Here is a 71,397-nt window from a genome sequence, read left to right on the forward strand (position 1 = left end):
GATTTATTCAAGATAACTAATACCAAGGGTTTATTCAAGATAAAATTACATCCGAGTCAAAAAAAAGGGTCTTCTCGGGTCGAGCGAGTCAATTCCGAGTCCAACAAAGTTTTAAGCAGTAGTCTGCATGTTGAAGAGAGGGAAAAGAAAAACGAAATTCTCGGGGAGTCTTCCACGACGACCACGACAAACGCCACGCGAGGAGGGCCCCATCGGAAAATGCCGAAAAAATAAAATAAAAGTATAAATAAAGTTAGGCATTTTTAAGCTTTCCTTTCTGAAATCAAGATTTACTATTTAGCTATAAAAAAAACAATAGAAGGATTTCAATTTGTTTAAATAGGGCTTGGAATCCAAGGAAGAGCAGTGGCGGTTGTGGAGATGGTGGAAAGGGGAAAAGGAGAAAGATAGCGATCCTAGGGCTTTTGAAAAAAAATCAGCCGACGTAATTTTCTCTATTCACCTTGTTTGTTGATCTGATTTTCAAGCTTTCGTGAGCTTCGGAGCACGAAAATCGGATCTTTTGTTTCCTTGCTGCCATTGTTAGGTTTTTTTGGCGAGGTCTGGAGGTTTTCTCAAAGAAATTGAACTCATTCTCTTCAATCGATACAGAAAGATTGATTTTTTTTTGGCTTGATTCCTTCATTTAGAGGTTCTCCGTCGATCTCTTGAGTTTTTTTTTCGAGAAAATCAGAGGTATTTTCGACAATCTGTACATCGAAGGTACAGAGAGTGATTTTTTTTTACTCGATTCCTTCATTTCGAGGTAGAAATCAGAGGTATTTCCGGCAATCGGCACATCAAAGGTCTGATTTTGGATTTCTGGTTCGTGATTTGAGTTTCTACGGCCGATGCGGAAGGTTAGGGTTTTTTATTTAAGAAATAGAACGCATTTGGGGGAATCCGTACATCGGCATTCGATTTTTAGTTTCAGGCCGATATTTTAGAAGCGATCGTTGATTAGTGTAAGTTTCTGACGACATTGGGAGGATCTCAAATCCGAGAATCGATTCTGGATTGTCGTGGTTGCATTCTGTTCTGAATCTGATTTTTTGGACGGGCATTTGAGATGATTCTGAGATTTTTCCGAAGATTCTGAGCTCTTTTGCCTTCGAGATTGGAAGAAAGTACGTCACATTTGTCGTGAGAATCGAAGAAACTGTAACGTTAGATCCGATTTTTATTTCCTTATTTGAATCTACCAAAGACGGTAGATCTGACGGTATTAAAACTCCTGATCTCCAAAGATCGTCTAACGTCGTTAGATTCCCCCTCAGATCCTGACGATTTGAGGGACGCTCTCCACAGATCTACCAGGTAAATTGTCAAACCCTAATTTTTTATTTGCTTTCCTTTTTCAGGAATGGCAAATCCTAACCTTTCCTTTTACAAAGTCTTCTCAATTACGTCCCAACATTGCATTTTTTTCCTTCTCAAACCCTAACCTTTGCTTTTACAAAGCCTTCTCAATTAGGTTCAAATTAACATTGCTTTTTTTTTTCTTTCTTTGAAGTAGGTTTGCTAAAAGGTGCATGGCTTTAGTTTAGTTTCTGCAGTTCTCATAGCGGGAGAATTGGGAGAAAACATTAGAAAAACGAGACTTTGTAGATTGAGAGAGGGAAAGTTTATTTTCTTTCAATGTCGTTTAAGGGCCTTGTTCGAGAGCTGAGAGAGATGAGAGATGGGATTGGTAGCATGTCGAGGCGAGGATCAGAAGGGAAACTGGTTCAGAGCCGAGCAAGGTCACAAAATGCTTTAGATAGTGCTCGATTCCTCTCTGGATTTGTTCAACAAAGCCGGTGGGCGAATCTACCGCCCGAGTTGCTCCTTGATGTGATCCGACGGGTTGAGGAGAGCGAGACTTCGTGGCCTGCAAGGAAACATGTTGTTGCTTGTGCCTCAGTTTGCAGGACATGGAGACAGATTACCAAAGAAATTGTCAAGACACCTGAAGAATCAGGGAGGCTCACCTTCCCCATTTCACTGAAGCAGGTTTTTTTTTCTTCCATTTTCTGTTTATTTATTATTTATTTTGTTGTTGTTTTTGTTTGTAGAAATGGTTTCTTGGTTTGGTTTTGATTGTTTTTTTCTCATATGTAGCCGGGACTTCGTGATTCACCCACACAGTGCTTTATCAGAAGGGAACGAGCAACTTCTACTTATCGTCTGTATCTTGGTCTGAGCCCTGGTAAGTGGTGATCACATTTGCGGCTCCCATTCTCTCCTTTTTATTTTAGATTGGTCACTGAAACAGTTTATTGAAATTGTTCATGGAATTTTCTCACTGATTCGAGAGTAGTGCAACTGACCTATTCGGCTATTCCAAATCTCTCTTTGTAGTATGATTTTCAATTTCCTGGCAATGTGAATGTGTTGGAATATGTGGGATCTCACCATCGGATTGTTGTGGTGGTGTATTAGGCAAATAGATTAGAAGAGGTAACCTTGAGAGATTAGAAAAGTATATTTGACTAGGATTGTTTCCTTTATTAATTATCAAGACTCCATTCTATGTTTACCCATGAGTGATCTATATAAGCACACTTTGGGATTGATTGTAATCTTTCTAGAATTAGTGAAATCTTCTCCTAATTTTACATGTTATCAGAGCAGGTCGTTTGGACTTTGCCGCCTTTATCACAACCCGGGTTGATACGTTTTCCGGCAGACGGCTGATATAGCCGTCTGCCTGGCCACGATAAATCCTTATATTCCTTTTTCTTTTAAACACTGCAACCAATTGCTCCAAAAGCTTAAGCCGTTGGAGTCGGTGTTATTTGATCATTTATACTTCAACAGAATGATTGAAATTTAGTTTTTTATTCCTTTACCTGGTTAATGAGTCTGCTTTAGAATGGTTTTTGACATGGCAATGGAATCCCATTGGTTTCTCTTATTTGCATTTAACAGTTTAGTGAGACCAGAGTTAATTGAAATTTCTTAAATTTTGTGATATTTTGCAGTTTTTTTTGCCATGTGAAGGTTTTTACAATTGTCTTGGTACTTTCCCTATTAATGGAAATTTTCTGTTCGGCAAATTTCAGATTCCTGGCAAAGGAGTTTTTTTTTAACTTCTCTTGGATTTTGTCTTGTTAGTTGAAATCTCTGTTGGAAGTTTTTCTATTTCCTGGAAATAGAAATCTCTGTTGGGATGACCAAAGTGAAATAGCTAGGTGGGCTCATGGAAAAATCAGAAGTTCAATTAGTAAATGAAATATGTTCAAATTTTTAGAAATTCGGATGAAAAAATCATGAGAATCTGTGGAAATTGTCTGTTTTGGAGAGATTTCCTAGACAAGGAGAAATCTTGCTGAGTTACGGGATTTCATGTAGTTACCATTAAAAAAAAAGGAATTTCAGGTAGTTACATTCTGTTTTTCAAAAAAGTTCAAGCTCTTCATTATCTCCTTTTTCCCCCTTGTATTTCCAAATTTGTCTACCTCAACTGGTTTGGGACAAAGGCTTAGTTGAGTTGAGTTGAGTATTTCCAAATTTGTCTAAATGTCTATGATATTATTATACAAATGAGAATGCACTGTGAACCCTTATGTTGTCCATGTGGCTGGGATAGTAATGGCCTTTTCTAAACTTAAAAAAGCCCTATTCTTAAACAATGTTAGGAAGTTTCAAAATGTAAAATAAAATCTAATGGAACTATGAGCAAACACTAAAAGAATTAAATATAGTCAATAGGCACCAATGCTTATGATGACAGTAACATAGATGATGTTTTATCAAATTTGCAGCTCTTCTAGGGGAGAATGGCAAGTTGCTGTTTGCGGCCAGAAAAATCAGACGTGCTACAAGCACAGATTTTGTGATCTCATTGGTCTCAGATGATTTCTCTCGAGCGAGCAATATGTATGTTGGAAAATTGAGGTAAGTTTTAGTTTTAATGAACCAGGTCTTTTTTCTCTTTACATTTGAACCTGATCTCTGAAGCCTTTGCTTTACTTTTATCAGGTCAAATTTTCTGGGCACCAAGTTTACCATTTACGACAGCCAGCCTCCAAATGATAGTGCAGTTTTGCCAAACAGTCGTTCAAGTCGAAGAATCCATTCCAAGCAAGTGTCTCCGAGAGTGCCTGCTGGTAACTACAACATCGCTACCATCTCTTACGAGCTTAATGTCCTCCGGACTAGGGGCCCAAGGAGAATGCAGTGCACCATGCATTCCATCCCTGTCTCTGCAATTCAGGAAGGGGGCAGTGCCCCAACTCCGTCTGGATTCTCCAACTTCCTTGAGGAACAGTTCTCTGTTTTATCTGTTGCAAAATCCAAGGACCCAATTGTAGATTTCAGCTCTACAAGCCTATCTGAGCGACCAATATCTGTCCAGAGCACTGGTGAGCAGCTGGTTTTAAAGAATAAAGCTCCTCGATGGCATGAGCAGTTACAGTGCTGGTGCTTAAACTTCAGGGGTCGTGTTACTGTTGCCTCTGTTAAGAACTTCCAGCTTGTGGCAGCTGTGGACCCTTCTCATCAAGTTCCGCTCGTGGAGCAGGAAAAGGTAATACTTCAGTTTGGAAAGATAGGGAAAGACATCTTCACCATGGACTATCGCTATCCACTCTCAGCATTCCAGGCATTTGCTATCTGCTTGAGCAGCTTCGATACCAAGCCGGTGTGTGAATGATTTTGTGATTTCCTTAATGGTAATGCATTCAGTTCCCTGCTTCTATCTTAATGGTTTGCTTCCTTCAAAAAGCTGGTGCTGTAAATATATTCTTCCTTAGAAGCTCTTTTACCCTTCTGCCCATTGTTGTGACCGCCGAGTATATTAGATGTGCAGGCATTAGTTATATTTTGGCATGACAGAGGCACACAAGGTATGTGTTGTTTCAATTTAGTCAGAGGTACAACGCTGTCTCTCCAATATTTGCAGTTTTTGATGTTTGATTTTGTAGAGATGTTGCGGAAGTCTGAGGGGATTTGTATTTCTCTAATTTGAGACTTGTTTCCATTGAATTGAAGAGATTCAAATGGCAAAAGACTGTATGAACTCAACATATAAATTATTTAAATCCTTAAGTTGTCACAGCAAAAACTGGTAAAAACCATACATAGGAAGACAGAACATCCTCCTACTTTTATTCTACCATACATGCAATTATATTTTCATATGCTTTGAGAGATGCAGATGACGGTGTAATGCTTTGAAACCTCAGCTTCTTCTTTTATTTATTCATTTTCTTACTTGCGGTTTCCCCGTCATGCTTTTTTCCATTGCCATTAGATGCAGTATTATTTCTGCTATTGTTGTCTCTGTTCTTTTCCGTCTCCCTGCGGATAGTGGAAACCATGACGCTTAGGCTTCTGTGGGCTGTCATTCTTGTTGAGCTTGTTGTAGTCCGTGTATATGCATCCAGCCTTCTGTGTTTTCAGATTCAGAACCTGTAACCATGGATGCTCCTTTATTTTAACCTGCTAGGGTTATAAAACTTATTGCGTGCTCATCCAGAGGCTGCTCTGGGTGCCACGTTTCACCGTCTGTATGTTTGTCCTTTTGGCGGGTGGAAATTGTAGATTGTAGTTTTGCTCTCCTTTCCCATAGAGCTTGTTGATGCTGACTGGTTTTCATTGATGTCTGCTTGTTTCTCCATCATCTTTATGATCTTATGACCGCCATCTCTGTTTTGGGTGTGGTCCTCATTTTCCATTGACCTGTAGTCCTCGCTTTTGGACTTGATTCCATGTCAAGACATTGGTTCTGCTGGGGTATTGCCCTGCATTTCTGATCTTGTTTGTGGCTCCGGCCATGTTTCTGCAGGGGGTTGAGAGCCTCTTTGACTAGCTGATTGTGACTGAGAAGCTGTTGGAGATGGTGATTACTGATTGGGACTGAGATGATATTTGAGGTTTTTTTTTTTTTTTTTCCTTCGATTTTTTTTGCTCTAGATTGAAAAAATAACCTTCAGTCATTCCCGTGGATGCATTATGAACACATTTTGATTCCTTAGCTCGGTATTTTTTGAGCGACTCTTTGTTGCTCGAGAAATTAAAAAAAATGATTTATTGGGTCTCTTTTGTGCTCCCTCTTAAAAAAAACCAACCCTATCTCCTCCCCACCTTGCCAAAACCTTCCCATCATCTCCCTTCTCTACGACAACGACTCCTTCGAAACAATGGCTTTGCCAGAGACGACCCTCTCAAGCCAAGCAATCCTTGCTGTGTTTTGTCTCAACCAAATCCATTGACTCTATCAAATCCTACTTGCATTAGTTTTTAATCTCTTTTAGCTACTTGTAACACTAACATACATTATCACTTGTTCTGCAACCAATTAAAGCATATTTCTTTATATGTTCACTTCTTCTCATGGATCGGAAATATCATGCCCAATGCCTCGGAAAAAATGGTGGGTGATTCTTCCACAATGGAATCTGATGCTTTTTACCCATAATCATGCTTTGCTGAGACTCACCAAGGCAAAAATAACTCAGTTAAGTGGTATTGTTGCAGTATAACTGCGTACTAATTATCCCACAACCCGGATATTCCCTGCCGAACAGCCATGATGATCGCAGTCCCTAGAAAAGATTGTTCAAATTCAAGATTGGGGGAGACGGATGAGAAGGAGACGGTGATATTGGTGACGAGGGAAAGGGAAGGTGATGCAGGAGCCTGCGATCATCTCATCCATTCCCACACAGCATGGATGGACTAGCACCACAATTATCTTTTTGTTATTTTTTATCGAGTCGTCACATCACCGTTATCGATCGCGTGCCCGTCCTGCGTCAGAAGGGGTAGGTCAAGGATAATATATAGGGTTTTAATGATTATTTTGTTCCAATAATATTTTCTTAAATCAGTCCTGATACATTACACACAATTGAACATCATGAAGCAACCCATTTCCCATGGATTGCTGTCCTTGTACCAAACACCACCAATGTGATGTGATTTTCTTAAGATTAAAGAGCCACTTCTTACATACTATCGTCACACTTTTCATGTGATGGACATCGCCACATGAATATGTGATCTTGTTTGGTAAAGTGAAACATCTGCAACAAGGAACATGTGATCTTTGAGATCCTTTTAGCTGCAGTTTTACGTTACAAGGATAGCAAAGGGGTTTGTAAAATAATGAAAAAGGAGTAGAAATGAGCAGATGGGTGCACTCCACATGGACTTCACCAACCTACATTGGACTAATTAAGCCACAAAACGACCAACTAAACAATAATTTCTTGGTCTTTTCCTCATATAGACTTTGAAAATTTGATGGACTCAGTTCTTTTAAGAGATACAATTCCTCAGAGGAAATGATTCCGATTAGGCACATGCACTTTCTACTCTACAAGGCTTTTCTATTATATCGGTAGGTATGCCTAATGAGGCATTTCTTTATTCATAGGGGTGCTACAAGCAGCTTTTCCTTTTCTTTCTTTTTAGAGGGGTTTTTTGGTGGTTGATGTAAGGAGGCACTTTCACACCTATCTTCACATTCAATGGCCCTATGAAACCCCAACCTATAAAGGAGATCTAAACTAGCAATATCTTTACAGGGAAAAAAAAAAAACATGCATGTGTAATCAATGCTAAGATCAATTTTGAGTCCCCATACAGGGACATGCATGCGTATCAAGACCATTGATAATTGAAACCATTATGAGGCAACCCACAAGGTCCTGGTCTCATCACATTACTTTGGGAGATAAAGTCCTACAAAAATCAATAATTTAGCCTTTCTAGCAAAACCCATCAATGGCTTAGCTTTTCTTGGCGGAACCCTAAACGAGTCTGGATGAATCAAGTGGCTAAGATTATATGATCAATGTGGGGTCGAGCGCACTGGTTTTAGACCTAATCATATCTGCATGACACGCGCGGTCCCAAAAGTAGCTATGAGCAAAGAGCTTAACTACTCAACAACCACATCTTTTTAGCAAATTATAAGAGAGCAGTAATGCAGACAATTGAGATCAATGGTCACAGACAATTCTTGTGTACTGGGGGACATGTATGTGAAACCAAGACCATTGATCTTGTAGAGCTCATTGGATGACCACATGATCTTGTTCTCCTCGCAAGGAGACATCTCATGCCTAAGATAAAGGGGTTTCGTTAACGAGTGTTAGTGTCAGGGCACTCGTTAAGGTGCATTGGGAAAGGAATTCTACACATGTTATGATAAAAATGACTCAAAACCGTTGTAAAATTCTCAAAGGATGTGAAAAATGATTGGAAAATTCCTTTCCCAGTGCACCTTAACGAGTGCTAGTAAAACGGTTAACTCTTCTTAGCAAACTCTAAACAAGACTTGATGGATCAAGGGCCTCAGATGATCCGAGCAATGTGTTTTAAAAGGCATGGATACATTCAGACCAACAAATCTAATCACACACACGAGGAACCAGCAAGGCCCAATACAAGTCCACTAGGAAGGAGCCTAACAACCCAGACATTTCATCATTTTCTCTTTATTAATATTTCTGCCTAACGCCAGCTTACGCATCCAAAAAAAAAAAAAAAAAAAACAATACACTGTTAATGAACAGTTTGGATTATAGTCACAATTTCTATTAGATAGTGATATTCAGACGGTTTTATGGTGAACTCTAGTACGTGTGTGTGGGGGAGAAAAAAAATTGATGCAACCCACATTAACTCAACTCAACTCAACTCAACAAAGCCTTTGTCCCAAACTAGTTGGGGTCGGCTAAATGAATCCTTTAGAAAAAATTCATGAAGAAGGTAAAAGGAATCTACCCGGCTTTAATCCTGGTTGTAGTTGGGTTCTTTTACGTGGATCATTTTCTTCCATTATATCCTATCCAAGGTCATGTTCTCTGTTATGTTGCTACCTATTAAGTCTTTCCTCACTGTTTCTACCTAAGTTGTTTTTTGTCTACCCCCACCTCTTTTTACTCCATCAATTTGGCACTAGTCGCCTCTTCTCACCGGAGCATCCAAAGGCCTACGTTGGATATGTCCAAACCATCTTAAGCGGTGCTCTCTCATCTTCTCCTCAATTGGTGTCACCTCCACCTTTTTACGAATGTCTTCATTTTTAATTCTATTTAATCTTGTGTGGCCGCATATCCATCTAAGCATTTGCATCTCCGCTACACTCATCTTATGCACATGTTGTTTCTTGGTGGCCCAACATTCTGAGCCGTACAACATGGCTGGCCTCACAGCTGTCTTATAAAACTTTCCTTTCAACTTGGTAGGGATTTTACGGTCGCACAGAACTCCTGAGGCAAGCTTCCACTTCAACCAACCTGCTCTTATTCTATGGTTAACATCCTTTTCAATCTCTCCTTCCTCGTGTAGAATTGAACAAAGATAGCGAAAGATATCCCTCTTAGGTACCTCCTGTCTGGTCATTTTACTACGTCCTCGTCCCGCCTCCTTACATTACTAAAGTTGCATTTCATATATTCTATCTTAGTCCTAGTGAATCTAAAACCTTTAAACTCTAAAGTAGTTCTCCATAACTCTAATTTAGCATTTACTCCTGCTTTGGTTTCGTTGATTAATACTATGTCATCTTCAAATAACATACACCACAATGAAGATATGCTTTGCCCCAAAATCTTCTCCAGAGGATGACCCTAACTCTCTTATATGTGGAGGTTAAAATGGATGACACCATATAAAAACCTCCACATAACAGAGGGTTATTATCATCCTCTAGTGAAGATTTTTTGGGGGCATAGCCAATTTGCATCTGGGCCCAACTTTGAACAGTTTAGATCACCATATATTGTGGGCCCACTATTTTTTTCTACATTCGCATGTACAAAAATTATTGATTTTCACATATCAGATAAAGAACTACAAAGCCCAGCTCTTTAGCTTTTCTTGTTCCATTAAGATCTTTTCAACAGCATTTAAGGCATGTTTAACAATCATGAAAAATAATTCCATGGAATATCATGAGCCCAATTATGAAATAGGCTCAGCAGGAAGAAGGTAAACCATAGCATGAGTTGATGTATAAAGGGCCTAAGTCTATTGATGTTCTCAACTGCATTTGGCCGGACTTATTGTGGTCACAGGCGGGACTTCTTGTGGTCATTTTTCTTCAATAAATAGTTTAGATTGTAAACTTAGTTGAAAGAAACAGAGCCTCAATAAATATTTACACCCCTTTCAAACAAAAGGATGGTGGAAATGCATGCACGTTAGTAAAAGACATACAAGAGGCTTGAAACTGAAAATGTTGGAAAAGGATGGAAATTATCATTTCTCTAAGAATGCGTTTGGATACCCTCAGGAATCATCAATTGGTATCGACATCAAATTCCATTCCAATTCCATTTTCCTGTGGTAAATGGAATGTCGAATCCGTTTCTAGTGTTTGGTTACATTATAATAAGGAATCAATATCGACATCTCTTACTACGGGGAGTTTATAGAGAAAGGGGAGTTTACATGGTTTTGCACGATGTTTGGGTTTTGACTCTGTCCATCTCATCATAGGGGTTTACATATTGCAAAAGTTCTCTCTGTATTTTGAGCAGCAGCAGCGCGCACAGAGAGAGAGAGAGAGAGAGAGAGAGAGAGAGAGAGAGAGAGATGCTAAAAAAATTGCATGAGTCCTTTGTATTTGGAACATCACAGACAAGACAGAAAGAAGACCTAATTTTCTCTGTATTTTCCCCACTTGCAGCAACACCAACCCAGCGTACAAAAAAGGCATACGCAGAGAGAGAGAGAGAGTAGGGGTGTCAACGGATTCACTTCGGATCGGATCCACCTATGTCTTAGTCACGATCCATTCAAATCCCTTATCAGTTAGATCGGATTCGGAGTGTTCTTCGGATCCTACTTCTTGTGTCATGGTCATGATCCATTTCAAATCCTACTTCTTGTGTACATCGGAGTGTCCTAATAGGTCCTACTTACCAAAACAACAAAAAATCTCGGCTTTTTTCATTTGAAATGAACTCCAAAACTTCCTCAATTCTGACAAGAATCTGTCACTAAATCTAATAACAACTCATGATTTTGATGAAGAATAGGATTTTATTGTTAAAAAGAACTCCAATGCTCGAGGGTGCATGACGATAAAACTTTCTAGTAACTAATCCTTGTTGAGGATGAGTGGCAAGTTTATAGGAAGAAAAACCGATTAAGAAAGGAAGATGTCTGGAAAAGGGGGGAAATGGAAAGTCGTAAGCTAAGCAATATTTACTTCATTTTTATGAAAATACCCCTTATTTAAGACTTAATATAAGAAATATTTTGACGGTATTTTAGTAAAAGGACTTCGGATCGTTACTATCCATCGGATTTTTTTACCATGTCTTGTTCACGATCCGAAATTTTTCAGATCATACGAAGAGGATCCACAATATTTCCATGGATATGGATCCTTCTAATGTGCCTAGATCCTGTCTATTAAGGTTCGGATTCGGACTATCCATCGGACCGTCTGGGTCCATTGACACCCCAGAGAGAGAGAGAGAGAGAGAGAGAGAGAGAGAGAGAGAGAGAGAGAGATTTTCTCCCTAAAATCACAGAGAGGATTTTTCTCCATAATTTCATCCGCCAAAACGAGTGTTTTTTGAGTTGGGAATCAGAATACAACCTACCTCAGGGGGTATCATAATCCGCCCGAGATTCAACCATAAATTCCTCTAGGCCATTCCCTTTATACCGAGTAATACCAACCAAACGCAGGAATTGCGGGGATAAAATCAAATGCCGATTCCTGACTTCCGATTCCAGCAAACCAAACACACCCTAAGGATTATCATTCTTTTTGGATATTTATGTTTGCATACACAGAGCCGATAATCTGTCATAAGGCACAAGCAGACCAACTTTTTGCATTAATTATGCCAAAAATAGATTTTATGTTTGAATAACTATGAGATAAAAGAAGTTATGGAGCTTCAAAATGCAAGTTTTTTTATAGCTATAAAGAAAGGCAACTGACATGGGCACTAGAATGTTTGATAACGAGACAGCTTCACCCTGTCTTATATGTTTTAACCATACTTTTTGGAAATTATAATCGCCTATGAAAGCCACGGTAGCAGTCCCCAAAGGTTGTAGACTGAGCATAAATAAGACAGAGTATATTGAGTGCAACTTTAGTAATGTAAGGAGGCGGGGCGAGGATGTAGTAAATATGACTGGACAGGTGGTATCTAGTTCAATCCTACGTAAGGAAGGAGAGATTGAATAGGATGTTAACAACAAAAAAATAGAACAGGTTAGACTCGTGCCAAGTTGATGGAGTAAAAACCCGTAGGGTGTGCCAAGTTGATGGAGTAAAAACCCGTAGGGTAGACCGAAAACAACTTGGAGTGAGGAAAGACTTGAGGGCTAAGAATATTACAGAGAACATGACCTTGGATAGGATAGAATGGAATAAAATGATACATGTCTATGAACCCAACTAGTGTCAGGATTAGACTTAATCAATTTGAACCGAGTAGATCCTTTCACTTTCTTCATAAAAATTTTCTAAAGGATTCAATAGCTGACTCCAACTAGTTTGGGACAAAAGCTTAGTTGAGTTGAGTTGAAAGTATTTAATACCTATAAAGATATCTACATGTATGAAATATTAAATGGACAGGCAATTTTCCTGGTGGTCTCCAGGAATTTGGAGACTACATGGGCAACCAAACAATAGATTTTCCTGAAATGGCACCCAAAAATGCAAAGCAGAATTCCTAAACAATCCCAATTTTTGTGTAACCAAACATACCTAAGGTATATAAATATAAAGGAAAATGAGATTCCCAAATCCCACTCCCTTTCTTCAACAAGGGACTCTATTCTGTATACTTTTTGAAAGGATGATGATAAATTAGCACCCCCTGTAGTATAATTCGCACCCCTGAAAGGAACATAAGTGGCAGACGTTCCCCCTTTTTAACGTTACAGGGGTGCGAGTTTATCATCACCCTTCTTAAAATTGGTTTTGAGCCTTCAAAAGCTAATTACAAAAGTGTAGTGGGGTGTAAATTCTACAATGCGTGTGCCGGTTAAAAAGCGACCCTTATTTTGTACGCCCAAATCCAAATGGAAAAATTGCCAACGGGGGGCATCAAAATACAAGAATTGTGAACGGGGGTCACAATTTTGAAAAATTGTTAAAGAGAGTTGTGATAACCCCTTTTGAGAGTTTGATAACCCCCTTTTAGAGACTTGATTACCCCCATTTCGTCCCTCTCTAACAATTTTTCCAATCCAAATTCCTCTACAACACTCTATTTAATTTTTCCCAAACTCCGAACCCCAAAATCAAATGCTCCAACATTTTTAAACCTTTAAACATTTTCTATGAAATCCAATGGAGATTTAACTATAGTTTCAATCTATTCATTCCTAATTTTGCCAGATTTATCTCCCAGAAGGTAAGCCCAAATAGAACTTACAGTAGATATTGATATTGTATCACACCAAAATCTAAAGCTCTTGTTTCAAAAGGCTGAAACTCACGTACCATACAAAAAAAATATGGGCTTGAATTTAAAAAAAAATGGGGAAAAATGTAGAAAACTGAAAAATGTGAAAAAAAAAAAAAAAAAAAAAATGGGGGGAAAGAAGGTGCTCAGTCTCATATGAATGGATTTGTAGTGTCCTCATATACCCATAAAAGGGGTCGGATTAACGAGAAAACCATCACAGCACCTTCTTTGTATCCCCAAAAACACAAGGGTTCTTTAAAGAGAGGAGGAGAGCATATGTTGCAAATCAAGAACAAGTGATAAAGCAGAAAGGAAAACAAGAAATGTCTAAAAGCTCACAGAGGAATCAGATGCTAAAGAGTAATATGAAAGGAGAAAGGGGATGACTGCGAATGTTGGGGGTTCTTTACAAATATGAAACCCTAAAAAAGACAGGAGCTTTTTCTCTACAAAGTAAAAACTGAAACCCTAAGAAATGAGGATGGAAGTTAGGGTTTTATAGATAGATGTACCTTTGTGGGTGTTTGTGTAAATTACAAAAACCTCCCTCCTTGACCCAAAGACTAACTAAAAGCTTCCTCATGGTGACCGAAATGCCCTCCATGGATGATCTTAATAAAAATGGCCCACCATGACCGTTGATGAAAAAAGATGCACATTAACATGTGTCATTTGGTGTGGTGAGTCTGTTGTTACCTTAGGTCGATCAGAGATTGAAGAAATTTATAGGGATGATTCACCCGCTAGTAATCGCCGGTCAGCCATACGGCGGTGAATTCGTTCCCGGGCCTTGTACACACCGCCCGTCACACTATGGGAGCTGGCCATGCCCGAAGTCGTTACCTTAACCGCAAGGAGGGGGATGCCGAAGGCGGGGCTAGTGACTGGAGTGAAGTCATAACAAGGTAGCAGTACTGGAAGGTGCGGCTGGATCACCTCCTTTTTAGGGAGAGCTAATGCTTGTTGGGTAAGAACATAACTTTTATTTTTTTGGAAATATCTGTTAAGAGGAGCACTGTTTTTAATAAGGTAAAACAACTATGTATTGCATGAACCCACTGACATGTACACCAAATGGGTTCGTGAATATTGTTGGCTATAGACCTGGGAAACGGACGGGTTGAGTTGGGTTACGCGCGGATCATGCGGGTGCGCGTCAAACGGGTTGGGGAATCCCTCCTTGCAATATAATGAGGCACTTAGGAACCCCAATCCAAACTGTCCATTTGATAGGCCATATATTGGATTTATCCCCTCTTCGATTTGGATTTTGAGTAACGATTACGAGCCAAAACTGATTACTGGACTCAATTGTGTTTAATCGAGTCCAACAATTAGTTTTGGGCTCAAAATCGGTTCTCAAAATCCAAAATGAACACGAATACCCGAAAATCTTGTAAACAAATTTGTTCTGTGAGGGAGTAGAAAACCTGTGCTTGGACAGAGATATTACAAATACCAATATCAACTGCTCACCGAAGCGACTGTAAAATGAATACAAGGAACAAGTTACCATCACGTAGTTATAGAGCCATGGCTTGTAAATATACACCAAAAGCACCATTAAGCAACTGCAGGAACAGCAATTAGGGAAAATAGGGAAAAACAGGGGTTGCATTTCGCAACTTTATTTGGATCTGACACGAAGCCCAAAGCCCATAGGTAGAAGCTCTCGAGCCATGAAAGCACCCACAAAGGTTACCATATGGCCTTTGGTTTATGGTAAGAAACTTAGAACCCATAGATACATTATATTGCCTGTCATACAAGCAAGGTACCTGTCAAAGCACAAGAAAGTATGGGTAAAAATGGGTAAATTCATATTTATTGCTTGAGAGACTCCCCAAGTCATGCTCTTTGCTTAATTTGAATCACCATTGGACCAAATGTTTCTTCTCATCACCAACACAACCACAGCAAGCGCTGCAGACCTGCTTCGAGTTCTCCGCTTTTTAAGGTATGCATGTTTAGTTGTGAAGTCTATAACTAGCTTCAACCATGCCCATATTTTTTTGTGTCCACAACTCCAGCACATCATGCTCTAAACAACTCAGGAACCAATCTAGAAACCCACATGGGGCACTTTGCCCATTGGGTCATTAGTCAATGACAGTAACAGACACAGCTCAAAGATTTGCTGAGTTCCACTGTTTCACCTATGATCGTAAGATCTCTTGTTAACATAATTCCTTTTGGGTGACCTTGTTTGATAGGGCTCTTGTCCATAATTCAAGCTTTCAAGTACTCCAATAGAGCTTTCCGGTATGGAGTCTCTCAAGCAATAAATATACTTAGATAACTCAATCCAAATCTTGATGGAGTCTAGTCCACTTGGTCAGTTTTCTGACTTCATCAGTGATACCTAAAATGTCTAAACTTCGATATGAAATATACGTGCGTAAAGGTAGAAGGGCAGAATAATCTTACACTGATAACCTAAATGCACTGTATGGATAAATTGCATATCGCAGCTTTAAAGGACGAAAAGAGTAAAAGCTTTATCCATGACAAAATGAATCATATAGCTTTCCTACAATTGCAAAACTTTTCTACTCAAAACTATATCGCTCCCGATTCAGAACCATGCTATTCTTAGACTATTCATGTTCTGAAGTAGCTTATTTTCTACTGTTTGTTGGTACTCCTGCTCTTTCCTCATTGCAATTAAGCTCTTTCCTCAACCAAATCAATCAAATTTATCCATATGGTTCGCCTGAATGACCAATCCCATAGAAGTATGTTCCCGAATGCTTCTGTTTATTTAGCTAGTGATGAAATTAAAAAAAAATCTGCTCTGCAAAATATCCATATGCATGCTTTCATTTTCTTTTGACAGAATAGAAATGCAAGAACCGCTGGAGTATTTTCATGCTTCGAATGCATTTCCTCTACTTGTAGTAGGGAACATATGTGATGTAGCACCGTGAAGGGAAATTGAGGAAAGGGGAGAAAAGAAGAGAAGAAGAAGAATAAAAGAGAAGACGAATAGGGGACGAAGAATAGAAGAGAATATGAGGAGAAGAAGAATAGAGGAGAAAGAGGAGGAGATGAGAGGAAATTAAAGGGGAGAATCTCAATTTAATTAATCATTCAAAGTTACAAAAAAATTTGTAAAGAGGCCTATATATAGGCAAATAAACAACCTAAAAGATAGAAACCTACTAAAATAAGAATTCCTAAAAATAACATGGAAAATAAAATCCTAGAAACTAATAACATGGAAATAAAAATACTAGAAACTAAATAATGTGGAAATAAATCCTAATATCTACATCAATATGGGTATGGAGAATAAAACAATTGCAGAAGTTCAAGAAGAAAAAGGAGATGGTCCAGACGGAGAAAGTTTTTCGCCCTGGTACTGCACTGATGACACTCTTTATGATGCAGTCAAGCATGTAGTCATTTTTCCAAGCTTTGTATATACATGCAGGGTCACACATGATTGTTAATACTTCCATAGAATGTATGTTTCGTCTTATGATTTGAAGGGCATGGAATTGTGATTTGTGACTAATATACAGATTGACACTTGTTCCAATTGTATGATTACTATTTCATTACCACATAGGAATGCATTGAAAATTGGCTAAATTTTTTATGTTTAAAATTATATTATAGATGAAACTCTTGTTAGGAAAAAATATTAGAATATGAATGGATATATCTAATTTTTTGTATTGTCAAAATCAATAGACGTAAGAGATTTATGATAATTAAAATTTTACTCCCACAGATAGTACAGTAAAATACTTTCATGAAATTCAATCAAATAATACAAATTCTTCACTCAACTATTAACTAAGATACTCTTCTATATCCCTAATTGGCTTCAAAACTTACAGAAGACAGAGGGACTGAAGTCACCTACTCTGCTTGTTTCCATTCTTGAACTGGACACCAAAGCAGACTAATTTGAAGAAAATAATAGTGCAAAGAATTTCCTCCAAATTCACAAAATTTGGTGAAATCATGACTGATGAGGTTGATTTCTCTCTCTCTCTGCTACTGTACAGCTCAATCTTTTTTGCACACAAATATTTTCTCTTGCTATTTGTCAAAATGGCATCATCCTTCCAAGTTGTCTTCCACAGAGAGGAGGTGAAACGTTTGAATGAGTTCATAAAGGCAATTACACCTAAAACTCGATTAATGCAAATCTTCCCCAATTGATGCGTGCCACTTCAGTTAATCATCCATACCTAGTAACATATAATCATTCACATGATCTAGATCATAGTCACAAATACTTGCCCCAGGAATTTCTCAGGAAGTGTATATCTCAGGAGATTTTAAATTTATTTTTGTTACTCTTCAGTTTATATCAGGAAAAAACTGGAAAAATAGACTATATAAAATTATATAATTTAAGAAAATATAAAATAAAAACTATAAAAAATTTATTGAGAACCTGTAGCGAATTTGGGAGAACTTGATAACGCTTATACAAACCGGAGGTTTGTTCGTAGAATCCGAACTAATGAGTCACACCGTGAAGCTTTGGGAGAGAGTAATTGAGCATAGACTAAGAAAAGAGACTAAGTGTCAGATAATCAGTTTGGCTTCATGCCCGGACAATCAACTATGGAAGCTATCTTCTTAATTAGGACGTTAATGGAGAGATTTAGAGAAAATAAAAAGGACCTTCATATGGTTTCTATTGATTTGGAGAAAGTGTATGATAGGGTTCCCAGGAATTTTATATGATGAGTCCTTGAAATGAAAAAAATGCCTTCTAAATATGTTGATGTGATTAAGGATATATACGATGGAGCAGTAACTAGTGTCAGAACCACGAATGGCATGTCTAGTGAGTTTCCAATTACAATAGGACTGCACCAAGGATCAACTCTAAGCCCTTATCTTTTTACACTAGTTATGGATGACCTTACAGAGGGTATCCAGGATAAGGTGCCGTGGTGTATCTTATTTGCAGATGACATAGTATTAATCGAAGAAACCAAAGCAGGAGTAAATGCTAAGTTAGAGTTATGAAGAACTACTTTGGAATCCAAAGGTTTTAGACTGAGTAGGACTAAGACAGAATATATGGAATGCAACTTTAGTAATGCAAGGAAGCGGGATGAGGATGTAGTAAATATGACTGGACAGGAGGTACCCAAGAGGGATATCTTTCGCTATCTTGGTTCAATTCTACACGAGGAAGGAGAGATTGAAGAGGATGCTAACCATAGAATAATAGTAGGTTGGTTGAAGTGGAAGCTTGCCCCAGGAGTTCTGTGCGACCGTAAAATCCCTACCAAGTTGAAGGGAAAGTTTTATAAGACAGCTGTGAGGCCAGCCATGCTGTACGGCTCGGAATGTTGGGCCACTAAGAAACAACATGTGCATAAGATGAGTGTAGCGGAGATGCGAATGCTTAGATGGATGCGAAACACAAGGTTAGATAGAATTAAAAATGAAGACATTCGTAAAAAAGGTGGGGGTGGCACCAATTGAGGAGAAGATGAGAGAGCACCGCTTAAGATGGTTTGGACATATCCAACGTAGGCCTTTGGATGCTCTGGTGAGAAGAGGCGACTCGTACCAAATTGATGGAGTAAAAAGAGGTAGGGGCAGACCGAAAACAACTTGCGTAGAAACAATGAGGGAAGACTCGATAGCTAGGAACATAACAGAGATCATGACCTTAGATAGGATAGAATGGAAGAAAATGATCCACGTAGAAGAACCCAACTAGAGCCAGGATTAGAGCCGGATAGATTCCTTTCACATTCTTCATGAAGTTTTTCTAAAGGATTCATTTAGCCGACCCGAACTAGTTTGGGACAAAGGCTTTGTTGAGTTGAGTTGAGTTAAGATGAGTTGAGTAAAAATTATTGTGATATCACAATATTTTTCACTATATATCGTATATATAAAAAAATCAAGGATTTTTTTAAAATCCCAGGATTATTTTGGGGTTTTGTCGTTTTATCAAAATAATTAAAAAAATCAGCAGAAAATCAGCAATTACAAAATTTTGTTCGCATCCACTTTCTGTAGTCGCAATTTTGGTTTAACCAAATGCTACAGATGCAGGAAAATGGCGAATTTAAAAAAAGTCAAGGAATGTTCGGGAAATGTATATAAATAATACTAAAATTTACAATCAATGTGTATGCATGAGGATATGTGTGTGAAGGTGTCAGACATTACAAGCCTAGAAAAGCCAACATGCGACACATACAGTTTGTACTATAATGCTGAAATATTCACATTGTCCATAACAGTAAAGGATAGAGAAAATGCATCTAGACAAGTAGAACTACATCAAAACCGCGCGCACGCGCACATACACACACAGGCTCCTGATGTTGGCACTACCATGGTAGTGCAAATATCAGCTGCCTATATATATATATATATATATATATATATGAGAAAACGGTTCCTACACATATGTGTAGATAAGTTATCTACACACTAGCTTAAAATACAGTGGGGGCCACATTATTTGGGTGATCTAAACCATTCATTTTTAAGGCCCTCACATAGATAGGGTGTCCATAAAAAATCAGATCCGTAGGATCATCCTAACCATTCGAACTGTGGAGGCAAAAAATGGACTAAATTGTGAAGGTTTAAAGACATCCATTTTACCTCCACAAATCGTAGGGTTGGGATGATCCTATGGATCTGATATTTTGTAGACACCCTATCTATGTGAGGGCCTTTAAAATGGATGGCTTGGATCACCCAAACAATGTGGGTCCCCACTGTATTTTAAGCTAGTGTGTAGAGAACTCTCTACACATATGTGTAGGAACCGTTTTCTCTATATATATATATATATATATATATATATATAGAGAGAGAGAGAGAGAGAGAGAGAGAAAACGGTTCCTACACATATGTGTAGAGAGTTCTCTACACACTAGCTTAAAATACAGTGGGGGCCCACATTGTTTGGGTGATCCAAGCCATCCATTTTAAAGGCCCTCACATAGATAGGGTGTCTACAAAAAATCAGATCCATAGGATCATCCCAACCCTACGATTTGTGAAGGTAAAATGGATGTCTTTAAACCTTCACAAATTAGTCCACTTTTTGCCTCCACAATTTGAATGGTTAGGATGATCCTACGGATCTGATTTTTTGTGGACACCCTATCTATGTGAGGGCCTTTAAAATTGATGGCTTGGATCACCCAAACAATGTGGGCCCCCACTGTATTTTAAGCTAGTGTGTAGAGAACTCTCTACACATATGTGTAGGAACCGTTTTCTCATATATATATATATATATATATATATATATACTAGCAAAAAACCCCGTGCAATGCACGGGCCGACAAAGAATTGTATAGACCACATCATAGGTTGATCTAAACCGTCCATGTGATGGAACACAACATAAATAGGTTGTGCCCCAAAAATCATTTCCATAGGCTGATCCTAGCCCTCCAATCTATAGAGGTTTCCATAATTCCTCTTCAATCGGATGGTTACGATCACCCTATAGATTTTTTATTAAAAAAGCATAAAGGAGGGGGGTAAGATTGAAATTATGTGACTTTAATGGGTGCCTTTGTTAAAAAGCATAAAGGATGGGGTAGGATTGAAAATATGTGGGTTGAATGGGTGCATTTGTTAAAAAAAGTCAAAAATTCTCATAGAATTTTCAAAAAATTCAAAAAATTCTCTTCTTTTCTCTTCTACCATATATATATATATATATATATATATATATATATATATATATATATATATATATATATATATATATATATATATATATATATATGAGGAAAATGATTGTGAGCTTGAAGCTCATATAGCTTATATGAGCTTGAGGGCCCAAACACATATGGGCCCACATTGTTAGGATGATCCAAAGCATTCATTTGAAAGGCCCTTACATAGATAGAGTGTGTATAAAAAATCAGCTCCATAGGATAATCCTAACCCATCCAAAAGTGGAGGGCAAAATGGACAGACACCGTTTGCCACAAATCTGCCCATTTTTGCCCTCCGCTTTTGGAGTGGTTAGGATGATCCAATGGGCTGATTTTTGGTACACACCCTATCTATGATGGGGCCTTGCAAATGAATGGTTTGGATCACCACAAAAAATGTGGGACCCATGTGTTTGGGCCCTCAAGCTCATATGAGAGAGAGAGAGAGAGAAAAAAAAAAAAAATTTGTTCACCATTTTTTTGGTGCGCTTAAGTTGTTATAACGCCTCCCATTCGTTTAAATTTTTGGGTCCCGCTAAAGCACACCAATGGAGGTGTTATAACAACTTAAGCGCATCAACACTTTTCTCATATATATATATATATATATATATATATATATATATATATATATATAGGGGTCTGTTATTGCAACCCATGAACCTAGGCACTTACATCGTATTCCTATTGATTTAGTGTTATACCTTTTATGTACAAGACAAACTGATATGGGTAGATGCACCAGATTTTAAGATGGCAATACCCTACATTCATTCATACCATTCAAAAAAAATAAAAATACCCTACATTTATGTGACCAGAATGCAAGAAATATATAATCAATCTTCTTTATTCAGTCATATTAACATGCATCCAAGATCTGTCTTCGAAAGGTGAACTTTTTAAGTAGTGGAATTTCACTGATTAAGCAAAAAGATTTGATTACTTCTTATACAAAGCAGCAATGCTATTGTTAAGAAAATGAGGTCCCATGAAGGTTCTGTGGATATGGACTGTCGCCAAATACCTAATTTGATGCTTTGTACAACTACAACAACCTAAATTATTGATGCTCTCCAATACCAAGCAAAATTATCAAGAACTATGCCAAAATGTATGTCTAGAATACATTTACCATAATCTTCTGCTATAAAAGTCATCCCCAAGCTTCAAAACCATGCAATCTCTAGGCACTTTTGGATCAAGGACTATGTTCTACTTTTGGTAACAGCTCTGGCCTCCAGGTAAACGTAGTAACCAATTCCAATAGTTTTCATCTTACAGAAGAGTAAGTGATGAACTCCCTTGAAGTAAACTCAAATGGTTGGTGGGGAATGGGGTTCCTGTAACAGACCATAATAATTAAAGAAAGCCTCAGTAGGGAGACCAGTGTGCAAGAAGCAAAAAAGTTCGAAAATGCAGACATACGGTCGAGGCCCATAAATTTTGATCTGGCGCACATGGGTATCCCTCCCATTTAGGTGATTAGACAGCACAGCAAGTTGTAGCATGAATGTATTGATAAATGCTTCTCTGCAATGCGGGGAAACAAAGTGTAAATGGATATTGTTTGACTAAAGCATAATATAATGTATTATACTGAATGAATATCTCCAGATGCCTAATGGAACCCACACAAAACTCTCCCATCTGTGACATTCTTACCCAGTTACTAAAGCAATTTTATCTTTCAAACCTTATCCATAAATTTTGAGGCAAATTCAATACCAAATAGGTGGCAAGCACCCGTAAACAACAGTAATTACTGGAACAGGTGATTGCCTACTTACCAAAAAAGAAAATAATCACTAGCAAGAAATTCTTTTTAAACCAGGTGTCCAACATGGAAGTTTATTGGGGTTCATTGTGAGAAATAAGTAAGAACACTGCAAAAAGATCACAGCATCCCAGTAGAAAATCAATTTCAGTGGTCCTGAAGTGAGGGTTCATCTCAGAATGCCCTAGAATGTCAGTAGACTAAAAGCCCGAGTTCAAAGTGTTACGATACACAGCTTTGGAATATAATTGAATTGTGAGATAGAGCGTCTAAATTTAACAACTTGCTTTCCAAGAACCCTATGCCGTGGATTTTGCGCTTTGATAATTAAAAAAGGTGAGGCAGTCTCAATGTCGAGCAATTTTCATGGTTCAAAGTTCAAATCTGGCCAAATTTCCATTGTAACTTCAATAAAAACAAGTTGGCAAGCACTTCCTTAAACATTTGTTTTCCCAATTCTCACGAAACATATCATAAAAATTGGAACAAGTAACTACATAATAGTCGTAAAATTCATTTTATTTAGATCAAAACGGATGAAACATCTCGTCCCAGTTGGATCAGAAATTCGTTCCGTATTGGGCTGTTCTGTTCCGTTTTGTTTGTTTTGAATGAAACAAGGTGGAACACTCTGTTTCGGAAATCACCTTGTTTTGAATGAAGCAAGGTGAAATGCCCTGTTTCGGAAATCACTAATTTTTTGAAATTAACAGAAATGCACTTTAACGGCTATTTTTTGGTTTATTCTTACCATTTTAACCTTATTTTGAACAGAACAGGGTGAAACACCCTTCACTCCTCCAGTTCCAGCCAAAATGCTCTGACACCAGTAAACTACAGGTTTTCAAGGACTACAAGATCAAAGATCAGTAAACAGTAGCATTGAAACCAACCATGAAACCTACCTCTTCATTATTAAATCAACATTGTAATGCCGAATGATCGAGTTCAACTAAAAATGTTTTGGTCTAGAAGTTTATGTTTCGGGATGTAGATACTCTCCCACTATGGTCGAATGTAAAAACAAAGATAAAGGATCTCCTTAGGTTACTCAGTCTTTCTCAATGTACACCCCTTATTAGGATTATTTTATCTTTGTTTCTAAAAATGAACCTTTTTTAATATCAATGATTTATTAAGAAAAGCTGCCAAGGTGGCCAAGTACAAGCTAAACAAAAGAAAAGTGTGAAAAAACCTATAGAAGATCAAGGGAGAAGAGAAGGTGAACACCACCCCCCCCCCCCCCCCCCCCACCCCCCCCAAAACAACGTGCTCCGTACTGCACTTATGCATATTACTCGAAGCGCCGGGGAGACAGCCTACTCACCATCCCATTGGGGGTTTGAGAAACCCGATCAGAGTAGGAGATGTGTTACCAGTGGTGATGGGAGTCTCTTTTCAAGTTTCCACTTATTCAGATTGGGCGTTTTCCATTTTCTATTTTTATTATGCTGTTCTCATTTTGCGACAGCACGTCCACCCCTTTTTTGGTATTTTCTTTCTTAAATAAAGTTTATGGTTGACAATCATGGAGAATTTGAAGACAATGGTTCGATAAGAGTAACATTGTTTCCATCATGGAGCGCATGTGGAGGTGATCTCGCTCTCTGTTGTTGACATTTATTGGAGTATCCAGTTGATTGGCTAACGGTATTGAACTCCCCAAACCAGATACTTATGTCAGATATTCTTTGGCATTTTAAGAATTAGAAACGTAGGCAATTGATTGAGCTTTTAGTAGCTTTTATCATCATACTTCATCGCTCAATATGTCTCAAATAAGAAGCCATGCATTGAGTCCTCAATGAAAGAATCAACGAAAAACTTCCTATGCCCTACTTCCATGGCATGGGGAAGTGGCAATTTAAGCTACTAATTATGGTGTTTAAACAAGCTGGAGCCAAGGTCTCATTTGTTTGAGCACTTGGTGGCCGCTATTACCTGTGTTTTGCTATGATTACAGGCTTCCTATCAAAGGGAGAAATAGGGAAAAGAATATCCCTCTATTTTGCTATTAGAGCACAAGGAAATAGCAGATCAATGCCAAATAAACAGCAATCGCCATAACTTTGCACCAATTTCTAATCACTGCTAAAAAATTAATAAAATCCTAAAAGTTTCCTATGCTCTACATTTCTCCTAAAAGCATATATGTAACACAACCTACAGAAATAAGTGAATCTCTATAAGGCATTCAGCCAATGGAACCTCAACGAAAGAAAATTTTGACATCAGCAGATCTCGTAACTAATATGCCATTATGCCTGCAATAGTACAAAACAGATATGTGAAGGAAATCAAAGAAACCAATGTCAATGATTCTGGCATAGTGATACGAACAATGATGTTGGAGATCCAATGAATAAGTAGATGCAACAGGCAGATCTAATAAAGTAAGAATATAGAAGTATCTACATGGGACATCTAACAAAGATCTCGTGAACTAACACAGACATCTAACAATCACAAGGATAAGGCTTACCGGGGATCAGTTCCAGACAAGGATATATAAACCCATCCGATTGGCTTGACAAGTTCCACAGTTTTTATCTCCTGGAAAATTCAGATGTAGCATGTAAAATATTAATAAAGATCAAAGAACATAAATCTTACAACAATGTATAAAAATAAATCTTACCTCTACGTCCAAAAGTCAATAATTTTAGAGAGATTATTAAGGTTTGAGGGCACTTAAACAACCCAGGAAAGTAGCTCCAAATTTGGATAGACAAAGGGCAATGTATAAAAATATGTACCGGGTTTCACCGGGGAGGGGCAGGTTAAAGCCATAGGAAGAATATGCTACCCAAATACCCAAGAAGTCTTTCAGAGGACCAAAAAATACAATCTGTCTACCCACAAAATTTCCTTTGATATATTGGTCGCCAGTGAGGAAACTACTATTATGTTCGTGAAGGTGACCCTTGACAATCTCGGTCGAGGGGTATTTGTTGCTTCTTTTCCTATATATATATATATGAGAAAAGTGTTCATGCGCTGCAGCGCAGGGACGTTATCTGCGCTTAAGTGGTTTATACCACCTACCATTGGTTCGTTTAGCGGGTCCACCTTTGCGGGCCTAGAAAAAGCGACCAATGCGAGGCGTTATAAACCACTACAGCGCGGGGAACTCCCTGCACTGCAGCGGAAGAACTCTCTCTCTCTCTCTCTCTCTCTCTCTCTCTCTCTCTCTCTCTCTATATATATATATATATATATATATATATATATATATATATATATATATATAATTTACTTTTATGATAATGGTCTATTCAGTACTGGGCGAGTAATATCTCAGAAGTCAGATCCACCCACAACGTTGATGAAATATCAAGTGTGTTGATTATAGAAGTTACGCAAGAATCTTGGCACACAATTCAAAAATTCAAGATTACCAGGGAGGAAACTACCATTATGTTCATGATGATGGCCATTGACCATCTCGGTCGAGGTGTATCTTTTGCTTCATTTCTATAATGAAATTTCCACCATTCGAAACAAACAATATTATATTCACAGCACCTCCAAATTAGACTTCAACGCACTTGTCTAAAGCATAGTGGTCAGAGATTAAGTATCTAATAACTTTAATATCAGTAAAAAGCAAAGTGGTACCTTCAAGTTGTGGAAGCCATCACCTGCCCGAACAGAAATCTTGCTCGGGGTATAGCTCTCATCAAGCTTGAAGTCGACATAGAGTACAAGTAGCTGAAGAAAAGGTGTTACAACTCGCTAGCATCAGATTAAAAGCAGAATCCATGTACTTTAAAATGCAAATCCAACAGAAACAGCGGATACCTACTTGCAACCTCACTTTCTTTTGGAACTGGATATTGACTAGATGGGGTTGAGCACCATCTGACCTGGAACAATAAAAATAATAGCGTACGTAAGTATACTCTCTGATACAGCATCTTTAGAACCAAGTTCAAAACACCTGCAATAGTTACAAATCTATACTTTGGCACATCTAGTTTAAAATAAAATGAGCAAAAAAACTTGTTATGATTCACTTTCGTTTCCATTACTTTTGGGGTGATTTCAATATACTTGGCATCAAAGGATTTGAAAGTGGACCTGGAGTACAATAACAGAACGATCGGATACAAACCTTAAAAAGCATTAAAGTAATGCAATTCCCTTTAGAGAAAGCAACAATATATATTAAAAAAAAAACATTCATATCTATGATTTTGTGAAATATTTGTCTCTTGTTTTTTGGTTAAAGCATGCATCAGTTCTCACTTCTCAGTTCTCACCATCAAGTGATCTTTTTGTTTCTTATTCCTAAGCAGAGAGATGTGCTGAGATTGAGATAACAAAACACAGAATTGAACAGCTAGTTGCGAGCCAACGTGGCGTTTGTATTCATGGATTTTATAATCCAGGATTGTAAAATCCTAGATTATAGTTTACAAGCTAAAACCTACATTTTATAAGCTAAAACTTGGATTTTATCAGCTAAAACCTGCATTTTACAATCCTGAAGATGTACAATCCAGGTTTTAAATTATAAAATCCCGGTTTTAGCTTGTAAAATTCAGGATTTTAGAATCCTAGGTTATAAATAGTTGTATCCAAACGGTTAGTTTTCCTCTGATTTCCATAGAGAGTTTAGCAATCTTTGATTAAAAGTGGAAAAGATATTTGAGGAATCCAAAACATGAAATCTAGGGTCGTCTCTTTATGGGAACAAAAAACAAATTACAAACCCTAACCTACTCAATAAATCACTATTCTAGAACAGAGAGAGAGAGAGAGAGAGAGAGAGAGAGAGAGAGATTACTGCCAGTAGGTATCGAGGTTATCGTCGCGAAGAGCAAGGACGCCATTGCCGGGCTTACAAGAGCTGACACTCCAAGCTGCCTTCTTAGCCATCTCCCTCAGATGTTCGTCGATTACCAGATTCTGATTCCCCACCAGCTTTCCTTCTTCCTCCCCATCCGACTCTGTTGTCGCCATTTCCCACTCTCTTCTCCCCTCCCACCTGTTTGCTCTTTCTTCAATCCTTCCTCTTCTATTTCTTTAACACACATTTTTATCTCGTGAATGGCCGTATCGTCTAGTATTTGTTTTCAAAAAGGACCGTACGGCCCATCCGGTTTTTTGTTAGCTGCCCGAGCGGGTATGCTCGTGTTAGCGGTACCATGCAAGCACTGTCCTTGATATTTGATCCAACAGCTGCACAGTTTTAAAGATGCTGCTGTTAGATCCAATATCAATAGTTATGCCTCTTACACGAGTGTACCTGCTCTGGCACCATATAATTTCTAAAAAGATACCCTTGAGTTTTTATACGGTGTAAGCCCTTATAGTCCCGTAACTCTCAAAAAGTACTGTACAAACCACACTATTGGATGATCCAAATCGTCCATGTGATGGGCCACTATGTAAATAGGTGGCGCCCGAAAAATCATTTCTATAGGATGATCCCAACCCTCCGATCTATAGAGGAACTGCATATTATGGAAACCTCTATAGATTGTAGGGCTAGGATCATTCTATGGAAATGATTTTTCAGGAACAACCTATTTACATTGTGTTCTATCACATGGATGGATTGGATCATCGAATGATTTGGTCCTTACAGTAGGTTTTGAAAAATAGGGGACTATAAGGGCTTGATGGCATCCAAAAGAGACCCTTTAGATATATAACTGGGATTGATTCATTGACGCTAATATCTCTTGATCTTGACACTTTGATCAAGAGAAGTCCTACTTGGGTTTTCTGTAGAAGGAGGTAAGCCATTGATTTTAGCAGCTCTTGATTCTAACGGATGAGATCTAAGCAAACCAGAAAGGACCTACCAAATAAACAGCTTAGACTAAGGCTCCGTTCACTTGTGTTCCCTGGAAAGCAAATCCCTAGAAAACAGCTCCTTTTTTCCTTGACAAGACAGAATTCTGGTGTTCACTTGCTTTACAGGGAAAATAGAATTACATGTGGAATTTCTGCAATAAGTCAGAAACAGTTAAGAGAAACATTTTCCTGCACAGATTCCCTGAATTTCTTTTTCTAATGCCACGTCGGATTTCCGGGAAATATTTTCTTTTCCTTTCCAGGAAAACAAGTGAACAGAACCTACGAGTGTCCAAAATTCAACACTAGAAGTCATTTCCGAGCTAAAGTAGAAGACAGAGCAGTAGCACATACAGCCGCCTCGTTTTCTTCTTCACACAAAGGAAAAAGATACCATTTCTATTTTGTTTCTTCTTTTTGGTTGTTCTGGGTTGTGAGGAATTCTTAATTTTCAAAGGGAGACATGTCGATACACACAGTAATAGAAGAGGAAGAGGAGTATAGCTGGAGGGAGGTGAATCTGCCTTCTTTGATACCGGTAATTCATGAGCCAGAGCTAGAGAGAGAAACAGGAGAGAGAAGAAGAGGGAGAGACGTCCTCATAGCCATAGATCATGGCCCCAAAAGCAAACACGCTTTCGATTGGGCCATCGCCCATTTCTGCCGGCTCGCTGACACTATCCACCTCGTCCATGCCGTTACCAGTAATCAATTATTCAAACCATTAAATTCTGATTCTCAGAATGCTTCTACTGATTCTGATTCTCGTTTCTTTTGCTTTTTATTTGTTGAGGTTTGGAAAATCAGATCGTTTATGAGGCGACTCGGGAACTGATGGAGAAGCTTCAGGTGGAGGCGTTTCAAGTGGCTATGGTGAGTTGAGTTTTATGTATGGTTTTTCCTTTTATTCGTGCGGATATTGAGATGGGTTTTTTTTGTGTTTAGGTGAAAACTGTGGCTCGGATCGTGGAAGGAGACTGTGGGAAGGCTATATGCAAGGAGGCTGAAAGGCTGAAGCCCGTTGCCGTGGTCATGGGAACCAGAGGAAGGAGCTTAATCAAAAGGTCTTTCTCTTCTTCTTTTGGCTACCTACTGATATTCGCACTACCATTTTTTTTATAATGACCCGAATTCAATTTGTCCTTTCTGTTTTAATTGGCTGTGCTTAGATCGTTTTGGGAATCGTAATAACTAATTTTGACAACTAACTAAAGAATAAAAGACAAGGTGAGTTAGGCTCATTATCAAAACTTGGTAGTGCCAATATCACCAGCCCATTATCAACCTTCCCAGAGAATAAAACAAAATACCAATAACAATCATGTGGGTTTCTTCCAGTGTCTTGCAGGGAAGTGTTACTGAATATTGCTTCCACAACTGTAAATCTGCTCCCATTATAGTTGTACCAGGGAAAGGTATCTCCCCATCTCTTATTTTACATCTAATTGATACTTCTTGAATTATCTTCAGCTTCTTCTGATTTCATTTTATTTTTCTCTCTCTGTTTGGCAGATGCAGGAGAAGAATCAGTGATCTAAAAAACATAGATGTTTGAGTTCCCATTATGCTTTTTTGTTTGCTTCTGAAATTTTGGAATTTCTTTGTTTGTTTGTCATGGGTGTATAAAAGCTTTACTGCCATTTTTTTTCCTTTTTATATGCTTGTGTAATATTGACTTAGAGGGAGATTTGTGTCTACAGTTACAGATGCCATAAGCTTAAAAATTGGGCACATCAAATGATTTATGGTGCAACAATGCTGCACTCTTTTTAGTCAGGATGACTTTAGCCACTGTTCTAAGCAACAGCAAAATTTCCTAAATATTTGAAAAATTCTTTAAAAAAATCATTAGTTTTGATGCCCGTTCTAACTTCTAAAAATGGAGAATATTTCAAGGGGAATGATATTTCCCCCCTCTGACGGATAAAATCCCCCGCTTTAATGTTATTCGTTAAGTTTTAAAGGCAAAGAAAAACGTTAAAAGGGGTGATTTTATTCTCAAGCAGTGAGCCATTCTCACATAAACCGTTAAAGGGGGGGATTTTATCAGTTTAAGGAGGGGAAATATCATTTCCCTATTTCAAATGTTCTCGTGTTTTTTTTGAATTAGATGCTAATATTCCAAATTAAGACCGAAACTTCGGAGTTAAAATTGAATTTTATTAATAATTTGTTAATTTCTCATTTATTCTTTTTGATCTTGTGAAAATTCAAAATTATTGAGAGACATTGTAGTGAACTGAACTCACATCTTCATACAATCACTCATACAACCTTCCATTTTTTGTCTTATTTTAATAGATATCATTGACAAGAAAGTTTCTAATATGTGAAATCAAGACCATTGATCTCGTAGAACATCAAAAGGTTACCTGCATGATCTTGGTTCTATTCCGAACGGACATCCCAGGCGTAAAATAAAGAACTAAAAAAATCAATAATTTATCTCTTCTTGGAAGTATTTAGGCCAATAAATTGTAAGATCTAATGTGGGCAGTACTAGGGCCAATAAAGAGATAGGGTCATCTGATTTAAAAGAGACAGTACTTGGCCAATAAATTGTAAGATATAATGTGGGCAATGCATCTCATCCTTATTGAGATATGGATGATTAGTGTAGCCCTAAGTTCAATAACATCAAGATTAGAGGTTGGTTAAATTGATTAAGCTAATTAGAATTCTATATATTATGGGTGAAAGTCAAAGATGTATGATCTGAATTCCATGCTAGCGCAACTTTCTTTTTAGCATTTCCACATTAGATACACATTATGTAGATAGAAAAAAGTGTTTTTCCTGGAAATTTATCAAAATCATTTCCGGAATTTTTCTAAGATAGCCTTGTTGAATTATACCTCAAATCAAAGTTTCTAAGGATGGTCAAGCTAAAATGAAGAGGATTGCTTGGAAAAACATTAGAGAAAGAGGAGGCTCTAGCCACTCTTGAACCCCATGACACTGAAAATTGCAGGGTGTGAAAGTAACTAGAGACCCCGCTAATAATTTTATAGAACATTAGTTAAAAAATATCATAATTCTTAACCTATTTTGCATGCAGATCGTAGTACATACAAGGAGAGAGAATGGGTCACAAGCGATATAAGACTATGGATTGGATACCTATCAAGAAATGAAAGACGAAAAGAGAAACATGAAATAGCCTAGCCAGATTTGATTGCAAATATCCAACTTTTCTCCTGGTTTTGGACTGGTAGAACAGAGAGCACCTTTCTCATGCATTGTAGTACACAAGAAAGGAAGAAAGACCACTTTCATGGGATAGAAAGTATAATAAAAACACACATGCCCGGTTACGTGCCTAGTTGGCCGTAAAACAAATAAACAAAGAGAAAATAGAGGAGACGTAGAGAGGTTGATTCGCGGCCACTGGACCTTCTAAAGGTTCAATTCGAGAGGAACCAATGACTCTCAAGAAACACAAGTTTCTTGTTTGGTTGCTAAATTCTCTCTACTTCCATCATTATATAACTACTTAAATACAAGCACAAAGGTAGTTATACATCATCAATCCATTTGCCCACTTACAAGAGACACCATCAACAACAAGACCCGCTACCCAAAATACACAAGTGATAACCACATAATAACTACATCACTAGGCCATATACACTATAATAACACGTGCACATATCGAGCCCCCAAACACATAAATGTAATGTGATGGGTAAGAACTAACTTACCCCGATGCAGTTTGGTGGGTAACATGTAGTGTCGCAGAGAAGGTGATGCTCCCAATTTCCTTTTTGGTTGTCTGTCTTTGGCAAGGTACTGCTTCAGCTGCCATTAGCGCCACGTTAATGGGCTCTTACCGAAGCAAAACCATGTTTCTGCACCAATTCACTAATCCCCCCCCCCCCCCCCCCCCCCCCCCCCCTCAACGTTATCCAACGTTATCCATTAAATTTCAAAGGTAAGGGGAAACGGTGAATTTATCCTAAAGCAGTGAACCATTCTCACAGAAAATGTTAACGCGGGGGGGGGGGGGGGGGGGGGGGGGGGGGGGGGGGGGGGTTTGGCTTCACTGAACCTTATCTGCATCCTGCACAAGACACCTTCTAGGAGCCAATAATAATATATAACCCTCGAAATCCTCTGCTCTTAAATATTTCTTTCTGATTCTTCATTATCCCAAGTGATTGCAGTGCGCTTTCATTTCAATGCCTGCTCTCGATCCATAAGCATATTCAAGGCCTTATCAAAAGTTTTGGTTGAAAAACTTTGGGGGTCTCTTAGCCCTGAGATGTTTAAGTTTGTAAGATGGAGAGTAATCATGCCCAAAGCCAAGCGGTGTCTCACTCAAGAATACTTTTAGCACAAAAAGGAGGTTCCTTTAGCAAAGACGAGCCTTTTAATTAAAGTAGAATTGACTATTTCAGAAACGCAGTCCATGTAACGCGAGTTTAAAGACTATTTGATGTTTTTTATAAAGAAAACAGCATGGGGTTCATCATTGGAGTAGACTATGATCAGCTAAGGCAAAAAAAAATGGGGTATGTCTACCACATCAATTGGAATGGGGACATTGTTAATTTGGACCTCCCCACCGAGATTAGGGTAGGTGACAATGTAGCATTGTGGGGCCTACTTGTATAAGTTAGTATTCATGAAAAAAACAAACAACCATTATAACCCATTTAATGATAAGATTAGCAGTTACAAGGGCCCTTTCTTTTGTGTGATGACATAGGGTATCTCCAACCTAATTTTTAGGGCAGGACTATTCCCTGTGGATGCGTGCAATCACCCGTAATCCACACGCTTAAAGTAAACCCGGGGGATTCCAACTCGCGTCAATGAGGAGCATACCCAACACTTTAAGCCAGAGAGCCACACCCGTACGGGTTAGCAGTTACAAGAGTTGTTATCGTACAAAATGTGTACGGGAGAGAGGATACATGATAAGGAGAGAAATTATACAATGAAAAACACGTAAAGGTACGCCCAAAGAACCACCCTTGACATTTGATCCAAAAGCAGTTCTCAAAAACTGACCCTCTGTTGGATCAAATGTCAAGGATGGGATGATGAGTACGAGTTTGTAAGCCCTCTTATCATATAATTTCTCTGATAAGGATCTATCTTCTACGACTATTTGTATGAAAAAGTTTTGTTGGCATTTTTTTCCATAGAAAATGAAATTTCCAGCATTTGGCAAACTCTCTATTTAACTCTTCTTCTTTTTTCTAAAATAGAAACTTTTCATTGTTTTCAAGGAAAATCTAAAACCTCTTAGACCCTAGAATTTTTTTTCCATAATTTATGCACCTAGTTGGAAACTAAGGAAAGAACAAGAAATCCAGTAATGGAGAAACCCCAAGAAAAGTCATGGTACAATTAGATTTCATATTGGAATGAATTGTAGGGCTGGCAATTTCACCCGAAAAAGCGGGGATCCGCCCCGCCCCGCCCCGTTTGGGGAGGGGATTCCCCGATTTGAAAGGGGAAGGGGAATATAAAAATTCCCCGGTGCGGGGAGGGGAAGGGGAAGGGGATGGAGTTGTCCCCGCCCCGCTAATCAATGCCATTTTTTTGTAAATTTTTAAGTGTTTTTTTTTAAGGAAAACTACTAGAAACTCTGTGGATCGGCTACAAGATTCCCCCAAACATAAACTTAGCTTGTCTTTTCCTTTTAATTAGCTTATGAGAGCATTTTGGGAACTATAATAACCTTTTCATAGATGTTGAAATAATAAAGACAAGCTGAGAGCCTGAGACGCTGAGTGTATGCAATTATCAAAAAATCGTAGTGCCAACAGAATTTTAGGGTTGGATTGCAGGTTTTAATTTTCAACAAGAAAAATTTAGCTACTAGAAATTTGTTTCATGTCAGCACTAGACTGAATTGCAGTTAAAGAAATAAGTCATTTGTTGATTTTGTTCTCTTCTCCATTCTCATTTCTCATGCTCATCTGGGGGTTAACATGCTATACAGAATGAACTAATGAACATTATTTTGCGTGTGTGAGCGCCCACTTATGGACTTTTAAAGTTCATTGTGGCTACTGAAATAGTTACTTTTTGCACATTGGCTGCCTGTTAATGAAGGTAATCCTGGTGCTCATTTCCTATTTATCATTCCATAATTTATGCAGAAAATTGCTGAAAGATGAGGCCCTGTTGTTATTTATGTTTGTTGTCTCATCCATGCATTTCTGATTTTGTCCATCTGTTTGTTGATCACATGAATAGAATCATAGCATTCATCACAATATTGTCTGTAATGGACGTAGAAGAAAGAAGCTCTGTTTGCTGGTTTGGTTGGGTTCCAAAGAGGGGGCGGGGCGGGGATTTTGTCCCCGAAGGATGCGGGGAGGGGAAGGGGAAGGGGATTAGATATTCCCCGCGGGGAGGGGGATTCCCCACCATCCCCGCAGAGGGGAAGGGGAAGGGGAGGGGGAAAATTCCCCGCAGAGGGGAAGGGGAAGGGGACCCCAACATCCGGCCCCGACCCGCCCCGTTGCCACCCCTAATGAATTGTAGTGCCATCTCTCCCATCCATCATCCAGTTTTTGCATATCGATATCTGTCCTTTTGCTACTCAAAGTAAGATTATCTTTATCATCTTTGATTTCAATCGAAGGGTTGTCAATCCAAGCCACATCTACACGATGTGCTAAACATCTCAAAATCATGGTTTCATGTCACGTTTGGCTACTGTGAATTTTTTTACCTGGAATATTAGCTTACCTAATGGTTAGGGAGAGCTATATCTCTCCCTCTCCCACCTGCAATACCCTCTCTCACCACTAGGAGAAACTAATTTTTCATGAAAAGAAAAATCTTAGTTGCCAGACTTGACCTAAAGGTAATGAAGGAGACGATAATTGTAATGGATTGTTCTCCGTAGGGATAGCAAGACAGGGTTTATATCTTTGGCTAGGCATGATATCCGCGGGTTACATCTAGAACAGCTACAATGGGTAGGGTATACTTTACGAGCAGGGTAGCCAATCCCAATGGTCTATTCAAGATAAAATTATTCAAGCAAGATAGCCAATCCGAAGAATAGCTTATCCAAGGATTTCTGTACTCACTGTTCTGCGGGGAACAACCCTAATCAGATTGAGGGAGGACAGAGAGTTGGATAACCTTGCGTGCAGTGGTAGGGGATTCACTCAATATCATCAAGTGGCTAGATGGGATATCTCGCCTTGGAGTTTTTCAGAGCTCATTGAAGAGATTCTTGATCGAGTGGAGCGTCACTTTGTCCAGTTTCATCATATTCGACCCCCCTCCCCCTCCGGCACACACAGTTAAGTGGTTATTTTGTCTTCTCCCTGTATTTGTGTGTTTCCATCTTTTTCCTCTATTAATAAATTTTCTATCAGATTAAAAAAAATTCTCTAGGGCTCTGTTCACTTCTTTTCCCATGTGCAGTTTTCCCTGGAATGCAGCCTTTTTTTTCCTTGACAAGACAGAATTTCTGTGTTCACTTCTTTTCCAGGGAAAAATATTATCAGATGTGGAATTTCTTATTTAAAAGCTGAAAATGACGTGGAAATTGACTTTTTCCCTGTTACTCGAGATTTGGTTTCCGATTAAATATATCGGAAAGAGGCTTTCCAAGGAAAACGAAACATTTTCCTTGACAGTTTCCCTGGATTCCTTTTCCTTCTGCCACGTCATCTGAAAAGGAAAGGAAAACGGAGAAAAGAAGTGAACAGAGCCTTAGGTGATAGTAGTTACAACTTACAAGTAGGCCCACTAAGCAAAATAAATCATGAGTAATTGAGTAATTTAGGATTTCTTGGAATCGTTTGAAACATTGAAAAGGGAAAGAAAACTGCCCATCCTTGGTTTGGATGAGGTGGGCCCCGCCTCCCAATGCTCCCATCCATAAAAGTAAAGGTGGAAAAGATAGGTCTTTATCGGAATCCAAGAGGGAAGGAGGAGCGAAGGTGCGCCTCCAAATAAAAATCTCCTATGTATATATGCTGTTTGATTTTATATTTTATCTTTGTGAAATATGAATAGAAAAATGCTAAAAAGAAGTCACTTTTATGCTCTAAGCCTCTACCTAAAAAAGGCTTTCTGGGCTTATTTCTCACTAGTTTCTGTGATCAATTCTATTTATCCGAATGGCAACCATAGATGATCCCAATAGTTCTGTCAAGGGTCTGTTTGGTTGCAAGAGGAGACAAGCCTTGGAGTCTCCTCGTAATTACCTCGTAGAATAGTGGACAGTAGTGTTTGGTTGTAAACTTGGTAGAGCAGTGGTAGGTCATTACCAATAGAGAGAGCATCAATCTTGAGAAAATACAAAAAAATTGGTACTTTTTGTTGGTATTTTGTTAGGAGTTTGCTGGCATTTTCACATCAAATGAGACAAGCAGAAGAGATCCTTAGTAGTCTCCGGGGATTCCATTCCTCTAATGGCAACCACATAAGATATTTTGATGAAGTGGCACCCAAAACCCAAGCAAAACCCAGCAAAGCCCGACTTTCGTGCAACCACCGAGAAAGTCAGGGTTCTGCCGAGAGAAGCTAACCTATTGATTTTTGTAGTTTTTTATCAGATATGTTGTGGCTCGCCTCATGATGTTCTTCAAGTACGCTTGCATGAGCATATTTAATCTTTACTATGTATAATGGGAAAACTTGTGTGCCGACTCAATAAAACCTTATAATGTAAAGTTTCTTGTGCCTATTGAATACCTTATAAATTTGAGGAATGATAGACCGAAGGGCGCCCTTGCAAAGAACCAGCTACAAGGGTGACCCTATTGGTCCATCGACAAAGTACAACTACTGTTTTTTTTAATTTTATACTTTACAACATCATTTTCATATTTTTCAGTGCCCTAATAAATGCATTTTGTGGGGATGGGCCAATAGGGGTGCCCTTGTAGCTCGTTTTTGCAAGGGCAGCCTTCAGTTTATCATTCCTCTGTAAATTTATCTATAATATGAGGAATGCTGAAGGATGCCTTGCAAAAGCCCAAAAACTCAGCTCCGAGAGTGCTCCATTGGAATAATAAAAAAGAGTGCTCCATATATATAGGATATCCGTCTCCCAGCCACATTTATAAGGGCACTGAAAATTGCAAAATTAAAGCAGTGATAAATAGGGTTGGGTAATGCCGCGTTGGGTTCTTTTTGGAAAATCAGTGCCCGTAAGCATATTTAAAACCTTATTAATGGAAAGTTTATTATAATGGTTACATACCTTATAAATTAAATTTAACTATAACTAGAGGCGAAGGTGCCCTTCCATAAAGGACTAGAGAAGGGCCCTGATTGGATCCACGTCATTTTTGGTTTAAATTTAATTATAACTAGAGGCAAGGTCGCCCTTGCAATAAAGGGCCAGAGAAGGGGCCCTTGATCGGATCTAGGGGTGGCCAACCGGTTCGGTTCTCGATTCTCGGTTCATTTTTTTTCGGTTCTCGGTTCTCGGTTCCATGAACCGTAAGAACCGAACCGAACCGTAGTACACAGTAGGACCGAACCGAACCGGACCGAAAATAATCGGTTCGGTCCGGTTCGGTTCTTCGGTTCTAATGGCTAATTATTAATTATTAATTATAATTTATAAAAACTTTTAATTAAAGTTATAATATAAGTTACTTTCTTATTATAAGAATAGTATTAACTATTACTTATTAATATTATAAGTAGTTTATATTATTAAGTATATATATAATAGAATATAAAAATATTATATATATATATATTCAAAGTTCGGTTCTTCGGTTCCGGAACCGAACCGAGAACATTAGACCCGGAACCGAATCGAAATTTTTCGGTTCTTCATCAGTGGAACCGAACCGGACCAAAAATATTTTTTTACAGTTCGGTTCTGGTTCGGTTCTTCGGTTCCGGTTCGGTTCTTCGGTTCTGGTTCGGTTCTGGCCACCCCTAATCGGATCCATGTCGTTTTTTGTAACGTGGATCCAATCAAGGACCCTTTTCCGGCCCTTTATGCAAGGGTGCCCTCGCCTCTATCATTCCTCTAATAACTATTAAGGCCCTGTTTATTTTTTATTTTGAAAATTAATTTTTAGTCTAAAACTGGTTATTAGATTCAAAATTACGTTTATTTTAAGCCTTGTTTGTTTTGAATTTTGAGAACCGATAGTAAGTCCGCTAAAATAGAGTAAATAGTAAACCAAGTATTTGCACATTGTGGACACGGGAACAGATTTGTCAATGACTTGTCTTTATGTTTAATTAATACAGTAAAACTTAGGTTTAACATTTATCTGAAGAGACAAACATATTCGAAAAAGGAAGGGCTGCCCATATTTCCCCCATTTCGTCTATCATTAAGTAGTGTAAAATAAAAGGAAAGTGTAAAATAGGAAGTGACCGGAGGAAGAAAAGAGGGCGAAACAACATATACATCGTCCTTGTGTCCAAAGTTTGCTATTATCAATCCCAACAGTGAAAAACAACATCTCATCTGTGTGTCAAAATTTGCTATACCAATCCCAACAAATATTCATTGTACTTGTGTGTAGGTCACTATCCACCGGTTGGGGGAGTTATTTGGTGTGCCTTAGGTGCACCCATAAGCCATCAAGTTACCACCTAGAAAGCAATATGCCCACCCATTCGGGTCCACCGTCCTTCTCACTTGCCCCCACCAAATTGGGACTTTACGCTAACACTAACGCATTGGACACCTTCATTATGGTTCAGTACCTTTCTAGTTACCTGTGGTCCTATTCTTGTCTCTCTATCTCTCCGTATGTCCTAACGAGGAACAATATCTCTCCGTATGTCTTAATGAGAAACAACTTATGATGAAATATTCGTTCATCAACTGAAATTATAGCTTTTTCGAGATGGAGGATGTTTTTCTGGGCAATGTACAACCATTTATTTTGAATCTACTTTTCATGCATGCCTACCCGCACTATACTATACAGTATACACCACACATTATTAGTGACTTAAACTATAGATAGAGTTGCAATGAAACAACCTAGGGTTGTGATCACATCCTGTTCTTCCATTGCAAGAAAAACAGTCAGTGGCAATGGATATTTTTTTTGTCTCTAGTACTCTGTAGCCATAAATGAAAAATACCAATGGTTTATTAATCTGTCTCTGTTTATAAATATTTGGTGACAGTCCACTTATACCATCACTATTTTTATTATAAATTGCATCGCTTAAATTATGAAATAAAAATTTAATGTTTTTTTCTTATTTAAAATTTATTCGCCACGGAATATTAGTAGACCCAATTATGAATAGGGGTGAAACTCGGGTCGATTTATGGGCGAGTTCGGGTTGAGATTTTACCTTTTCCAGTTCATTTTTTTAGCAAAAGCTCGACCCGACCCGACCCGACCAAAGTTGCAACCTGACCCAAGTTGCACCCCTAATTGTGAAAAATGAGCTGAGGACGGGGAAGGGGGGAGAGAGGGACTTGAAAGGACATCAGTGGATACAGTCATACAGAGCATGAGAAATCATTGAAAACAATGAAAAAAGTACACTACTTCGAACTGGATTTTCTTTCCTTATTTTCAAGGGCTTTTCATACTCGCTCCCACCATCCCATGTCTCCCTCTCAGCCCTTCTCTCACAACTAGCTTTCCTAATTTTCCACCGAATATTTTTACATGTTTATCAAACATTCCCTCTATGTAATACATATGAAGCAAAAAAATCTCTATCCATCGCTATTTTTTTTTAAATTTTCCCACCGAATATTTTTACATGTTTACCAAACATTCCCTCTATGCAAGACATATGAAGCAAAAAATATCTCCATCCATCGCTGTAGGTAATCGTTTTTCCCCACCGCATCTTGTCGTCTTATTTCGGAAAACACACTTTTGGCTATGATTTTCTTTTTCCGTCGCTAAAGACAATCGATTTCCCCACTGCACGAAGTCATATCATTTTGAAAAGAACATCTCTTTAGTTATGATTTTATTAACATTCTAACCGTAGCTAAAATGCGAAGCCCTTTACTGCGACGGAATTTCTAACATTGTCAAAAACATTTATAAGACAGTTTTCTTCTTATTGGCGACAGAATTTATACGGGTATTTCTTGTAGTATTTGATAGTATATCTGTTTATGTTAGAATGAAAAAATCCAGAACACAAGAAAGGTTGATGGTCAATTATGGTATTAGGCGTTATTATGAATACAATACAAGTATACATGCAAATACATACGTACTTTGCAAAGAATCAGCATCCTTGGCATTTTTAAGTATTAATCCTCCAAGAAATCTGTGACACAAAAGGGTCACATCTCCATCTTGAGATTGTTAGCTTCCAAGTTTCCTGCACAATAAATGGACTAGAGGCTCAGAATTAAATGCATGGAGGTGTATTATCATTGTCATCACTATGAACATTAAACAATGTCAATGGAAGAGAAGAGCTTTAAGTCACCTGGAAATGGTTGAGATGGAAAAGCAGATAGCCTTCCTTGTTGAAACTCCGAATTGTAAAGGGTTTGTAAATCAAGATCCCAAGTAGAAGAAGATCCATGGGCCTGAAATGTAATGTCGTGTAAGAGCAGAGGCAAATGAATTGGAAGCAAAGTGGGTTTTTTTTACTGCTTATCTAATTTAATTTCCTATCTAAATCCAAATTAAGGGAGGGAAATTTATATCAGTGTAGAAGGAATACATGAAAGCAAGAGTCTGAATATGTTTCAGGCAATGATATAGGGGCGCTTGTAGTTCTGCGAAGCACCATCTCTGGTGTGTTTAACGCCATATCAAGTCCACAATATGGAATCTGTGGCACTGGATTGAACTGAAGGTAGGCCGGATTAGCTAATTCCGGCAACATTTCGTTCATAAAACTGCTATTGCAAGCCGGGAAAATCTGTGGAGAAATATTAGACCAAAAGATTGTTATTTTAAGTAGATAGAGGGCTAAAATTGCATCAAAATTAATCAGACAATGAGGTAAAGTGTCCTTTTCTAGATATAAGAAGCCAAGAAGGTTTGTTTTGTGAGCTGAGGTACATTCATTGTCTAGATATAAGTAGGTTTGTTTTGTGAGCTCCTTTTGATACATCACGACGAAACAAAGACGGGTTCTTTGTGCATCACAATTGTAGGGATCCTAAGGTGGATTGGGTTGGCTCTATCACTGTAAAAAAATTGCACCCCATGAAAAATCCTAGCCGTCCGATGAACGAACTCTTGCTAATTGAATGTGGATTGTCAACGATTATTTTGTTTTCTAGCCGTCCATTCAGATGATGCTGATCGAACGGTTAGGATCATCTGATGCGCTAATTTTGGTCGATTGGACCCACAAGTCATCGGGTTCAACCCTAAACACGGTGTTGGAAATCCATGAAAAAAATAAAGCTAGTGATATTGGCACTAATGTGTTTTTATAACTGCACAAACTCGGCTTGTCTTTTCTGTTTTAATTGGCTTCTTAAAGCTTTTTGGGAACTGAAATAACCTCGGCAGCTTTTTAAATAATAAAAGACAGGATGACTTAGTGTAAATATCAAAACATGGTAGTGCCAATAATATTTCCAACAAGAACCATTGACCAATTTATCTTTCACATTTCACATTTCACATCAATCATACAAAATCGATTGCATATTTTCTTACCTCCTTAGCAAAGAAATTTTCAATGTTGAAATCCAGCCTTGGGTTCACGGCCGCGAGTTTCATGGACAAGAACTGTAAGTAAATCAAACCCACAACAAAAAGAACCTTAGAAAAAAAAACCCAAAGAGAAAAATAAAATGCCCAATAAGTTAGTGATTTGTTACCTCAACTTGTCTCTGAAGCGATTGAACGTAATTTATTATTTCATCAAGCATTCCGGCCTTTCCAGTGATCTTGTTGCACCCAGGAACTAAATCCTGCAGATATTTCATCCTCTCACTGATTTTTTCTCTTCTCACCTACATTTATTTAGCCAAATCACTTAGGAATTTAATCAAATACAAGCAAAGTAATGAATAAGGATTACTCTCTCTCTCTCATACTTACTCTTTCAGCCAGGCTATGGCTGTCCGTGGCCTGCCCTCGGCGAGCTCGGACATGGATAAAATCAGGTTTTTGAACCTCAGACACCTTCAAATTCTCCTTCGAAGTATCCCCAGAAGTCTCTCTGTTGTTATTTTGCTCTGCTTCTTTGGACTCTCCTTCATTTCCATCTCCTTTGATCCTCTTCTCTCTGTTACCATCCTCTGCTTCAATACCCTGGAGAGACCCAAATACAAATTTCTTGAATTTCTGCCCTCAATTTACCCACTCTTTTTTTTTTAATGGAAAAAAGAGGCAAAATTAAGTCACACACTCACACATCCTATAATACTACTCTCTCCAAACCACGCTTAACTTAAAAGTTCTAATGCTATTTACCCAATATTTTTTCTCTAACAGTTTTAAAATTAGAGGCAAAATAATAAATCCTTTATAAAAAATTCGAATTTTAAATTTATAATTTGTACAGCTCGAGTCTCGAGACAATATTTCTCACAAAAGTAAAGGGGTCTCTCAAAGTCTCAAGCACGCTTAACTTTAAAGTTCTTATGGGATCCATTACATTTGTGCTTGTATGATTTACCATTATTTTTTCTCAAACTATTAGAGAATGAAATCAAATCAAGATATATTTGATCTTGATTTGATTTCATTCTCTAATACAAACAATTGTAAAAATTAGAGCTAAAATAATAAATCCGTTATAAATATATCGAATTTTAAATTTATAATTTGTACAGCTCGAGACAATATCACTCACAAAAGAATAAAGGGAATGCCACTAAACAATAAAAAAAAAATTACAATTAGAAGAGGGGGGTACCTTTGGGTTCTGTGCCTTATCTGCTTTTCTCTTCTTGAAACTCCCTTTCCCGATTTTCTCTCCTAAAATGGGATCTCTACCTCTCTCCTCCCTCACAATATTCCCCACAGTAACTGGACAGCTAGAACTCCTCGAAACCGAGTATTCTAAACCACGAGAATCCTCTCCCCCACCTATAAATCCATCTGGACCCACAAATGTAGCCTTCTCCTCCTCAAATCCACTTCTTGGAATTGGGAATTTCGCAAAATCCGGCCACCCATTTTCCAAAATTTGGTCATTCTTCACTGAAAATTCCGTCATTACACCGGAATTTTGCCCCGGAAAATGCTGTTGCAAAAGATTTAGTTGGGTTTCGTTCAGGTAGTTTTGCTGCCATTTTAGTCGAGCTCTCTGCCTTTCCAAAACCGTAAAGTCGCCGGAAAAATTATCCGGTAGACAGTGCAGCATTTCCGGTAGAGCTCTGTTCATGAGATATATAAAAGAAAGAGAGGGTTTTTGCTTTTGTTTTGGGGGTTTTTTTTTAAAAGAGTGTTAGGAAAGGTTGCAGGGTTTCATGTAAGAAGCGTTGCTCTGAAAAAGGAAAAGCGCAAGGCGCATGTTGCTAACGTAAGCCCTGGGCGAATGGTATCTCGGTATCTCCTCCCCAACCACTCTCTTCTTCTTCTTCTTCTTCGTTTTGCTTTTTATGTTTTCTTCTTTTGTGGAGAAAAAAAAAGCAGAATGGGAACTAACAAAAGAGCGAGAAGGAAAGTGGGGTTTTCAACCTTTTATAAATAGAAGAAGGGGGTTGATTTTTTCTGACACTAATAAATAAGAGGATAGATAGATAAGGAAAATTGGAGTAAAGAAAAAAACAAGTGGGCCGGGCCTGGAACAGAGCGCCATCCAAGGTATCCATGAGTGACCAGAGTCCGTGGGTCGTGGGCCCTACTGACATGACCGCCACGTGGTCGTGTCTCAAATCTAAATACGCTACCAAAGAGAGAAGGGGAGAGCCCGTGAAGAGAGGCGGGAGACTCGGCCCGCTTGACGTGTAACACCACGTGGGCTTGTATACGTGTCGACAGGTCATGGTTTGGAGATGCCACGTGGGGTGTTGCGGTGAAGCACCCGAGTTTTTCTGACATGTCAGCATGATGACGTGGTAGGCGATGGGGGTTCTTCAGTTGAGGTGGGAAACGGTTACTGGGGTGGCTACAAAGAATAGTCCGGATATTAAGTCCTTTCTACCCAATACTAAAAATAGAAACTAGTTACACCCCGCCTCGGGAAAAAATATGCACTTTCACTTGGTAAGTAGTAAGTAACTAAGTAATAATGAAATCAAAGATAATCTTGTTTTCGCCCCCCCTTTTTTTTTTTTTACATGGGACACATAGCTCTAGTGTATGTGGCAATCAGGCCCCTTGAATTCTTCATACGTGAAGTAAATCACTATTCTTTGATTAAACATGAAGAAAAAAGAAAGAGCTAATAAAATAAAATCCTGAGGCCTTTTTTTTATGGCAAGAAAAACATTTTTAATGGAAAATTTTTCCTTGGGAATTTTTTCTTTCTTTCTGCAATTTTAGAGGGAAATGATTATCGTTAATTCAAAGTAAGGGTGCAACTAGGGTCAATTTTTTTGAATTCTGGATGAGCTTTTGCCTTGGGTCAGGTTCGGGTTGATTAATTCCATCTTTTTTAGAAAAGCTCAACCCGAGCCGATCCAACTTCCACCCTTAATTTAAAGGAATATTATCATAAACTTAAAGCCCCTCTAAGTAAAAATTGAAAAGGGTTGGTCCAAGCCATCTTTTTCATGTGTAAAAAAAATTAAGAACTTTTTGAAGTAATTTTCCTTTCTGAACATTTTCAGAAATTTCATGCAATCCAAACAGGACCTAAGAAAAAAAATTTCCTCAAGAAATATTTGTCCTTTCTTCAATGGTAGGGGAACCCTTCATGATACGGGCATGCTTCTCTATTTTCAACTCCTCATTGAAGAAAGGGTAGTTTGGCTCAATACATGTCTAATGAAAATATTCATAAGCATTTTTCTAAGATTTCTGATGATCTTTTCGGCGTGAGGGAGTGATTGTTTTGGCTTATTGGCTCAATCGGCATCCTGCTCAAAATGAAATAAAAAAAAAACGAGTTTGAAATTGGGGCTTGAGCGACACAATCTCTTCTTTGTTGGCCAAACTCAACCGCGAATTAGAGTTCAAATCAGCACCTTTTCGATCTGCTAGTTGCCAGACTGAACCCGTTCTTGGCCCCACGGTTGGTGATGGACAGTAGGGGAGTAGGGTACCCACCTCCGTGTAGGGACCTTAACCGGGTAGAACTCACCCCTAAAAGCTAGCCGTTAGAGGGATGGTACCCATTCCCTTATAACCCATCCCTATCCACTTCACTTATCCGATGTGGGACTATTTCTTTTGCATGGAACCCCAACAATCTCCCCCTCCAGGTGGAAGCAGCGTGGACAATCTCGCCCCTCCACATGGCGGCAATGTGGGACCCACGAGATTCTTCCCACGAGATCCTACACTGGGGTTTTCAAGATCTTCTCTGAAGGACATCCCGTCCTCGGAGGCAAACCGGGGTTACCACACCCTGAGGTCTGATACCATTTGTAGGGAATATAACCGGATAGAACTCGCCCCTAAAAGCTTTTTGCCGTTAGAGAGAGGGTGCCCACTCCCTTATAACCCATCCTCATCCACTTCACTTATCCGTTGTGGGACTATTTTCTTTTGTGTGGAACCCCAACACTCTGCCCTATTTGGCAAGCTCATATTCAAGAGAGCATGGGAGGAGAGAAAAGGGTCAAAGAGAATAGGTATATGAACTAGGGCTGCAACTCGAGCCGGTGCATCTCATAAACACAGTACATATTTTATTAATGCTTTGATATTTAAAATGTAACTTATAAGTAATAATAGCAGGTGCATCTCAATGCTCTCTGGATATGGAGAAACAAATCCCTCTCCAAAGAGGAAGAAGGCAACTTCTATTGCCTGCCAAGGGCCCACTCAAACTCCATTCATCACCTCTCCTAGCCAAGACATGATCCATACCAAAAGGCACATGGGCCCCATGTCCCCCTATCTTTCTCACTCATTTTTCTATTGGCCAATGAAGCAAATTCCCTACCTAGAGCCCAAGTTCAATGCATTTGATTATTATTATTATTATTATGCTTTCTGTTGGTTGGAGAACGATAAGGTTATTTGTAGAAGTTGGGAGTGGTCTGACAAGTTGGTATAGCTCCTTACCTTTCAATTTTCACATTTAAGAGCCAAAGTTTTACTTAATTAATGAATGAAACATTCATGAAATGTCCCTTTTTAAGCATTTTTTAGTACTAAGATAGGCAGAAGAATAAAAGAAAGGACGATGTGATGAGAGACCCATTTACCAAATGATATTCCGCTTTTATCAATTCATCTGTTTCGTCTCATCTCTGTATTGGTTTGCTTGGATGATTGGATTCTTCCATGAAATAAATGAAAATAATGGAGAGAGAGGGAGAGAGAGGGAGCAGCAGCAGCAGATCCGAGGTAAGGAATCCTCGTTCTTCTGCCCCCGTTATAAAGACGTCGGGAGAACCAACGATATCCAGACAACTCACTTCCTCCACCTCTTTACCCATTTGGGCTACCCTTATCAACGGCTACGATTTCACATCACCATGCCCAATGATTAAAAAAAGGACGTGATATATTCGCCCCTTCTTCTTACTTGGGACACCCCTTTCAGTGTAAAAGAGCAGTCGTTAAAACACTAGAGGAGGCTGTCCCAAGTAACAAAGTAAAAGGGGGTGAATACAATCAATACATCACTTCCCTCAAAATCTACATAAAGTAAGACCACGTTTCGAGGTAAAGGAAATTTTTTTCTGAGGCACCATTTGGATTGCATGAATTTTTTGAAAAAGTTGGAAAATGAAAAATATTTCAAAAAGTTACTACTTTTTTTACACGTGAAAATAGATGACTTGGACTGACCCTTTTCACTTTTTACTTATTAGGGTCTTAGATTTATGATAATATTCCTTTAAATTAGGGGTGCAACATTGGTCGGCTTGGGTTGAACTTTTGCTAAATAATGAATTGGAATCAACTTGAACCCAACTATTTTTCTGTTTTCTGTTTTCAAGCATATCATTTCCCTCTAAAATTAACTATATGCATATCATTTCCCTCTAAAATCGTGTAGAGAAAAAAATTCCATATGAAAAGCTTTAAATTAAAAATGTTTTTCTTGCAATCCTCCTTTTTCCCTCTAAAATGTATTTAGGAAAAACTGTTTTGTTTCGACAGTTTATAGGGTAATGATAATTTCTAGGGATTTCATTATAAATTTTAAAGCCCTTGTTAATAAAACTTAAAGAGCATTGGTTCATATTGCTTTTTTTCTTCATGTGTAATCAAACAATTTTGAAATTTTGGAAAATTTTCTTCTCAGAACTTTTTCAGAAAATTCTTGCAATCCGAACAGGTCTTAGGGATCTTCGTATTCTTTTTCTCACTAAGAAGAGGATGATGATGATGATGATTTAACATTATGTTAGAATTTTGAACTCAAAATGTTGAAATTTGAATACAAATTTTGAAGGGAAAATTCAAAATAAAGAATCCTCCTTTTTCTTAAATCACTTGTCTTTTATGATGCCTTGAGACTTGAACCTAAAACCCAGTGTCATGTGTGAGTGGGTTTGAACTCTAATGCATGTTTTTAGTCCCATATTGAAAAGTTAGAAGATACTTTCACCTTTTTATAAGAGGTAGTGTGATGACTAAGCCTTGGGCCTTGTAGAAGGCATTGGAATTTGTTAGCTGGCCAGTTTTACTTGAACCAAAGTTCATAAACACACGCGCGCGCAGAGTCAAGCAAAGCCGGGGTCCGGATTTGGGTTTGGATAAATTTTCATATAAATTAGTAGGGATTTGCTAGCGTCCATCGCAGAACGCATTTCGTGGATGGTCTATTGCATCTTACAACAGCCACCTCATGAATGAATACAAAATTTGCTGAAAAAGTGAGAGCTTCTATGGCTGCTGTCAGATGCAATAGACCATCCGCGAAATGCCTTTTGCGATGGACGCTAGCAAATATATCCCAAATTAGTATATTTATTATACGTAGTTAATTCTCTAAACGGTTTTAATTGTGTCTCTAATCGTGTTGCCATTTTAACCGTTTCATCTTCTCCAAACAGCTATAAGAGGTGACTGTTGAAGAGGGTGTTTTCTCTTCCAAGGGTAGACTCTTTCTCTACAAAGGGAGAAGAGTTCCACCGTCCAAAGGGACTGGTTTTAATGAACAAAACAAATTACACAAAAAAGTTTCTGACGATTTCTTCCTTAAGGTTTTTTGCTCCATATTCTTCTGCCATTCCATTCTTTGTCTTAGTACAGTTATAGGTAATTCTAAGTGGACAAGTACGTGAGTGGCCATCCACCGGAGCCTGTTAGGACTGTTTTATCTTTGGGCGTTGATTCGCTGATCCCAGTTGCATCTTAGGGGTCGAATGCGATTTTTATGGAGAGTAACCAAGTGCCAGGACTCGGTTGTTCTTCTTTCCTCTTCAGCAATCAAGATTTTGCAAATAGTTTTTATCTTAAAATTGATAAGTGCAATATACCTGCTCCAATTTTATTCTTATTCTGATTTTACAGCTGTATCAAAATTTGGGTTTGGATAGCACCAAAGTTTGGTTTGAGTCATCAAATATGGGTTCGAATAGCACCGAAGTTTGGTTCGAGGTAGCCAAAAATCAATTCATTGATCTCTATATTATATATTTCCAATAATCTTACTAATCATAGTATTTGTTACAACAATCTTATGAATCGTAATATTCATCCATCATTATTTTTTTCCAACACAATCTTAACTATTAAATCTTTCTAGTTGGCGAGCCATTGCTATATGCATTTGCCAGCAATGGATTGAATATGTAAGGTTGCTCGATCAATACGATGGGGCCCATCAGATGAATGGTTGGGATCATGCTGACTTCATGTGTCCCTCCTTAGAGGGGAAGCTTCACCTGCAACCATTCCATATAATATCAAACCATAATGTTTTTGAGCGATCGATTTGTCTATCTACAAGAAGGTGACGTATCCTAAGAACCAATCCATAGTGTTTTTTTTTTTCTTTTGTGTGTGGTGTAGGAAGAAGAAAAGCCTTCTGCCTTTGCTTTTTTCCATGGTCCTTTTGCTTCATCTTCTCTTTTTCTTCGTCTTCTTCACTGTCTTCATCTGTGAAGAGCTTCTTCAGACTCTTTGCCTTTAGGAAAATTGACTATAATACTCTTGCAATATGAAAAGGAAGCTTCCTTTATACAAGGGTGTTTTTGACATTTAAAAGTGTTTTAGTTTCGAATCTTTGGATAGAATTGCTTATACACGGGGCAGGCAATCGGAATCTTTCCGAGGAAAATATTAGAATATTGATAGCGAGATGATATTTTCACCGCACTGCAGTACGTATTCGCTCCCTTTTAACGATATTTGACGTCAAAAAGCGTTAAAGTTGCCCACTGTTCACGTTATAATTGGGCGAATGCGTACTACAGAGGGGTGAAAATATCATCTCCGTATTGATATTGCAGTTTCGTTTACAAGTTGTGACTTGTGAAAGAGGCATGGACTTTTTTTACCAAATTACCCTTCCAATCTTTGAAGAAGTGGTACAGAATGCAAAGGGCTCGGCAAGGGTGTTTTTAGTCATTTAATACCCGGCCAGCTTCTGGGTGCGTTTTGGCGGGGTGGGACCCACCATTTTTGTGTCAGATCCCAGGGCCCACTTATTCCCAAGAGGGGCGGTGTGATATCTTTGGGAAATCTATGAGGCAAAAACATGGGAAAGAAACGGGTCGCACGTGCTTGAGGGAAATGACCAAAATGGCCTTAGGTCGTGGAGCCCTTATTGATAAATTTGAGTGGCCTTTCGAGTCAAATTGCCTTTTTTTAATTCGGTGCAAGTTGTAGGAACAACTTGCGATGAGACTGGTTGAAACTCGAAAGCGATTGACGGTAACACCTGATATATGTCTTATTTAATTGTGTCGATGGACCCCAGAGCAAAAAGGTATATGACCCATGGAAGGATAGAAGGTGGACCCCACCAGATGAGTGTCCATATCATTGTCTCTTCGCATTGTATTGTCTTGATCGTTCGACCGATCCTATTGGATTGAAGGAAAAACATTTCTAGAGGAATTTTTTTTGCTAGGGACCATCGCAGAAATGCCTCTTACACAACAGCCAGTCCAAGTTAGAGGCAAATGAATTACATCGTCCTGGTTTGCTCAGAGGATTATGGTTCAAGTTATGTATTTTCACACGTAACTAAAGCAATGGAAAAGCAAGAAATTCTAGAAAAGTTTTTTCTTTTCTAAACTTTTTCAAAAATCTCTTGCAGGCCCTGTCCGTTTCAGATTGTGACAACCGATTGTGGGCTCCAAACTGATTATTGGACTCAGAATTATTCTGAGTCCAATAATCGGTTTAATTTTGAGTCCAATAATCGGTTTGGGGCCCACAATCAGGTGTCACACTCTAAAATGAACAGGGCTTAACTTTTCATTCTGATCTAGACACAGCGATTAACCAATTTTTTGAGTCCATCAAAAGCTTGTTAGCGTCTAGAAGATTTGAGAGCGTGTCGTATCATAATGCAATGGAAATTCGGACATCTAGCCAATGGGAAGCTCACTAATTTGAGGTCAGTAACATTAGATTTGCATAGTATAGAAAAATCCCAAGTGATGCAACTGAAATTAATGGAAATTGCCATCACAATTTCATACGACCATGAAAATATTTTATAGAGAAAATTAAGGCTCTATTTGGATTGCAGGAATTTTCTGGCAAAATTTGACAAGAAAATCTTTAATAAAATTCCTAATTTCTCATTGTTCGATTACTCGTGAAAAAACAATTCACTTGAACCTACCGAGTTAGGTTTTGTGTAGACGAACCTTCAATGCATCTTGATATCCCTCTAAATAAGCCACGGCCATATCATTTGATTCATTTCTTTCTAAATGTTGGATGGAAAAGACTAACACATGAAGACAACATAACATTTACGTGGTTCAGTGGAAAAACAAATGTCTATGTGAGAGACAAAGAAAATTCACTACGAGCAATAAATTAGAATTACAATGGATTTCTCCCCTAAGCACCGGAGAGGCCAAATCAATCTATTGAACCCTAATAGCAACCCTAAACGAATTTCCTTGATCACCTCTCTCGTTTTTCAAAAGAGCACCTTCTCCTTTTCACCTCTCGGCCGGCCATTAAGGAAATGACTATCGTCTCCTTTCTTCCTTTCCCTTTTTACCACGAGAGAAAACTTTTTCCTCTCCTATTCCCCACAAGAGTTCTCTAACCCTCACGCCCCTTTTTCCCTTTTTAAGTCGTAGGTTTATAGGCCTATTTATATTTTAGGTCTTTCTAAAACCTAAAAGACACCACGCTAACTTTCCATTTTGGGTTTTACTTAAGACCCCAATCCTAATTAAATTAGGAGTATAGTATGACAACTCACTTGACATGAGAAACAAGACGAAATCCAACAATCTCCACCTTGGCCTGTTTCGAGCCACCTGAAGATCAGCGATACCATATATCCTCAAGATCAAATCTTTGCACTGCTACACATAAGGTGCACGCCTCACTCCATTGGGCGCAATGCTTAGACTTAGTCGTTGAAACAACTTAGTCAATATGTCTATTCCATTGGCATATTCATGTACGTTCTTCAAGTGAGTACTCAATTAAATCTACCACCTACTATCTTATCTCATGATGTCTCATATGACTATGTTTAGATTTGACATGCTACACTTGGCTCTTCATTAAATCTGGCTATCACAATGCAACAGAATGTCTGCTTATTTTCATCCCATATTAGAAGCTAATCTAGATGGCCAAATAGTTTACTTGACATCTTTATCCTGTCGATCCCGATATGTATTCCACGTCTGTTCTAGACAAGAAAATTGTAGACAGAAGCTAAACATTCTATAAAATAGCAACACACAAAGAGAATACAACGTTTACGTGGTTCAGTGTAAACGTCCACGAGTGACGAGTGCGACAGGCAGAGAAAATTCACTACGGGCTAGAAATAAGAATTATAATGAATTTCTCCCCATGTCAATCTAGGAGAAAACAATCTGATAAACCTTAACTGCAAGCCATGCAAGCCATAAAAAATCCCCTTGCTCTCCTCTCTTCTTTCTCCACAAGAATACCTTCTCTCTTTCTATCTATCTCTCAACCACCACGCTAGTTTCTTTTGTACCTTCTCCTCTGTTTTTTTTTCAAAGACTGTTTAGCCTCCTATTTATATTTTAGGTCTTTATAAAACCACGCTAGGGACCACATTCACTGTATGTTTTGGGTTTTATCTGAGACCCCAAAAAGTATCCTAGTTAAACTGTAGTAGTACGTCTAAGCCAGACAACTTACTTTGACGTCAGAAACAATTCAAAACCTATCATTAAGGTATCCAAATATACCCAAACAAATATGTGTCAATATCATCCCTCTAAAATTAAGCTAAATCACAAACTACTCAGCTAATCCAATCACGGGTGACATCTTAAATGCCGACGTTGATCGTGTCTCCGGCCGAGGGAACATTTGGACAGCCGGGCACTCGGCACGTTGCTTGACAACTGATAACTCTTACACATGTTCTTCTTAGAGCAACCGTTGAAAGGATTTGGATTAGGGAAATGATATAATCACCCCATTATCTTCCCCGGGCCACCCGTTGTAGTGTACAAAGAGCTGTCATAAATACACTAAATGGGGTGACCCAGAGAAGAAAAGGGGGGATTTATAACTTCCCTTTGGAGTATACTAATTTCTGATTGGTAGAGAGCTCAATATAGTAGGAAGATAAAATCCAAAGTTTGTAGTGTTTACGTAAGCTTAATTTGTTCTTAGGCGCTAAGCTCGCATGTTGTCTCTTGAGTTATTTTGACCATAAATGACTGACAAGGGATAGTTTGGTGGTGATGTTGTTTCTATCATATTCAATTTATTTAGACGTATGTCTCCCTAACAAATGCCACGCGGGGTCCATTAATCTATTTTAAGTTGGTTAAAGAAAATTATATCGGGACGACTCCTCTGTTTTAATAATGACACTCCTCTCTTTGTCTTCCCCTTTTCTATGATTAGCCACCAAGAAATGACTAGTAATTGGATCTTGATCTATTTGATATTGTTCCTTTTAATTGTAATCAAAGATCTTCTCTTATTAACCGCCACTGTTCCAAAAAAATCTGTTCCAGTTCCAGAAAAACTATCAACAACCAATGAAACAAGTTTCTGATAAAGTGGATCGAGTCCCAACAAAATGATGAGGATTTTATTTCCCTTGTTTAAACCTGGTAACACAATTCTCTAAATAATTATTTTCTTTGAAAATCCTGAATTATAATCTCCTACATCTTATTGCTTGGACGAGGAACCGGCATTGTTCCTACGGTGGTAGTTTATACTCTCTTATTTCTAATACTTAATATAAAAATTAAGTGACAGAAAATATAAGAGAGTACTTTCTTAGGAAACAATATTCAAAGCATGTGCAGGAAAACATTAATAATATTGTTCAAAGTACATAGGTATGTATAACCATTCTTCAGCCTCTTCAACAAAATTTGTGGTGGTGGTCACAATAGTCAAGGACTCTGGTGTGGCAATGGTACTGGCACAATGGAAGATGTAGGCATGGAGACTCAAGCATGGCAATAACAGTAGGAGGTTGTCGGGTTTTATTCTTGCTTACCAAACATGTATAAAACCTAGTGCTCCAGAAATACGAGCTAGGCAATGATAATGACTTTGCAAGGGGAAGTACCATATGACTAGGGGTAATGGGCGAGGATGATGGGCAACACCTTTCGATAACTAATACTTTCTAATACCTAATATAAAATGTGTCCACCACCAATATTAATTATTAGAGCTCCAACTGAATATATATACATGAAACGCATGCATTTTATTTCGAATTTTCTCTAATTCTTTTCAAAATAATCCTAGATTCCTTGAACATTTGCCTAGCGGAATCATTCTTGAATTCGAACTTTGTAACCATGGTTTCAACTACTTGCACGCTCATGCCAAAAAATGTATGTTTATTTCATGAGGAATGTTGAACTGAAGGGCGCAGCCCTTGCAAAATTCAACCGCAAGGGAGCATCCATTGGATTCACGCCACCAAAGTGCATTACTTATTTCTTTCGCCCTGGTGATGGATTTTGACAAGGCGCCCTAAGTTTAGGGTTCCTCTTATTTCACATGAAGGAGTGAGAGAGAGGATTCGTATGTGTGGCTTAGGGAAGTGGAAAATAAGGCAGATATGACAAAATCTGCCCATGCATGGGGTGGCATTTATCATTATTTAGCTCTTTTTCCATTGATGGATTTCCACATAGCTTATGTGTGAAGAAGTGCAAGATTCCAACAATGGGGTCTATAGTAGCATGTGCACTTTCCCAAGGAGATAAAATCCATCAGCAGTTGGGAATGATTTGGTTTATACTACAATTAGGGGTCGGTGCCTTTCCATAAAAGGGAAGGATGCATGCATGGAAATCTAGTCAAAAGCCAAGTCAATGACAACATATTCCAAATAAGGCCAGCAAATCCAAACCTCACTCATCTCATCAACACCCACATGCCCACTTGCCCTATAGATAGACAAACTTATAATATTAGACTTCTGGATACTTCCTCAACCCCAACTCATTTTAGCTACATATCATTGAGTTTGCTTTACCCAACCCCAAAAAAATGAAAAAGTAGACCTTGTTCTGGTAGATACCTTTTGTCTTATAGTTTTTTGCCAGTTTGAAGATTTGTTTGAAAAAAGGAGTTACTGGTGATGAGGGACCAGGAGGGACAGATCACATGAGCTTGTAAGGGAAGGAATTTGCTCTCTCTCTCTCTCTCTCTCTCTCTATATATATATATATATATATATATATATATATATATATATATAGAGAAAACGGTTCCTACACATATGTGTAGAGAGTTCTCTACACACTAGCTTAAAATACAGTGGGGGCCCACATTGTTTGGGTGATCCAAGCCATCCATTTTAAAGGCCCTCACATAGATAGGGTGTCTACAAAAAATCAGATCCATAGGATCATCCCAACCCTACGATTTGTGGAGGTAAAATGGATGTCTTTAAACCTTCACAAATTAGTCCATTTTTTGCCTCCACAGTTTGAATGGTTAGGATGATCCTATGGATCTGATTTTTTGTGGACACCCTATCTATGTGAGGGCCTTAAAAATGAATGGTTTGGATCACCCAAATAATGTGGCCCCCACTGTATTTTAAGCTAGTGTGTAGATAACTTATCTACACATATGTGTAGGAACCGTTTTCTCATATATATATATATATATATATATATATATATTATTTTTATGCTTGTATATAAGCTTCAGTCACTCTAGTCCGATGTAGCTTTCCATTCTGAGAAAAGCAAGTGAATATATCTATAGGGTGGGGGAATCAGAAGGTAATAATTAATGGTGTAAATATATTAAATAGTGCATCTAGCTTATGATTTGAGAAGGTTGAGGGGCATGAGGAAGAATAGTATGGATAAGTGATGGGTGGGGGAGACCAGGTGGGAGACCAAGGGCTGGGGAGTGTTGGAAAAGTCCCCACCCCCTTCATATGGGTCTGTCCCCACATCCTTAGCCACCAAACACTGTCATCCACAACCCACTGCATCAACTTGCACCCCACACCCTCCTGTTTCTCCTCGGTCCCCTCTAACTCTTATCATTAACAATACCATCTCGACATTTCTTACCATCAATTCATTCTCCTCTTTTTTTTGCACTCAAATTTGAAGAACAAGCTCCTGTGGGGAGATCATAAAAATCTTATAAGTCAAAAGGGCAGCTTCAAACTCAATGACATATACAGTGTGTATCAGGTTTCAAAAATACAAAAACCAATGTAGAATTGATCAGTATATAAGTCGGTTTGGAACTAAATTGGGTGATGAGATCAAGTTCTATGTGCATAAAGAGTTAATGTTGTAATCCAAATTTTTGGGTTGTCGAGCACTACGTTAAGTTTTTCATCAACTTCTTTAGGGTTTCATTAATTTGAATTAACATATTAAATTAACCGGATTGGGCCAATCAACCTCGTGAGTCTTTTAAGTGTTTCAAAACTCGGATTCGAACAAGAACTCAACCAAGGTAACAGTGAGTCAAGTGGGGCAAGCTAATGATTGATGCAGTCAATTTTTCATTAACTCGGAGGAGCCAAAGGAGTTCTGTTTGACTTGGTTGACTCGAGTGAGACGATAACTGACTCAGGGATCTTAAATTGTGCAGGTACTTCAATGAATGGAAGAAGATATGACATCTCATGGTGATGGATGTACATAGATTTTCTATTAGTTTTAAACGGCCAAGATCAAAATATGATATTTTCAGCAGCAGCACCACGCCCCCCCCCCCCCCCCCCCCCCCCCCCCCCCCCCCAATTAAGCATGCGCCCCCTTTATACAAAGCATTAAAGCTGCCCAATTTTCACGTTATAAGGGGAGCGCATGCGTAATGCGGGGGGAGTGAAAATATCATCTCCCTAGATTTTAATGAATTAAGGTCAAGCTAGGAGTTTTAAGTGCATTAGAATTCCCTTTCTAATTTTGATAAATTGTATTGTTTTGGGCTAGTTTAGGGGTGTTTTGGAGTCTAAGATTTATATGTATTCTATTGCAACCAAAACAAAGTTTTTTCTCTAGAATACAATTCGTTTTACCCTAATCTTCCTTATGCATTCAATGTTTTATTTGAGGTTGAAGATATGATCTTCGTGATATTTTGCTATTTCGGATATGCTATGTGTCTTCAAGCTTAACTTTTCAGTATGTGGTAAAGACTAGGGACCAATGTTGACATCAATGAAAATGGAAAATTTTACATTGATTCATACATGTATGGGCTCAGTCCCTCCAATCAAGATGGCTACTCTTGGCCTTGTCATATGCCTGATTTCTACAAAGGCTCGGTTTCTTTCTAGGTGTAAAACCAATTCTACTCCTTAAAAATGGACGTAAAATTTGTTTTGCCCCCATTTTACATGGAAAGAGACCGAACCTAACAGAAAAAGATGCCTAGAATAATATACTTCAGGGCCTGACCCCTCATCGTTTTTTCCCATTACAATCTTAGTCACATGTTTCCAGATCTATGTACTACAGTACTAGTGAGGTAATTGTCCTCCACAAAATCTAATAATAGGACCATGTCATGAACTTAAGAATAAATGCTACAGTGATGGAAGATATTGCTCGGGAATAACAAAGTAAAGGGAAGTGATATATTCGCCCCCTGTTCTTCCCTAGGCTTACCCAATTTAGTGTATTTATGTTTACTCTTTTACACTAGAAGTGGGTGGCAAAGAAGAAAAGAGGGCGAATATATCATTTCTCCAAAGTAAATGGTATTATCTAAAATATTCTTGGGCAACAGCAACAACCCACTTGTTGTTCAATTATGAAGTTTTCTCCTTTTTTTCAAGGTTTTTTCAATGAAGTGCTATCTTTTTGAAGAAAAAAACCCTTTGTCATTTCTTCCTTTTTGAACCTTTAGATGGGTCCCTTTGAAAAGGGATCTGTAGAGCAGAGTCCTTTAGCCTTCAATTCTTGGGTTTCCCCCAACTGTAAAGATGGTGGAGATGGGCAAATCAGTGATGATGGCGTTTGGTAAGGGCACTTAACAAAGTCAAGATGGGTATGAGAGAGCCAGCTGTATTGGATTATGAGCTTTCACTTTAACTTTTCAGCCTTCAAAGGAGGAGAAAAACAGAGAAAGAAAGCTCTAGTATCTTGATCACTCAGAAGACAAACACAATCCAGAAAATCTTCACATGAAAAAAGGTGATAATGCAATACTCTAATCCTAATCATTTGTGTAGGAAAGTCAGGGAAAGAGAGGATTTTGCAGTATCTCTTATAGAATCAAATCCACCTCAGAGTCTTGGTGTGGAACAATGGATTGTGGACTGATTGCTTAGCCGGTTGCTTCATGACTTAATTCTACAAATCTAAGATTGGGAGTTGAGAGGTGGAAGCCACCCATGCATTGCTTAGCTTCCCTTCTAACCAGTTTCACTGTTTTAAGACCCACAATTTCTTATTAGTATATCCATGAAGGGAGGTGGGTGGGTTTGGTAATGTGAGATCTTAGCCAGTTATTGAATCTATGACTATTGTTAGGAGAAACATAGCTTGTGTGTCCCCACCTGTCAAAAGACAACATCTTATATTAAATACTATCTCTTCAATGCATCTGATCTACAGCTTAACATAGCTTGTGTGTCCCCACCTGCCTAAAGACAACATCTTATATTAAATACTATCTCTTCAATGCATCTGATCTACAACTCTCTCTCTCTCTCTCTCTCTCTCTCTCTCTCTCTCTCTCTCATATTGGCAATAATTTCTAGAACAAATCCCTCCTACTTGTATTTTCTTCTAATCATTTTAGGTTGAAAAAAGAAAAACAACAGGTGCTTCTCAAAGCCAGTTTTATGCTAGGTGAAGAGTGTGTGTGGTGGTGGTGGTCCATGCTAAAAAAGCTATGATCCCAAATGAGAAAAGTGAATAGTTGTAGAAGGGTTTAGAAGGACTTGGGCACCTGCCCTTAACAGCTAGCTTTTAAGGGTGAGTTCTACCGGGTCCCAACAGTATATTGGGTACATAAAAACCTACTGGGTAATTATGGTATGTAGTAGGATTGAAACTACTAGTGTCACTTTACTAGGTTGACGTACGCGAGCTAGATTGGTCCCTATATCTCATTTGAAAGGTCCCTAAGGGTCCCTATATTTTTGAGATTTTGTACATATTTAAAATTTGGTTTTGGAGTCACAATTGATTCTCAAGATCTGAAAGATACGAAGTTCATTTTCATTCCAATAATCATCGGTTTTGGACTCAAAACCTAGCATCTTACATCCGAATGGATGGTGAGAGTTTACAATGGACAGGCCATTGACCAAAATACACTCCATCATCCATTTGTCCCAAATTAGAGGGTTAGAATAATCCAATGGTTTGGATCGTTGAAGAAATGTTCCCATTCAAAATTTTGGCGGCTCACATCATATATTGAAACGATACACGCATACATCATGTGGAGAAGTTATGTGGTGGCTGTGTGCAATGGGCCCACCTATTTGGATGATCTAAACCATTTATTTATTGGTGCCATCCATAGCTAAGAAATGCCCCCAAAATCTTCTTCAAAGGATTATTTGGTGCAAAATGGATGCTTAGAAAGTTCAAAGTGTCGTATTGAAACCTCTACGCATAGAAAAACCTCTACAGATTGAAGGGTTGAAGGGTTAGGATCATCCAAATAGGTGACATCCACTCTACTTTTTCTGCACCCGCTTTTCTAGGCTGTATAATTTCTCTGTGGCTCTGTTTCTTTTGATGTAAAATGAGCATACAACAAAATTTACGCGGGTCAATATTTTGGAATTCAGGTTGAGCTTTTACCGGCTTGGGTTGATTCCAATTCATATTTTAGCAAAAGCTCAACTCAACCTGACCCAAATTGCACCCCTAATTTTCAGGGGAAATGATAAATGCGCCCCTTTTCATCACTTGGGACACCCAGCTGCATTGTACGTGGCAATCAGGTCACTTCATTCCTTCAAATGTGAAGTACATCAGCCCCTTTACAGTCATAGATACACAATAGCTGGGTGTCCTAAGTGATGAAAAGGGGCGCATTTATCAACTCCCATTTTGAAGTGGAAAAATGAGCGTAAAATTTGTTTTACACCCATTTTACTATATTAGGAACCAAAGAAACGGAATATATAGAACGGACGGTTTGTTTCTAGTTTCAATAGAGGGCAAAGGTGTAGGTGGGGGACCGATGGTCTATTCACGTTCAACCGAAAAAACTTCATCAATGAGAGGGTTAGATCATCTGATGGGGAGAGCTCTGGTGAATGGTCCATACACAATATGTGGGGCACATTAGATAGATGATTTTTGGGACTAATAAAGGGTGGTCCTTGCTTGTACTTTTTGCTTTAAATACTGCCCGACACTATCGCTCTCCTTAGATTATTACAATCGAATTGCAGGCTCTACTATGTGACGTTTGTTTCTTCTTATGGTCGTTTGGATCCTCAAAAATTTCCTTTCTATGAATACGCAAAATATCTTGGAATTCAATTTCTTCTGTTTTTTGGAATCTTGCATTGTGTTGTTCGGTTGGTGGACAATTTTATGGAATTATCTGTTTATAATTTTTTCTTTTTTTTTCACTTTGACAAGTGGCTTTAGATATGGGCATTCATCCACACTCTCGAGGGCCTGTGGGTGGTGCGAAACAACCAATTACTCCAAAAGCTTAAACCGTTTAGAGTGGTGTTATTTAATCATTTATACTCCAATACAGTAATACTCCCCTTCATTCAAGAACCCTGCTAAGTCGACCAAAACCAGTCAAGACCATAAAGTTTAGCAGGCCAAATTATCTATGCCCCCAAGATCATCACCAAAACTCCCAGCAACGTACTGAAAAGAAGCTGACACTTGAGCGAAAAAAAGAGCAAAGTTATTTTGATAACTTCAAGATATTAAAGCAAAAAAAGTACACTGCATTACATGAGAGCTAAATTTAAAAAATGAGTTAAATGAGGGGATGTGTCGTCAGAATATACAAAATGAAGACCAATCTTCTGACTGGTTATGAGCACCAACATCCAAAGAGACCAAGTTGCAAGTCCATTTAGATATTCAACAATGCATATGTAAGCCACCACATGCAATAAAAAGACCAAGAACCACATTCAGAAAGTGAGTTGCTATTCAAATTTTTGTTACTGAACCAAATGACTAGTTTCCCCTTGGTAAAAAAAAACTCCTACATGTGCCAGCTACTTTGGAAGAGGAATGCTTCAATGGGCACAGCCTTGTTCTAATACATGAGGCGCGGCCACTATAGGCATAGTGTGTCCCAGGTTGATCCCAACCCACCCATTTGATAGGCCTTGATTTGGATCTCCTATGGACAAAAATTCAACCCATCTTCCAATCCTAAGATCCAATGATATATTTTTTTATCAATGTGAACCGATTCCTATATGTAGCTTTTTAGAGTTGAAAGTAAAATATAAGCATTATTGTATGTTAGGATTTTATGATTTTATGCCTTTGGGCCATGCAAGATCAAAAGGCATGTCGGGCGAACACTTCAGATCAATCAACCCACGAAGCCGTAGTGGATGTGCCTCATTGTAGTACAATGAGGACGTGTCCTACTGAAGCATTCCTCACATCCCAGATACATACATATAGGCTGACACGAGAAAATTCCAAAAATAAAAATATGAATGACGAAAACGCTCATTACATGTTTGCACTCCTACATGCTCATAAATTAAGTAGAACATAAAATCTGTAAACCTACAACCAAGCATGCACTAAGGTTTAAAACGCTTACATGTTTGTTTCTCCTGTTGCTGATGAAGAATCCTCGGCTTTCTGAGGCTCATGCTCCAATCCCATACCCAATTTCAGAAGCATCACTGGAAGGTCCATCATACTCCAACCCCATAGAAGTAAATATCGGTCAAATAAATCCAAGATAAAAAGCATGCTCAAAATACATCATCAAAGAAAAGAAAAAAGAGAACATTTTTTTTTGAAAGATAACTGATTTTATTTCATAAAATGAAAATAGGGACAAGCTAGTCCCCAGTACAGAGAAATCTACAAGCGCATAAGCAAAGCCAAGTAAGAGAAAACAAAAGCTCTACATTCGTTGACGGTAGGGAAAAGAAAAAGAGAACATTAGATTATTCTTAGGCAATGACAATGCCATTTAACAAACCTTTTGCATGGGGAGCTGTTATTAGAGCCACATTTAATTTATAGGAACTCCCCTTTTTCTTTGTCATTTTTTCACTGGTACCAATTTAAAATCTAGTTACATATCCTCCATTGCAAATGGGGATGCATAGCCACCAGTATCTCGTTCAATTCCAGTGCCAGTTAGAGATCCGGTTAAGTAGCTTCTTGTAAAGAGCAAAATCATAAAAGGGTGGATTAGGCAACTGAATTTCTTCTTCTCTCTTTTCCCCTCTTCTTCCTCTTCACTTTGTCCTCTTTCCACACCTGTTCTTCCACGATTCGTTTCTGTTTTGACACAAGTGTAGTCTAGTCTTTTTAATAAGAGAAAAACTCACTTGAAAAAACCAGTGCTCCAGTAAAAAAAAAAAGTGGGTGAAATGGGAAAGGGTGTGTAACTAGTTGAATAAAATGACAAAATCAGAGCCAGTTGTTTTTAGTGTCCAATCTGACAATTAAACGCAACATCATCATGTTACAGATTTATCCTATATTTTACCTGCAAGAACCACATGAATTAAAAAAGAGCCTTTTATACATTCACTGAACCATGTTCATTGTGGGAAAAGTTCAAAAGTTACAAAGTTCCGAAACAAAGAAAGATTTGCTATCATATTGAGCATGGTACTGGAACAAAGCATTCCTCTATACTGAAGCACCAAAATTAACTCATGATACAAAGCATTCCTCTACATCAAAATTGACTTCTAACACCTAAGATCCATTATCCACATAAAACAGCATGTACATTCTCATTAGGTATACTGCCCCGAAGAAACAGCCGAACGCATGAATGAATCACCAAACTAACTGTAAACACATGTAAATAATTAGCATGACAACCTACCTCAAATTCACCAGATATGGACAATTTGTACAGGGTACCCATACCTGGCATTCCTAAATTCTCTTCAAAATGCTGTGATCATATCATCACCCGCTTAATAAAGAGATAAAGTTCTGGTTTTTGAGAAAATGCTCATTTTTCTTTTGAAAAACCCTGAAGCTTTGGAAGCTGATCGCCTTTCTTTACAGACGGTGCTCGAATCCGGTGATAATTCGGAAGTGGACCCAACCTCAAGGTCAGAACTGTCTGGAGGATCATTAGTATGTCTGAGATCTCTCAAAAGCAAGAGCAATTTCATGGCAATTTCCTTCCCCGTGCTATTCCCATTGACAGATATATTGACGAGAGCTGGGATAACACCCTCATTCATAACTGATTGGCAATAGTCAAGACTTTGAATGCATAATGAAAGGAGAATGGCCACTGCATGCTCTTGTTCATCGTAAGTGACAGTGTCGAGGAGTTCAACAATGGAAGCAATACATCCATTAGTTTCCGCGATTGCAACCCTAGCAATGTCAGTATCACATAGATTTTGCAAAATCTTTATGCAAGTTCCAGAGAGTTCATTATCAACCAAAAGTGGAACCAGCTTTGAGATGCACCCTGAGGATATAAGGTGAGACTTGATTTCACTGTGAGATGATAGATCATACAGGATTTTGACAGCATGTACCAGGGGTTCACCAACTTGAGAGTCGAGAATCTTGATGATGGAATGAAGAGCACCAGATGCCACAATTTTTGGTTTAAAACACCAGTGTCTGGACAACATTTGCAATATTGCCATGGCTTCTTTAGATATTTCGGAATCGAGAAACGACGCCAGCAGGTGAAATGCATCTTCTTCTAGGGAAGGTACTTCATTTCTACATAGACCAAAACAAAGAAGGTTAGCTTGTTTGCAAAGGACAAAGGAATACTCACTATGAGAAGACACATACAAGGTAGCATGATGAAGGCCTTAGTCAACAGAAATGACAGAATGTCGGACTGAGTAGAAGAGCTGGAGCGGCAACAGAAGGTAGAAATTAGCCAATGTAAGACCCTAAGGCCATGTCTGGCTGCTAGGAATTTTTTTTTCATGATAAATCGGTGTCTCCAAGTGATGAGAGGGGGTAGGGCAGTGGGAGAAAGAGATTTGAGAGGGCACGATTGAGATGAGCATGAGATGTGACTAAGAAACAGGAAGAAGTCGACCCTATTTTGAGTAGAGTTTTTTGTTTCCTGATTTTTAGCCACTCTCGTCACTAGGAGACATTAGTTTCCTGCTTTTTAGCCACTTCACCCTCATCTCCACCTGGAGACACCAAATTTATCATGAAAAAAATTCATGGTAGCCAAACGTGCCCTAAGTGTCCAGGAAATACAAGATTCCAAAGCATAGTCAACAACCTAAGAGGAGGATTCATGCAACTATAGCCAAGTCGCGGCGGGCACTGTCCTAAAATACCTTTGAAACTGAAGGTTAATAATTCAGCCGGTTATTTTTTCAAAAAACAAACTGAACAAAAAACAAAAAAAGCTGCAAAAGACTGAGAAATTATAATTTTTGTCAAATAATAATAATGGCCTGGAATTAAAGACTGATCAGCAAAATAGCACCAATTACCTGCTGTTACTAAGAAATGCCAACAGAATCTGAGCTCCTGTTTTCTGTGTGCTTACATTCGAAAGGTCACGTGCATACGTCATAAAACTCATCAGTGCTTCCACAAAACCATTAGAGTGCATTGTATGACAGACTTCATCATTGTCTTTCATGAAGATTTTTACATCCTCCACCGCTTTGTGTTGGGAATCCAATGGAAGCTCTGCTAGTTTCGAGAGAAAGTTCATATAAACTTCATGTCTGAAGTCCACAAAAGATTGAGATCCATGAAAATCACCACTCCAGGAGAAAATTTGAGAGTGGCACTCCTTTAAGCTTGCAATGCTCTTATTGTGTGATGAAATAACACAGTAGCTTGCATCAGAGGAGCAAATTGATATGTTGCTGATATCACTTTGATTTGCATAATCTGCGGTCTCTCTATCTAAGATTTGGGCTGGCACATCATTTAGAGAACTGGCACAACTAGAGATAGAACTGGATGAAATGCTCCATGAACTAAAAGCTGAAGGAATTGGTTGTGCACACGGATCCAGAATGGTGACATCATGTGCTCTGCACCAGTTGGATATAAGGTCCTTCAAGCAAGAGTTCGGAGTCAGAGATAGATGTGATAACTTTTTCTGCGTCTTAGGACATGTATCATGACCCTCACTGAGCCATTTCTCTATCCACATCCTTTCATATGTCTGCCCCGACGCTATGACCACAGGATCAAACATCAATTTTGAGGAAATAGGGCACCTGAATTCCTCAGGAGGCACACGTGCCCTATATACTTCGCTTTGACCCTTCTCACCACCAGAGCCCATACTTGGTTTTGGATCAACAATTTTATTTGGATTTGTGCTTGAAAGGGAACCTTTAAACTGACTATCAACATTTTCTATGCTCTCAGATCCAACGAGATTTCCATACTTTTTTACAAGATATATGAGGTACTTTAGGATATTCTGCTTTCTCTGGTCAGTGTCACGGACCTTTTCAAGTAGCTTTCTGATAGATCTTTTCTCAATTAGAAGAGCCTTAGGTGATGTAATATGCAACCTAAGAGCTGCAACTTGGAAAGCCTCAAATTCCGAAACTTCTGCTGAATCAACAGCAGCTTTATCCAGCTTGAGCAATGCCAGTAGTGTTCTGCCAGCCTCCTGTTCCGAAGATTCCATTATAAACTTTGCATCTCTAAGGTCATTGACAATTTCAGAGATCTGCAAATGAAATTTTATTATTACGTGTTTCTATCAAAGAATAAAAAAAAGGGCAGACCAGTGCACGAAGCTCCCGCCATTGCGGAGGGCTAGATGTAAGCAGCCTTACCCCTGCTTTGCAGAGAGGCGTTTCTACCAAAGAATATAACTTGAAAAATAATAAATGCAAGAGTACTGATAAATAACAAGCAGGTTTTTTGCACTCAAAGATAAAATTATCATATCATGAGTTTATTCACAGAGACTAAAGATATAATATTTTAGACTTGTCTACTAGTCAGTACTTTTGTGGCAGTCTAAAAACATCAGCCTGTCTATTATATTATATCACAATCGAAATGCGTTAAAACTAATTAATATACCAGAAGGACATACTGAATGACAAACCTGAGAAGCTAATAGTTGTGGAACCATATTCTGAATTTGGCTTAAATTTAGATCCAGTTCCTTCTGTGCTCGTTCACATCTTAGTAGAACCGATTCACCTGTGATTGCCTGAGAAAATTTATGGAACGAAACTATTAAGAACACAACAGAAGTGCCAACAGAGGAAATTCAATTAAATAAGCATAAATATGTAGAGTTTAAAAAATAATACAGAGATCTTCATACGCAAGGATGATATTATATCTAGGCCAACAAAAATACAAAATTATAGAAGCTCAGTTTTCTGTAAAAGGAAATAAAAGAAAATCATATTCATGAGACAACAAGCAATATAGTGCCAAGGTTAACAGAACTCCTTTTTTAACATGATAAACAAGCAAGCTCCTAAAATAGAGTTATAGGTAAGAAATAGCTTTGAAACAATTACCAACTCCAGAGAAAGTCATCAGTTTCTGTGCGAAGCATTAAGAAGATGAGAAGAGAGGAGAGAAGAGGAAGGAGATTTTGTGAGGTCGGAGAGCGAGTGTTGTACGAACATCCTCATTCTCACAAATTTTATTAATTATGAGACATCCAGAAAGTATAAAAATGGCATCACAAGGATGGCCTGGATCATCTGACCTTCTAACCATCAGTTGAATGGTTCATAATCCAATCAGTTTTTTGTACCAATACTCATTGTCAATAGGGCCCACAACATGGATAGTCTGGATCATCTGACCTTATAACCACATGTAATCTTGCAATGGGCAACTGACCCCGACAACCAATGATTTGACCCGAACTTTAAAATAGTTTGTTCACTGCCTGCCATCTAATTTTTCGTATTTTGTGCTATACTGTGATGATAACCATCTGTCCTTGTTAGTTGCCCTGTGTTGGAAGGTGCATGCATAACAGGCATATGAAAATAACTTGAATAATAGTTCAAAAAATCAGCTTACTGAACTGGGTCCCAGCCCATTCTCTCCAGATTGGCAGGTTTTGATATCAAAATAATTTAAATAAAAATGGCTGCAGGTTGCTGAACTTCTCAACAACTTATGCAATTTCTCAAATAGAATATGAGAGCAATCAAGATATTTTAGTCATACCATTCACGTCTGACCAAGGTGATTATATTTTCTGTATCTCAAGTGACTGAACTAACAATTATCTAAGTCGACTCATGAGAGAAGTACCAGACCCTGTGTGAACATGACAATCACATTACTCATTCGCTAAGACACTAGGCAGTTGGAACAAGCATAATTCACTCAAATACTCAATTGGCTATAGGTGCATCCAAGGCACTCTCATGTCTACAATGCTTAATTCTGCATCAAATGCATTCCGTTTGGGTGAACTTGAAAAGAAATGTATTACTATGGTGACCATGTTCCGAATGGAAAGAAAATTAACAGCTTCATAAACCGTTTGCCTGTACAGATTTTTCCAGCAGTGTTTAGCCACGCTTACCATCATATACGAATTAAACAAAAAGAATTGGCCTTGAACCAGGGTACACATGATGCACTATGCAGGGATTGAGTGTCAATATTAAGTTCCTCATTAGGGAGTTCTTTACATAGGAGTTCTTTAACATAGGAAAGAGACAACATTATAAAATTGTTGAAGACTGCAAATGAAGATCTTTCTCATCCAGAGAGCCCACAAACTATTAAGGTTTACTATAGTGGGCTTTTTATTGGAAACAAAGACATAAGCCATGCAATATAGACATAACTTTAAATTTCGGCTGAAATTTCGCCGAAATATTTCGGTTTCGGTCAACTGAAATTGAAACCAAAAGTACATTGAATGAGATTCTCACATGATTTCCCTGAAATTTGGCCCAAATCTGAAATTTCGTTTTTTCACCCTTAATTACAAAATTTCTACCAAAATGTTAAAGATTTCCACCGAAATTTTATACATTTCGGTAGATATTAAAAAAAAATTGTTATAGTTTTACATGATTTCGGCCGAAATTTCTACCTAAACCGATATTTAAAACCTTGAATATAGACCAATCTCAAAGCATAATAGATAAGTCACACCAAGCTCCAGCATAGCATCAATAATGCATCTACTAAACATATCAACATAACTTCTATACTCCTGTTCTTGCCTGAACAACTCAACTCAACAAAGCCTTTGTCCCAAACTAGTTGGGGTCGGCTAAATGAATACTTTAGAAAAATTTCATGAAGAATGTGAAACGAATCTATCCGGTTCTAATCCTGGCTCTAGTTGGGTTCTTCTACGTGGATCATTTTCTTCCATTCTATCCTATCCAAGGTCATGTTCTTTGTTATGTTCCTAGCTATCAAGTCTTAGTTCTTGCCTGAACATTCAGGTATAATGACATGTTGGTTACAACACAATATTGTAGAGTACTGTTACCTACAATAAAAAAATCTTTATGTAAAGTTCTAACATTATAGTATTGAAGGTGTTTGTGCAATTTGAAAAGGAGTAAATGATGTTTCAATATCTACCTATTGCAGGGGTCCTGTTTCCATAGACCGTTTCAAAATGCATCCATGAAGGAAAACTGAGAACATACCAAGTAGAGCTTGCTGGACTCAGAACAATGCTGAAGAAGTAACTTGGCTTTGTCAATTGCAATACTTAAAGAGCACAAAGCCTGTATACCAGATTTGCACCCTGGTCTAGCTGATTCTATGGCTGGGATTACACGTGTGACCCTATCAACCAGTTTTGTAAGCTCTCCGCACATCAAACTATGCACCTGCAATCGCGGAAAATGTACTAAGAATAACAGAATAAGACATAAAGAAAAGACGCTATGATAGAAGATTTTTTTAGTGTTCTACTTTGGAAAAGATGCTACAATAGAAGATTTTTTTTTTAAATAGTTAAAAATTAAAAATTGAGAATTGTTAGAAAAATATAAGAAACAATTATATCAACCAAATTTAACCAAAAGACAAATTTTATCAATTAAAAAATAAAATTTATTGCAATACATCAATGGAACTAAGAAAATTTAATCACACATAATGTTAAGTGCTAACTATAAATATTATGAATAAAATAAAGACTGAATTGTCCAAATTTCTCATATATCACATCTCATTTCTCAAACATACGTCATAATAAGCCATCTCCCAGGGGCATTCATAAGCCTGATCGTCGTACTAAATTGAATGGTACAATATAATGATTTGAAGAAGATAAGAGCATTGAAGAAGTGAAGAAAAGTTTGGATTCCAAGAATTTTCATGGAAAAGTTTGGAACGGAGAATATTTCTAAAATTTCCTACTTCTTTGTACACAAGAAAAGTGATAATTTAGCGGAGGTCCATGCGGTGTCGTTGATTCCAATGAGACGGAGGTCCGTGCGGTGCACCAAGGATTGAAGCTTCTAGTGGGAGAAAATCATAATCGGGTCGTGGTGGAGGGGGACTCTCTCAATGTGATTCGATGGCTAGCCTGATCACATGTTTTTCCTTGGCGCTTTGCGGATCAATTTAATGAGATTAAAGACATTGTGGACAACTGTAGTGTTTCTTTTCATCACGTTAGGAGATCCGCTAACAGTGAGGTGGACAAGCTTGCTAGAATCGGAGTTCACTTGGAGGACTTAGAGCAGTTCGATTTCCTTCCACCTTGATTTTCTATCCTCTGTATTTTTGTTTCCTTTCTGTGTAGATTGTATATCTTCTCTCTGTTCTTGTTCTTGACCATCTCAATCTCTTTCATGAATGAATCTTTTAACCACTCAAAAAAAAAAAAAGAGATAATTTGAACCAGTCCCATTCAGTTTTGACTGGGAGAGACCTTCAAATATTTATGACAATATCCCTCCAAATTAACCATAGTCATAATTTCCCTCTAAATCATGGAAAGAATGAAAAATTCTCAGGAAAAAATTTTCCATCCGAAAAGTTTTCTTGCAGTCCAAACAGGGCCTTAGGAAAAAGACATATACAAAGACATCTAATTTGGAATGAATTTTAAAATGTCCATGCATCATTCTATTACACAACTACATCAAATTTCGAATAAATTTTAAAATGTCCATGCACTATTTTGAAATCATAAGAGGTTATTTTTTAAACCAGTTTAGCTATTTTTGGCCCATTGTTATTAAAAGCTATGCAACAGTGTCCTCTATTTTCTTTGGATTGGGTTTTTTAGATAAGTTTGTTTAGGGCTATTGATATTTGCACTAAAATGTTTTGATAATTGCACTAAGTCATTTTATCTTTTGTTATTTAAATAACTGTCGAAGGTTGTTACAGTTCCCAAAAAGCTCTTTGAAGCAAATTAAAAAGTAAAGACAAGCTGAGTTGGTGCAATTGTTAGAACATGGTAGTGCTTATATCAGTAGCCTTGTTTAGAAAAATATATATGATTTTAGAGAAATTCTTCACGTGGTATTGCTTCATATTTTTTTTTTACTAATAATATGTTTGGGTGCCATTGATCGAATAGTCCGGATCATCTGATAACTATAACTTCCATGATACGGCCCACAAATGAGAGGCCTGGATCATGCTAGTGTCTTGTGGGTGGGCCCAGATTGTGCATCGTATCCGCGTCTCAGATTAAGCCTTCTCATAGTATCACGCCCCATTAAATTCTATCTTCATGACAGGAGAGCGGACATCGCCAACCTCCCTGAGGGATTTTCTCCATCCTCGAGGGTACGCCAGGGTCACTACGCCCCGGCTATGATACCATTTGTTGGGACCTGAGTTCTCCATCCTCGAGGGCTTATACGCCAGGGTCACTACGCCCCGGCTATGATACCATTTGTTGGGACCCTTAAAAGCAAGTTGTTAAGGGGAGGGTGCTCGAGTCCTTACAAGCCCTTCCCCATCCATTCACTTTTCCAACGTGCAATCTTTGCTTTCCGCATGGAACCCTCAACATAATGCCAATAAGAAGTCTCGGTGAATCAGGGCCATCCATCTCGCCATTTGGATTATTTTTTTTACCTCTTATTGCAAACCTGAACCCAA

At 38.3% G+C, this 71,397-nt stretch overlaps 5 protein-coding genes and 1 pseudogene across 9 annotated transcripts in view; 3 read left to right on the forward strand and 3 right to left on the reverse strand.

The window, feature by feature from the left end:
• The first annotated feature begins 276 nt into the window (after positions 1–276).
• Positions 277–5,047, forward strand: LOC143884578 (tubby-like F-box protein 5). Of its 2 annotated transcripts, none has more exons than XM_077388227.1 (5): positions 277–1,317; positions 1,514–1,992; positions 2,101–2,188; positions 3,747–3,879; positions 3,964–5,047. In XM_077388227.1, the coding sequence occupies exons 2-5, from the start codon at positions 1,639–1,641 to the stop codon at positions 4,634–4,636; spliced, it is 1,248 nt and encodes a 415-aa protein (XP_077244342.1). In that variant the 5' UTR covers positions 277–1,317; positions 1,514–1,638; the 3' UTR covers positions 4,637–5,047. The 2 variants fall into 2 exon arrangements, with proteins under 2 accessions (XP_077244342.1, XP_077244341.1); XM_077388226.1 differs by having other exon boundaries at positions 278–1,317; positions 1,517–1,992.
• Positions 5,048–14,039: 8,992 nt separating this feature from the next.
• On the forward strand, positions 14,040–14,323 carry LOC143885716 (18S ribosomal RNA; annotated as a pseudogene).
• A 7,564-nt stretch (positions 14,324–21,887) lies between these two features.
• Positions 21,888–27,866, reverse strand: APC10 (anaphase promoting complex 10). The gene is made up of 6 exons (XM_077386652.1): positions 27,631–27,866; positions 26,647–26,707; positions 26,460–26,552; positions 25,324–25,394; positions 22,493–22,597; positions 21,888–22,407 (listed from the first exon to the last, which is right to left on the reverse strand). The coding sequence occupies exons 1-6, from the start codon at positions 27,804–27,806 to the stop codon at positions 22,338–22,340; spliced, it is 576 nt and encodes a 191-aa protein (XP_077242767.1). The 5' UTR covers positions 27,807–27,866; the 3' UTR covers positions 21,888–22,337.
• Positions 27,867–28,954: 1,088 nt separating this feature from the next.
• RD2 (Adenine nucleotide alpha hydrolases-like superfamily protein) lies at positions 28,955–30,422 on the forward strand. The gene is made up of 5 exons (XM_077386653.1): positions 28,955–29,350; positions 29,440–29,519; positions 29,592–29,710; positions 29,985–30,061; positions 30,159–30,422. The coding sequence occupies exons 1-5, from the start codon at positions 29,110–29,112 to the stop codon at positions 30,182–30,184; spliced, it is 543 nt and encodes a 180-aa protein (XP_077242768.1). The 5' UTR covers positions 28,955–29,109; the 3' UTR covers positions 30,185–30,422.
• A 9,641-nt stretch (positions 30,423–40,063) lies between these two features.
• On the reverse strand, positions 40,064–44,200 carry LOC143883306 (transcription factor bHLH63-like). Of its 2 annotated transcripts, XR_013252356.1 has the most exons (8): positions 43,428–44,200; positions 42,608–42,820; positions 42,385–42,519; positions 42,221–42,292; positions 41,268–41,468; positions 41,028–41,130; positions 40,810–40,916; positions 40,064–40,504 (listed from the first exon to the last, which is right to left on the reverse strand). XR_013252356.1 is itself a non-coding variant. In XM_077386654.1 (7 exons), the coding sequence occupies exons 1-7, from the start codon at positions 43,896–43,898 to the stop codon at positions 40,879–40,881; spliced, it is 1,233 nt and encodes a 410-aa protein (XP_077242769.1). In that variant the 5' UTR covers positions 43,899–44,200; the 3' UTR covers positions 40,738–40,878. The 2 variants fall into 2 exon arrangements, 1 of the variants encoding a protein (XP_077242769.1); XM_077386654.1 differs by lacking the exon at positions 40,064–40,504 and having other exon boundaries at positions 40,738–40,916.
• A 17,969-nt stretch (positions 44,201–62,169) lies between these two features.
• Positions 62,170–71,397, reverse strand: part of LOC143884579 (U-box domain-containing protein 5-like) — a 16,426-nt gene continuing 7,198 nt past the window's right edge. Inside the window, exons 3-7 of one of the 3 annotated variants that reach the window (XR_013252988.1) lie at positions 68,973–69,158; positions 66,425–66,532; positions 64,830–66,037; positions 63,262–64,086; positions 62,170–62,658 (exon numbers count right to left, since the gene is read on the reverse strand). Coding sequence is in view for 1 of the 3 variants with exons in the window: in XM_077388228.1 (XP_077244343.1) it covers positions 63,312–64,086; positions 64,830–66,037; positions 66,425–66,532; positions 68,973–69,158 (2,277 nt within the window). In the remaining 2 variants the exon portion in view is untranslated. Of the gene's footprint in view, positions 62,659–62,883; positions 64,087–64,829; positions 66,038–66,424; positions 66,533–68,972; positions 69,159–71,397 lie in introns of those variants that run through there. The other 2 variants (XR_013252987.1, XM_077388228.1) reach the window with 2 other exon arrangements.

The sequence above is a fragment of the Tasmannia lanceolata genome, unplaced genomic scaffold (assembly GCF_043159265.1).
Source record: "Tasmannia lanceolata isolate RefF3 unplaced genomic scaffold, GAP_Taslan_0.1 ptg000008l, whole genome shotgun sequence".
In the NCBI taxonomy this organism is placed as follows: domain Eukaryota; kingdom Viridiplantae; phylum Streptophyta; class Magnoliopsida; order Canellales; family Winteraceae; genus Tasmannia; species Tasmannia lanceolata.

Coding starts and splice junctions, on each gene's coding strand:
- LOC143884578 (XM_077388227.1), top strand. CDS start 1,639: ATGTCGTTTAAGGGCCTTGTTCGAGAGCTGAGAGAGATGAGAGATGGG. Junction 2,189..3,746: donor GTATCTTGGTCTGAGCCCTG/GTAAGTGGTGAT, acceptor TCAAATTTGCAG/CTCTTCTAGGGGAGAATGGC. Junction 3,880..3,963: donor ATGTATGTTGGAAAATTGAG/GTAAGTTTTAGT, acceptor TACTTTTATCAG/GTCAAATTTTCTGGGCACCA.
- APC10 (XM_077386652.1), bottom strand. CDS start 27,806: ATGGCGACAACAGAGTCGGATGGGGAGGAAGAAGGAAAGCTGGTGGGG. Junction 25,395..26,459: donor ATGGCTTCCACAACTTGAAG/GTACCACTTTGC, acceptor TGAATTTTCCAG/GAGATAAAAACTGTGGAACT. Junction 22,598..25,323: donor TTGTCTGGAACTGATCCCCG/GTAAGCCTTATC, acceptor CCCGCATTGCAG/AGAAGCATTTATCAATACAT.
- RD2 (XM_077386653.1), top strand. CDS start 29,110: ATGTCGATACACACAGTAATAGAAGAGGAAGAGGAGTATAGCTGGAGG. Junction 29,351..29,439: donor CCTCGTCCATGCCGTTACCA/GTAATCAATTAT, acceptor TTATTTGTTGAG/GTTTGGAAAATCAGATCGTT. Junction 29,711..29,984: donor GGAAGGAGCTTAATCAAAAG/GTCTTTCTCTTC, acceptor GGTTTCTTCCAG/TGTCTTGCAGGGAAGTGTTA.
- LOC143883306 (XM_077386654.1), bottom strand. CDS start 43,898: ATGAACAGAGCTCTACCGGAAATGCTGCACTGTCTACCGGATAATTTT. Junction 42,520..42,607: donor GCCATAGCCTGGCTGAAAGA/GTAAGTATGAGA, acceptor AAATAAATGTAG/GTGAGAAGAGAAAAAATCAG. Junction 41,469..42,220: donor AAAATTTCTTTGCTAAGGAG/GTAAGAAAATAT, acceptor ATTTCTCCACAG/ATTTTCCCGGCTTGCAATAG.